Source organism: Esox lucius, chromosome 2 (assembly GCF_011004845.1).
Source record: "Esox lucius isolate fEsoLuc1 chromosome 2, fEsoLuc1.pri, whole genome shotgun sequence".
Taxonomy (NCBI): Eukaryota; Metazoa; Chordata; class Actinopteri; order Esociformes; family Esocidae; genus Esox; species Esox lucius.
Window position 1 is genome coordinate 20130000 of NC_047570.1, and position 72089 is coordinate 20202088.

At 39.4% G+C, this 72089-nt stretch overlaps 2 protein-coding genes across 3 annotated transcripts; both read right to left on the reverse strand.

Annotated features, from left to right (window-relative positions):
- Window positions 1–3489: 3489 nt before the first annotated feature.
- On the reverse strand, window positions 3490–46825 carry pkp3b (plakophilin 3b). 2 transcript variants are annotated; one of them, XM_029125500.2, is made up of 14 exons: window positions 46503–46825; window positions 30230–30318; window positions 28601–29244; window positions 28337–28460; window positions 27322–27526; window positions 21357–21531; window positions 18977–19094; window positions 18536–18700; window positions 15865–15921; window positions 13310–13492; window positions 13054–13207; window positions 10574–10769; window positions 10148–10235; window positions 3490–4164 (listed from the first exon to the last, which is right to left on the reverse strand). In XM_029125500.2, exons 1-14 carry the CDS (start codon window positions 46726–46728, stop codon window positions 4126–4128), a joined length of 2463 nt encoding a protein of 820 aa, XP_028981333.2. In that variant the 5' UTR covers window positions 46729–46825; the 3' UTR covers window positions 3490–4125. The 2 variants fall into 2 exon arrangements, with proteins under 2 accessions (XP_028981333.2, XP_010888784.2); XM_010890482.4 differs by lacking the exon at window positions 15865–15921.
- A 3754-nt stretch (window positions 46826–50579) lies between these two features.
- tssc4 (tumor suppressing subtransferable candidate 4) lies at window positions 50580–64747 on the reverse strand. Its single transcript, XM_010890483.5, has 3 exons — window positions 64654–64747; window positions 57455–57503; window positions 50580–54143 (listed from the first exon to the last, which is right to left on the reverse strand). The coding sequence occupies exon 3, from the start codon at window positions 54074–54076 to the stop codon at window positions 53147–53149; it is 930 nt and encodes a 309-aa protein (XP_010888785.1). The 5' UTR covers window positions 54077–54143; window positions 57455–57503; window positions 64654–64747; the 3' UTR covers window positions 50580–53146.
- Between the last annotated feature and the right edge of the window lie 7342 nt (window positions 64748–72089).

Sequence of the window (72089 nt, forward strand, 5' to 3'; positions counted from 1 at the left end):
TGGAAGCAGTAAAAGGAAGTTGACCGACTATTTCTAAAGGAAATATGGAGTAGCCAACTACCTAACTTAATTCCAACAAAATGTCACTTTGTTCTTATAATCTAGCTGTAATGCAAGCTACATAAACAATTTACAGTATACTTGAGTAGATTACTGTATTCAATATTACATTAAAACACATACTGAATACCTTGTTAATACATTTTTCATACATAATTTGTCTTATATTGCGCATTAAATGTGATGTTTTTTATTATTTTAATTATAGACCGATCATTTCTTTGTCAGTGGGCAAATGTACAAAATCAACAGAGGATACAAAATCAACTAGGCATACACCAGGGTATTGCGTGACGCTGCAAAATGCTGTTAGACGTTGTTGTTCAGGGTGCCAATCACTCTGTACAACTCGCCGACTCTGGATTCAGCAAAATATCCCCAGAATATCACGCTTCCTCCTCCATGTTTGACAGTTGGTGTCACACACGGAAGAACCATCCTTTCACACAATCCCTGTCTTCTGATTCTCCTGTGGCTTTGGGTTGGCCACATCTCTAGAGTTTCTTCTAGTTTCCAAGTGCCTTTGGATGATGTAAGAAACTACTCACCGACACCTTGGCTTTCTTTGCAATTTCTTTACACTTTTAAGGGTTTGATTGGTCCGTCTTCTTTTGTTAATTGCCTTTTTCTCACCATTATGTTAGCATTATAACTTACTGCAGTACAATACAGTCCAAATAATGCTTACGAGGGTATATTAGGTATTTTCCAACTGCTTTTTCACAGACAAATGGTTTGTAAGTAATCCACAAAAGGTGGGACACAATGAGGAACTGTTAGGATAAACATTCTAGGCTTAATTTGCTTCCATTGTTGCAGAAAAGCTGAAAGTTAACCTATTAGTTGTTCCCTGAAAAGGGCATTTTTTAAACTCAGAAATGTACATTATCTTTCAGTTTTTAGTAAGCTCCACTTTTTTAACCTCTTAAAGTTTACCGCTTACCTTTGTACAATTCCTTGTTATTCACTGGACTTGCACTGCTTGAATTTGAATAAAAACTGGAAAAATGGGGGATTAACCCAAGATGTTTGAGCTGTAGCTCTTTCCATCTAATTACCTCAGCAACACAACCTGCCTTTTACCAGAGCCAGATTGTGCATGTACACTCACCTAATGGATTATTAGGAACAACATACTAATACTGTGTTTGACCCCCTTTCGCCTTCAGAACTGCCTTAATTCTACGTGGCATTGATTCAACAAGGTGCTGAAAGCATTCTTTAGAAATGTTGGCCCATATTGATAGGATAGCATCTTGCAGTTGATGGAGACTTGTATGATGCACATACAGGGCACGAAGCTCCCGTTCCACCACATCCCAAAGATGCTCTACTGGGTTGAGATCTGGTGACTGTGGGGGCCATTTCAGTACAGTGAACTCATTGTCATGTTCAAGAAACCAATTTGAAATGATTCAAGCTTTGTGACATGGTGCATTATCCTGCTGGAAGTAGCCATCAGAGGATGGGTACAAGGTGGTCATAAAGGGATGGACATGGTCAGAAACAATGCACAGGTAGGCCGTGGCATTTAAACAATGCCCAATTGGCATTAAGGGGCCTAAAGTGTGCCAAGAAAACATCCCCCACACCATCACACCAGCACCAGCCTGCACAGTGGTAACAAGGCATGATGGATCCATGTTCTCATTCTTTTTACGCCAAATTCTGACTCTACCATCTGAATGTCTCAACAGAAATCGAGACTCATCAGACCAGGCAACATTCTCCCAGTCTTCAACTGTCCAATTTTGGTGAGCTTGTGCAAATTGTAGCCTCTTTTCCCTATTTGTAGTGGAGATGAGTGGTACCCGGTGGGGTCTTCTGCTGTTGTTGCCCATCCGCCTCAAGGTTGTGCGTGTTGTGGCATCACAAATGCTTTGCTGCATACCTCGGTTGTAAAGTGTGGTTATTTCAGTCAAAGTTACTCTTCTATCAGCGTGAATCAGTGGGCCCATTCTCCTCTGCCCTCTAACATCAACAATGTTTTTCCCTTTTCACACCATTCTTTGTAAACCCTAGAAATGGTTGTGCATGAAAATCTCAGTAACTGAGCAGATTGTGAAATACTCAGACCGGCCCGTCTGGCACCAACAACCATGCCACACTCAAAATTGCTTAAATCACCTTTCTTTTGGAGTTCAGGAGATTGTCTTGACCAGGACCACACCCCTAAATGCATTGAAGCAACTGCCATGTGATATGTTGATTAGATAATTGCATTCATGAGAAATTGAACAGATGTTCCTAATAATCCTTTAGGTGAGTGTAAGTATCTTGTGCTAATCACAAAGCCATTTCAGTATATTTCTTTTTGCATAGCATCTAATTAGTAATGTCTTTAGAAATTGCTATGTGCTGGCTAGTTAATATTACCAGCTATGGGATGAATTAGCTACAAATGTAGCTACCTATACAACTACACCCTACATTAGCTGAATGTTTGCTAGTACAACTCTGCTCTGAGAGAAAGGTTACTGAACGTTGTGCCACTTTTTATACTGTACGTGAATTCAATTCTGTTGGCCATTGGCAATGTTGCCACATGTGGTAGTTTGTGACAAATGTGATATGCATATTAATGGGGACAAAGTGTGTGCCTGAAGGATCAGCTGACCTATATCTGAAGAGGCAATAAAGCTACATTATCCGCAATTACCAAGTTATTGGCTGTTAATACAGTTCATATCTTAATGGGTGACTAAGATGACACTACTTAATACATAACTACAATTTGACTTTACACATTTTTAGTATGACCCATGTGTAAACAACACCTAATATAGATTAGGAGGCATATTAGTTATATTTCAAATTACAATCATGTATCCTGTTTACTTCTTACATTTAAACCACAACGATGCTACTCACCCTTAGTTGATGTCAAAGGAGATAAAACTAAGCCAAACTCTATTTGTCTGCATTCCATGGCTTTCTCTACTCCCTTCATTAGAAAGTTGGTCCTTTATTCCTACACCATTCTGCATGACATCACTGAGATCCTTACCCATACCACAGTTTATCCCTAAGAATGTGATAAACTGCTTCTGTAAACTTGAATACCTCACCACATTGTCCAAGTCACTTCCTGCCATTACTCCTACAACAGGAGTATCGGGAGCCCAACCTCCACACTGTGCACTTAATAAAACAAATAAAAGTTTGATTACATCTTTATAATAGGTCTGTACACAATTACTGGATGTCACCTATTAGGCATGTCTGGGATACTCTAGTCTACTATAGATCAGTAAATTCTTTAAAATTTAAAATAGTTGAAATAATTCTGATTGTTAAACATTTTTGGATTCACTTTTTAATTTTGAGTACTCCGAATGATTATGTTAGTGATTACTTTTCATGTAACTGTAATCAATAACAGATATTATATTAGCCTGCACATCAAAATGCCAGAGATCATACAGGATATTGCAGATAAAGAAGTCTGATCACTCCTTAGCACTTTATTTGGACATCATTACAAACTCCTTTGATATATATGGTACAAAGGTTATAGTGGACTTTAACAGTATGTTGTAGGAGGGGCATGTTGAGGCTGAGTTTTTCAGAATTCTATTTTCATTTGGATATTGCGGGTTACCGTGTGTAAATAAATATGGAAAAGTCTAATGTTTCATTTAAGGCAACAAAAGGTGAACATTTTGAAAGGGGGTGGTGACTTTCTATAGGAAAGGAAGTCATGTGGTATTGATATTAAAAGAGGCATCCAAAGCTTTTTGAATTCCAATTATTATGATACATGTATGCACATAAGGCACCACACAAACACAACCTCTTGTTCCTCTTGGATAACTGAGACATTCTTGTTTCAGACTTCCAGATTCAACACACTTTGATGATGGCTACAATCAATAAATGCATTACGCCAATACAATAGAAAACTATTCTACAATGGTAATTGTAAAGAAAAACTTATAATCCTTGTCATCAAGGAACTGGAATGTTATGATGGATTCAGGTCCCATCAAAGCATCCATTGGAGACTCAATATGGTAGGTTCATTGTGGATGTCCTATGGCTATTAATCCAGCCAACCAGTCCGCTCTAAATGGTGTCAGTGAAGTCTTCCCTCGTGAACCCTTTCTGTGGAACACAAGGGAGAAGGCAACAAACAAAGCAGAACATTTGTCAAGGAACAGCAACTTTTTATCAGAAGAAAACAGAAGAAATTTTACACTGAGAAAAACAGCCATCCATTATCTACAATAATATCCACTCTCAGCATTCCACTATTAGATTCCAAACATGCCATTTAACCGACTATAGTGGATGGCCAGGACTACAGATTCAGACCATATAGTGACATTTTGCTTGCCCTTTTCTTGCTTTTTCAAGTTACAAAATATTTATTAAGTTTAAGTTTTTAATATGAATCACTCGTCCTAACATCAAACAGTATACTTTTGCAAATTGCGTGTGTGACTTTCCCAAAGAGGGAGTAAGTGTGACAACAGCCTCCAGTTGGGGTGGGAAACAGGTAGGCAGCTACTGCCCTACAAAATGAGAATTTTCTAAATGAAGGATCAAAAGAGGAAGAATGATAGAGCAATCCAAGCGAGTTAAGATGCTGAAATCACAGTGAAATTTAACACACCTGTAATATGCCTTTTACAAACTTCAATTCACAAGCTCTCTCTCAATCCAGTGTATGCTAAAGACACAATATCCACTTGGTTTACTGGCATTATAGCAGACAATATAAAACATTTACAGCATATCAAATTGCCTTGTCCCCCTACATGGAAACAGATCTGTCCCCAGATGAATGTCAAATGCATGGGATAGGAAATAAGGTACAGGAAACCTGTCAATGGCCTTAGTAGTTATGTGCAGTTGCTGGATAATTCATTCAATTTAGAAATACTCTGCATTCCTGTGAACAATGTTCACCACTCTCAAAGCCACCAATAAAAGGCTGCAACTAGACATTGTTTTAAGCAATTATTAGTAGTTATGTACCTCATTTAATGTATAAAACATGTCAACAATATCCTCCTATTCAGGAGAGGCTGGTATGTTGGATTATGATTTAAGTTTTCCTTTGATTGTTTACAGGCAAGGGGTCATGCGTTGCTGTGGGCATTACGGTCAGAAATGTGTTAAATGCCAAAAGATTTGTTTTCAATGAACGACTCGAAGATCATAATGAATGAAAAGCTTTCAACATATTAGGCATTTAGACACTCATATTCATTACAGTGAAAAGATAAGCATTTACATGTTTTCTGAAAATTGGCAGGGACTTCACCATTTTAGCCTCTAGGAGAAGCTGTTCCATAATTGAGGTGCCAGGACAGAGAAAGGTTTAGACTGCATGGAATGGGAACTGCCCCAAAGGGGCAAAACTGCAAAGACCCCAGAGGTGGCTGAACAAACAGCCCAGGTAGGGATATAGGGTTTAAGAAACCCCTCATTCTGCGCTGTAGGAAAGCACCATTGCCCTGTAGCAGATACAAGTTTGAACTGGAAGCCAGTGGAGTATGAAGACAAGCAGGGTAACATGGGAGAACTTGAGAAGGTTGAACACTAGGCAAGCCAATACATTCTGAATAAGTTGCAAGGATTTGTAGGCACATGCTAAGAGCCCTACCAAGAATGAGTGGCAGTAATCCAGAAAGGAGATGGCAGGTACCTGTGCTGCTTCCTACGTGAGGTAAGACTGTACTCTCCAAATGTTGTAAAGCATGAATCTGCAAGAGCAAGTCACTACCTTGATGTTAGCAGTGAATGACAAGGTGTCTAGGATACTGCCAAGATACTTTGCACTGAGGGAGGACACCGTGCAGTTTTGGGCAATGTTCTGCTGGTAAATTCTAGATCCAGGCATTCGTGTGGATGTCAATCTGACACGTGCCACCTACCTAAATATTGTTACAGACCAGGTACACCCCTTAATGGCAATGGTATTCCCTGATGTCAGTGGCCTCTTTCAGCTGGACAATGTGCCCTGCCACACTGCACACATTGTTCGTTAATGGTTTGAGGAATATGATGAAGAGTTTAAGGTGTTGCACTGGCCTCCAAATACCCATGATCTCAATCCAGTTGAGCATCTGTGGGATGTGCTGGACCAACAAGTCCGAACCACGGTAGCTCTACCTTGCAACTTACAGGACTTGAAGAATCTGTTGCTAATGGCTTGGTGCCAGATACCACAGGACAACTTCAGGGGTCTTGTTGAGTCTAAGAGTTGCCAGGACAGCGCTACTTTTGCAGCACGCCGAGGACCAACAGCATGGTCATGCTGGCAGGTTGTTATAATATATTGGCTCATCAGTGTACAATCTAATCAAATCACTGAATTAATCTCTCTGTAGAAATAAATAAACATGCCAATGCTTTTCTCTTACTATAATTTTTGGGGGGTGCAACCAACTGAAATTGTTAATCTGGAGCACTCGACAAGAAAACTGCAGTACAAACACATGTAGTACTATAGCACAAAAGACAGGACCATCTAGTTCACAGGTATTGAACTGGTTCCACTGAGGGTCAAGTGTCTGCAGGTTTTCACGCTCACCTTGTATTTGATTGATTAATTAGGTCACTAATTGGTTAGGTTCTACCCACACCTGGTTTATGTCTGAACTCAGAACCAATTTAAAAGAAATAACAAAAACCAGCATCCACTAGGCTCTCCATGGAATGGGTTTGACACCTGTGATCTAATTGGTAATGGAATGCCTTGCTCCAGCGATATGCTTTGCCACACCCACAGACAGTTTTTTCTATGAAAGCAGTCTGGATCTACAATGAAGATTATATTACTCTATATGCATCCCTGCTTCTTCAATCTACCTTATACTACATTTGGGAAGGGACCATAGACACACTGTAAACAAAATTCTATATTTTTGGGAACATCAGCAGTAACATGTTTTCCAAACATATTTCAGTGTCATAATTTTTTGTTTTGTCTCTACTCCATCATTTTGAAATAAAATGGACGATGGGATTAAAGTACAGACTGTCAGCTTAGATGGATGTATCAGCCTCTACCATTGGCAACACACTTCACAAGCCAAAATACAGAGGCCGCACTGCAAAAACACTGCAAGTTGAAAAAACACTAGCCTCAAAAACAGGATGGACAAAAAAATACCAATGAGAGCCTGTCTCATGTGTAATGTACTATGGATAAATAAGACAAATTTGAACATGTACCAGAGTGATTGCAAGTGGAAATTGTGGAGATAAAATGCAACTGGCATACCAACTTTAAGTGCATTCAGAAAGTATTTAGACCTGTTACCTTTCACCACACTGTTGGGTTATAGAGTTAATTCATAAATGATTGCATGATATATTTCTTGTCACCAATTTTACACAATACCCCATAAAGACAAAACAAAAACCTATTTCGAAATTTGTGCCAATTAATTGAAAATCACAAATGTTTGGACACACCTACTCTCAAGGGTATTTAATTTCATACTTTTCAACATTGTAGAATAATAGTGAAGACATCAAAACTATGAAAGAACACATGGAATCATGTAGAACCAAAAAAGTGTTGGAACAAATAAAAATACATTTACATTTCAAAGCGGCCACCCTTTGCCTTAATGAAAGCTCTGCATTGCATTACATTTTAGTCATTTAGCAGACAGTTTTATCCAAACTGACTTACCGTAAGTACACAGACATTTTCCCCAGGAGCAACGTAGGATAAAGTGCCTTGCCCAGGGACACAATGACAACCGGCCCAGTCAGAACTCAAACCGGGAACCTTCCAATTACAAGCCTGACTCGCAAACCGCTGAGCCACTGGCACCCCTCCTCACAAGTTAGTCATCTGGAATGCTTTTCCAACAGTGTTAAAGAACCCATTTCAATTGGGTTGAGGTGAGGTGATTGTGGAGGCCAGGTCATCTGATGCAGCACTCCATCACTCTCTTTCTTGGTCAAATAGCTGTTCTTAGACAAATTACAGATGTGTTTGGGAAAAACAATTGATAGCCCCACTAAGCACAAACCAGATTGGAAGGCATTTCGCTGCAAAATGCTGTAGTTGCCATGCTGGTGGTGTGTGCCTTAAATTCCAAACAAATTACAGTGTTACCAGAAAAGGGACCCCATACCATCACACTTCCTCCTCTATGCTTCACAGTGGGAATCACTTGTTCATGCACTCTTTGTCTCAGAAAGACATGGCAGTTTGCAGTTTCATCATAGCTCTAGTTGCAAATGTCTCTTACTAAATGAGTGACTGAGTGAGTCCCCCTTCTTAAATAGCATAGTGGTTAGAGAAGCAGACCTCCAAACTATAGGTCCTGCGTTCGTATCTCCTCACAGTCAAACAAAAAGCGTTATGAATTATTCCGTTTAGACGAAAACTTCGCTGGCTATAACCTTCAGTATATACATTATAGTAAGCCTGAAATAAAACAGTTTACAGTTATATTGCAACTGTTTCTGGCATGGAAAAGTTCATCTTCAGTCTTGCTAGCACTAGCAATTGCTCAATTCTCATGACTATTCATAGGAAGTTGGTAGATACTAGTAAGCCTATTACTGGCTAATAAGCTGTTAAAACGGCTAGTGGCGAAAGACATACAGTTCATAGATGCTATTTGTGGTGGAGATAAACTTAATAAGAAACGTTAGTCAGTTTAACACAATCCTCAATGGAGTCTAGTGACTGCTGAAACGTGTAATGCCGTGGTGTAGTGATTAAAGACAGTGCCTCTCACGTGGAGGACCTGAGTTTGAATCTAGTGAAAATAACTGCTTTTATTAATTTTAAATGTGGCCGCAATAAAACTGTTTACGGTTATATTGCAACTATTTCTTGTGGATTTTCAAAGTACGCACCCAGGCATGCTTTCTGGGGCAGGATAGACAAGAAACAACATTCAGGGTAAGCCTAAACTGTTTACGGTTATACAGTATTGCGACTGTTTCCGGTAGATTCCACGACTCTCTCGTCTTTTCACTGGATGAAAAAGTTATTGTCACCTTTATTGATAGTTATTTTGTATCAATCTAATTCACGAATGAAAGAAAAAAGTTGTTATGCCATGAAATGAAATAGTTTTGTCAGTGTAAAGTTCAGTCTCGCTAGCAATTGCTCAATTCTAATGACTACTCCAGTATGTTAGTAGATACTGGAGTACAGTTCATAGACGCTTGTGGTGGAGGTAACATTTGTAAGAAACGTTAGTTACTTCAACACAATGCTTAATGGTGTCTAGCCGGTGGGTAAGCATGTAGTGCCGTGGTGCAGTCGTTAAAGACAGTGCCTCTCATGCGGGAGATCCAGGTTCGAACTGGGGGAGGGCAACAGTATTTAATCATTTTTATTGCAGGCCGGCTGAACTAAGCTTGCCTGGTTCCTTTTCTGGTTTGTGACCGTGTTTGAAGAAACTTTCTAAGTACTTGATGTTTTGCGGATTGACTGACCTTCATGTCTGAGTAATGAACTGTTGTTTCTCTTTACTTACTTTCTCTTTACTCATTATATAAGTGTATTTATCAGGCACCTGTTAATTGAAATACATTCCAGGTTATGTTGAGAGTATGAAAAGACTGAGTAAAGCTGTCATCAAGAGTGGCTACTATGTAGAATCTGCAATATGAAATGTATTTTGATTTGTGTTTATTCTTTGGGTACCTACACGATTCCATATGTGTTATTAAACAAAGTATACAGACCTTTTGCTAAGATACTCCAAATTGAGCTCAGATGGATCCTGAGTTATGATGTCTCTAAAGCTTCACTTTCAATGATTTTACAAATTTCTTTATATCCTTCCCAAAGAGCTATATACCTTGCCAAAATTAATCCGAGCTCAACTGATCATACTAATCAGTTGAATTTACCACGTGGACTCACATGAAATTCTACAAATATCTCAAGGATGATCAAAGGACACAGGACGCACCTGAGCAATATGTGGTTTCATGGCAAAGGGTCTGAATATTAATGTACATGAGATATCAGTTTTTTATTTCCAGTAAATCAATATATGTATTGAAAAAAGTATACGTAATTGTGCATATAAATGTAGTCTATAACAAAAGAAAATGTGGAGAAAGTGAATGGGTCTGAATAGCTTAGCCTCACTTGTTTATAGTCTTTATGCAGCTTGTTGTATTGGAACATGTTGCAGAGTACCGTGGAGGCAGCCTTTGCAGCGTTCAGGTTTCCTGGGCTACATTTGGAGAGAAACAAAGAAAAAAAAAGAAAGAAAAATCTGTCATAGCCAGACAGGAAATTGGACATTAAAAGCAGATACAATGAAAAACAAAATAAATATATTTTTTTTTAGCATAAGAGTATTTTTAGACAACTGCAAATTTCAAGGCAGATGCACATTCAAGGAGATGATCTGTAAATAATCAATAATGTCTTTTGCCTGCTTTCATGGATTACATGGTTTACCTGAAACACTTGTTGAGATGTCCCTGCTCTTCTGTAAATCACATGTTAAAAGAAGTGAAAAGGAGACTCGATGACTACGTTAACAACACTGAGAGACAAGCCACTAACCTGTTGTCATGAGCAGACTTGATTGCAACAAGTTTGGGGAGTCCATCAAAGTATGCAATGTCTCTCGCAGCTAGTGAGCTGCCTGCAACCAGGTTGTTGAGGGTACCACATATGTTGACAACCACTTCACTGCCAGGTTCCTTTTGGAAGCTATCGCTGGGGATCTTGCTCACCAGAATGTTCACAACCTTTGTAGCTGCAGGTCAGAAGGGGGAGATGTAGCCATTATTCACTTTCCCCTAGAACAAGAATAACTGTGATGTGGCGATGACACTGGCAGGCGAAGGCTTTGATAAGCAAAATGTCTGGATATCTTATCAGTTCACTCTAACCTTGCTACCTTCTCTTCTGCTTAATCAAAGTCACTTTCTATCATTAATGTTTTTTTCCTTCAAGAAACCCTTCTCTCCCCAATCCTCCACCTCCTTTGTATTCACTTTCTGCAAATGGCTTTGAAAAGAAGGTCACTTTTTTGGTTACAGTTCCCATAAAGTAACTAGTTACGTTACTTAGTTACTTTTAGATAAGTCCTTTGATTCTATATTCACGTGTTGGTCACTTTTAATGGGTTATAGTATTATTACATATTCAGGTATTGCATTGTTAGTGTCAGTCACCAGCATAACATTATCAATCATTAACCATTATACAGCAAGAGTGACCAATCCTATCATGTCAAGTAATCATATACCATAATGAGAAACAATATTTACATTTAGTTCTTGAATCTCTTAAAAATAAAGAAATTATTATGTATTGCAAGCGCCTCCACATTTTCAGGTCAAGCTTATTCAACAGCCTGTAAGTACCAGATATATATCCATTGCAGTGAAAAATTAAAAACTAAAATAACAGCTGTAGTATTGTACACTGATAAACATACCTTCTCAAAAAAGAAAACATTAGGCACATTGCAATTTGAAATCTCTTTGCAATAATGTGCATAATCCATTAATGGAAATTACTAAATATGTTTTGAAATGATTCTGAATAATCATGTTTATAAAAAGAACATGTATTTTGATGTTCATTTGCGATTAACTTTGGTTGTTCAACAGAAGATGATTTGGCATTGAACTTAGGTTGTCCAACAGGCAAGAGATTCCATAACAGCAACCCTGGTGATTGGTTAAAGGCGAGGGTAATAATGATGTAGTGCTTCCCAAGTTCAAATCGTACAGCTCAGCCATCTACTGCACAAATTGCTTGTCGACGCTACATGTCAATTTGAAATTACTAGGAGCTGGTCATGTGGCTTTGGTGGATGTATAATGAACTTCAGCAAGGAGAGCTGGTGCTGCCATCTTTGCATCCTTTGTTGGAGGAAATAAACATTATGTAAAGCTACAGTCACTGGAGGGAAATTGAGTAATGCGTTACTTATTTAAATAATTTTCTAGTAAGGGATTACTTAAATTAAATAACGTGTTATGTTACTCGTTACCGATAAAAAAGTAGTCTGACTACTGTAACATTTTACCCCCAACACAGCTCACGTCATTCACTCTGCCTACTGTGTCCATTTGTCGTTCAAACACCAAACCTTTCAATGCATTAACATTTACCCTTTTCCCTACTCTCTCTAAATGAAGTCCTGTAAATGGTGAGGTCCATGTTACCTAACAACCTGCCCCTTGAACCCGTCCTCTCCTTACTTCTCCAAATCATCTCTGGATACCTTCTCCAATTCCTTCCCTAGCAGGCAACTGGTGCCACAAAGGGCTCAGTTCTAGGCTCCTTCCTCTTCTCTCTATACACTAAGTCACTTCTCTCTGTCATATCCTCTCATGTTCTATCCTATCAGTGCTAAGTGGATCAACACATTTTGTTCTCCTTATCACAGCCAAGTGGAGACCCATTTCTGCATGCCTGGCTGTCTCTACTTGGATATCATCCCACCACCTAAAGCTCAACCTAAACACGACAGAGCTGCTTTTCCTCAAGGGGAAGGCCAGTTAACTCCAAAACCTCTCTGTCATGGTTGACAACTCAATGGCGCCACCTTCCATGAGCGCAAAGAACATCAACATGGCCCTGGAACACACGGTCATTCTCCACAAACATCAAGGCATTGATTTGATCATGAAAGTTCATGCTCTACATAATAGAGTATGACTTACCAACACTCAGTTGCAGTTTACCTGGCGTGAGCCTATAAGTGTCTGAAATAGTATGTGTCCCACACAGCATGTGGCTCACGCCAGGTAAACTGCAACTGCCTAGCAGCTAACCGAACTGCTAAATTTTTCAAATGTAAATAATAATAACTTTATTTATTATTATTTACACAAAGTACAATTACACAAAGTGCTTTACACACAATAACAATATATCTTATATTAAAAAAAAGTTAGATTTCAAAGAATGCACTGACGTAGCATCTCTGACGTTCTGCGGTAGGCTGTAAAAGTGTAGCAAAGGCCCGGGATCCCCTTTAGCTTTCAATTTAGGATTGAGTGATGAGGAGGATCGAGTCTCACCCATGTCATCCTGGATCCTTCTGTTTCGGGAAATGTTCCTAAGGAGGCCAGTGAGGGAGCGGATCTCCAGGGCACTGGGTGTCTTCAGGAGGCCTAAAATCACAGGCAGCATCTGCTCCTGCTCCAGAATCACCCAACTCAGCAATGATGCCCACTAATACACAAGGGGATAACAAATATAACGTCAGTGTTGAGTCCCTCTCTCTGTTTAGATGTAAATCTGAATTATGCAACTGGCTGGGGGCAGGAGACCTACCCTCGTCTCTCCAGCCGTGATGTTCTGGAGAGCACCGACTGCAGCCTCTCGCGTGGCTGTGTTGGTCTCACAGTGCTGCAGCACTTTGTTGTACAGCCCAACCACATGGGGATGCCACAGCCACTCTGCCCCCTTTGGTTGCTTATTAACCTCAGAGAAGGTGGACAGTTCCTGGTTCTGTCGCTACAGAGATTAGGGCAAGACTTTTACTACAGCAGAAACAATAATGGTTGTATATCCAATGGGTTCTCAAACAGGGGTCCCAGTCAGATCAAATATTATTTGTATTACCAACAACATCAGATTAAACTGTATGAGCAATGGGTATTGGTATTTACAACATTGCACCAATAATCAATTTTATTGGTCCCCAAACATAAATACTCTGTAATATAACCTTTAAAAACACTTTTCTATCTGACTCAAAACACAGAATGTTTCTATTTTAAATAACACAGGCAAAAGAAACGTAATTCGGTCATCATAGTCTGCTATTATAAATATCCACATCTTTTTTGTTTGACATTAAATGCCAAAAGACCATGCCTCATAGAAGCTTGAATCATAACAGAAACTCCCGACGGGCTGAAGAGAGTTGAAGATGGAGAAACGCATTCTTCTAAACATGCCCAGTCATGACATGTTTATTCTTATCACACTGTCTACTTGAGTTGCATTCATTTGACTATTGACCTCAGTATGCTAGCAAATGCCCAAACCAGACACATGGAGTCACTAGATCACAATGAAACAAAGAAACCCCAGTCATTCAGGCTGGTAGATCCTATTCCAGATCAGGAATAGGATCTGGGTTATTATAGAGGCGCCCACGACTGCCATTTGTTTGGGGAACCATTATTTGATTTGACATTGTCCTGTGAAGAGGATTTTGGAGGTTTTATGCTACCAGTAGATAGTGCTTCTACTGACGCTTCTCACAGAGTTTTTCTGGGCATACAAGACATATTCGGGGGGCGTCATGGCCCTTTGCTACGTGAACAGGCACTTCATCCAAACACTGAATCATACCTACATTTTTCAAGGTATTGTCCTTGTTCAGGCTAAAATGGGATTAGAATCAAATTAATTTAGGGGGCCTGCAAACAGTATTTTTCTTGATACGGTACTGCTCTGGACAATGGATGGTACTAAGGCTCTGAAAGGAAAAATGTGTTAATGGCGACAAATAAATTATGGTAAATTGCATGTGCTAACTTGACATCCCTACTAATAATATTTAAAAAATACATTAAATACAAATAATGTATTGTACAGAAATGCACCAAACTAGGAACATCTGACAATATGAAACTTAGCTACTGCCTCGCCTCTCTCTCCAATTTCAATAATCTGTCCAGAGTTGCCAACATATTTGTTTTTACATATCACTTTCAGCGATTAAGTATTCATAGATGTCAATTAATTTAACTCTACTATTTTATCAGATACTGAATTTCATGTTTTAAACATATTTAAGATTTATTTCTTTATTTTTAAAAGAAGCCTTTCATAATATCTTTGGATATTATGCAGTTACCTTTTCATAAAAAATGTTTTTTGCAAAAGGATTTCTCATTAAAGAGGTCCCTCAAATATCTTCTTGGAATTGGAGTAGAAATGGTTGAAAACCACTCCTGTGGAGCATGATCCATGTATTAAACTGGCCAAGCTATAACATAAAATGCATGGGAAACAATGTTCATTGTCAGAAAAGTTTAATTTTGGGTGGGAATTTAGTATGCATTTTGAGTCTTTCGTAAAAATTTGGGTCTGATACATATCTGATCCAGTTTAGATCCAAATATCTATCACTGACTTTTTTCAGATCCAATCTGTCTAACCTTGGATCCCAGTCATATTTAGTATTGATTTTACAAAAATTGGATGTGTGTTGTAGGTGACAGACCAAAATCTAATTCACACAGTAGAGATATACATTTCATTATCCGATGAAGACCTTTACACTGCAGCCAAGTATTCACACATACACTCACCTAAAGGATTATTAGGAACACCTGTTCAATTTCTAATTAATGCAATTATCCAATCAACCAATCACATGGCAGTTGCTTCAATGCATTTAGGGGTGTGGTCCTGGTCAAGACAATCTCCTGAACTCCAAACTGAATGTCAGAATGGGAAAGACAGGTGATTTAAGCAATTTTGAGCGTGGCATGGTTGTTGGTGCCAGACGGGCCGGTCTGAGTATTTCACAATCTGCTCAGTTACTGGGATTTTCACGCACAACCATTTCTAGGGTTTACAAAGAATGGTGTGAAAAGGGAAAAACATCCAGTATGCAGCAGTCCTGTGGGCGAAAATGCCTTGTTGATGCTACAGGTCAGAGGAGAATGGGCCCACTGATTCAAGCTGATAGAAGAGCAACTTTGACTGAAATAACCACTCATTACAACCGAGGTATGCAGCAAAGCATTTGTGAAGCCACAACATGCACAACCTTGAGGCGGATGGGCTACAACAGCAGAAGACCCCACCGGGTACCACTCATCTCCACTACAAATAGGAAAAAGAGGCTACAATTTGCACGAGCTCACCAAAATTGGACAGTTGAAGACTGGAAGAATGTTGCCTGGTCTGATGAGTCTCGATTTCTGTTGAGACATTCAGATGGTAGAGTCAGAATTTTGCGTAAACAGAATGAGAACATGGATCCATCATGCCTTGTTACCACTGTGCAGGCTGCTGGTGGTGGTGTAATGGTGTGGGGGATGTTTTCTTGGCACACTTTAGGCCCCTTAATGCCAATTGGGCATCGTTTAAATGCCACAACCTACCTGAGCATTGTTTCTGACCATATCCATCCCTTTATGACCACCATGTACCCATCCTCTGATGGCTACTTCCAGCAGGATAATGCACCATGTCACAAAGCTCGAATCATTTCAAATTGGTTTCTTGAACATGACAATGAGTTCACTGTACTGAAATGGCCCCCACAGTCACCAGATCTCAACCCAGTAGAGCATCTTTGGGATGTGGTGGAACGGGAGCTTCGTGCCCTGGATGTGCATCCCACAAATCTCCATCAACTGCAAGATGCTTTCCTATCAATATGGGCCAACATTTCTAAAGAATGCTTTTAGCACCTTGTTGAATCAATGCCACGAAGAATTAAGGCAGTTCTGAAGGCGAAAGTGGGTCAAACACAGTATTAGTATGGTGTTCCTAATAATCCTTTAGGTGAGTGTATAACAAGACCTATGTGATTGTGCAATTCATCAACAACCCTGTTTCCAAAAAAGTTGGGACACTGTAAAATGTAAATAAAAACTGAATGCACTGATGTACAAATAATTTATCCCAATATTTAATTGAAAATAGTACAAAGACTACATCAAATGTTGAAATTAAGCAATGTTATTGTTTTTGGAAAAAATGCCCATTATGAATTTGATGCCAGACACATGTTTTAAATATGTTTGAAAACAGGGTGGTATGTTCTGATCAAATGCTACATCTTTTTGGGATTACTGAAGTAATTTGCAGTGTACAAATTATTTGTAACTCCTACCCAGCCTCCTGACCATCCACTCAAGTAACAATCCGCTCAGTGTCAAATGTCACTGGTGATCCCTACTGGATATTTTTCAGTTTGATTTTAAATAAAAATTGTATATCCCCTTTGGGGGTCTTTTACAGAACAGGCAAAACGTTTGGACACACCTTCTCATTCAATGCGTTTTCTTTATTTTCATGACTATTTACATTGTAGATTCTCACTGAAGGCATCAAAACTATGAATGAACACATATGGAATTATGTACTTAACAAAAAAGTTTGAAAAACATGTCTTATATTTTAGATTCCTCAAAGTAGCCACCCTTTGCTTTTTTGATAGCGCTGCAAACCCTTGGTGTTCTCTCAATGAGCTCCATGAGTTAGTCACCTGAAATGGTTTTCACTTCACAGGTATTTTTTTCTTTATTAATGGGGTTGGGACCATCAGTTGTGTTGTGCAGATGTCAGGTTGATACACAGCCGACTGCCCTTTGGACAACTGTTAGAATTCATATTATGGCAAGAACCAATCAGCTAAGTAAAGAGTGGCCAAATGAAGGTCAGTCAGTCCGGAAAATTGCAAAAACTTTGAATGTGTCCCCAAGTGCAGTCGCAAAAACCATCAAGGGCTACAACGAAACTGGCTCACATGAGGACCGCCCCAGGAAAGGAAAACCAAGAGTCACCTCTGCTGCTGAGGACAAGTTCATCCGAGTCACCAGCCTCAGAAATCGCAGGTTAACAGCAGCTCAGAATAGACACCGGCTGAATGTAACAGAGTTCTAGTAGCAGACATCTCTAGAACAACTGTTAAGAAGAGACTGTGCGAATCAGGCCTTCATGGTCAAGTAGCTGCTAGGAAACCACTGCTAAAGAGAGGCAACAAGCAGAAGATATTTGTTTGGGCCAAGAAACACAAGGAATGGACATTAGACCAGTGGAAATCTGTGCTTTGTCTGATGAGTCCTAATTTTAGCTCTTTGGTTCCAACCGCCGTGTCTTTGTGCGATGCAGAAAAGGTGAACGGATGGATTCTACATGCCTGGTTCCCACCGTGAAGCATGGAGGAGGAGGTGTGATGGTGCTTTGCTGGTGACACTGTTGGGGATATATTCAAAATTGAAGGCATACTGAACCAGCATGGCTACCACAGCATCCTGCAGCGACATGCCATCCCATCCGGTTTGCGTTTAGTTGGACCGTCATTTATTTTTTTACAGGACAATGACCCCAAACACACCTCCAGGCTGTGTAAGGGCTATTTGACCAAGAAGGAGAGTGATGGAATGCTGCGCCAGATGACCTGGCCTCCACAGTCACCGGACCTGAACCCAATCGAGATGGTTTGGGGTGAGCTGGACCGCAAAGTGAAGGCAAAAGGGCCAACAAGTGGTAAGCATCTCTGGGAACTCCTTCAAGACTGTTGGAAAACCATTTCAGGTGACTACCTCTTGAAGCTCATCAAGAGAATGCCAAGAGTGTGCAAAGCAGTAATCAGAGCAAAGGGTGGCTACTTTGAAGAAACCAGAATATAAGTTATTTCACACTTTTTTGTTAAGTACATAATTCCACGTGTTCATTCATAGCTTTGATGCCTTCAGTGAGAATCTACAATGTAAACAGTTGTGAAAATAAAGGAAACGCATTGAATGAGAAGGTGTGTCCAAACTTTTGGCCTGTACTGTACATTTTGTAAAAGACACATACCTCTTTTGCCTTCTTGCTCAGTGGGATAAAACAGCCAATGGCTTCAAACTCAGTAGAGCCTCTGTTTCGTGTACAGCCCTCCAACTGCAGTAGAGTAGAGGGGGGGATCTCACTATACAACTGATAAGATAGGTTCCTTAGGACACACACTGCGTTCTCTATACCCTGCAGGAACAGACAAGGAGAAAACAGGTGGGGTTGGTGGATATGTAGTGAGAAGGTAAAAAAGAAACACCAGTGGTTATTGTGTCTCTTAGAGCAGCATGCGTCACATAAGAGACAGCAGAAGCAAAAATCATAGCAAGGCCGAAATAAAATACAAACACGCAGCTAATGATGAACTGTAGAGATGTATTGATTTGCGGTGTATCTCAATTAACCGCAGTGGATCCAATGAGTTACTGAATGCTTAGAGTAGATTGAATTGTGCTTAAGGCTTACTTTGTCCTTTGCCTTCTCATCCTCTAGGGAGTTCTCGATGTAGGTCACTAGAGAGTCCACCAGCCCTTGCATGTCTCTCATCTTCTGCCTCGTCCTCTTGTTCACTGAGCTCAGGTTTCTAATTTGAGAAAGAGAATATGGGATTTGTATGCTGTATCAGCCCATGAACAGTAGGTATGCAGGATTTGGTAAAAAATGTCATTACGATTTGTTGGCCAAATGTAGCCATTTTCAAACACTATGGTATTAACAGCATAGATAACCAGCTTCTAAAATTAGATCATAGAAATCATAGCTTAAATAATATGCTAACTGAAGTTACAGTAGAACTGGCAAGCCTTTCAGACGAACATTAACAGCCAGAGCCGAACGCCGTTTCTCATCATTAGCATATGAATTGGCCCTATTAGCATACACATTCTCCTCCCCTGCATCACCATCCAGCCAGAGCATCAGTTCATCTACTGGGTCATCAAACTATATAGAACAGTCTAAAAAATCATGAATTACAGAATATGTTTGTATGAAATGGTTAATGAATTTGAAAAAAATACAAGAATCTTTGTATTGAAGGTCTTATCATATGAAAAAAAAAAGATTAATAAAGATTACATAATATGGTTATTTCTAAGAACAAAGGCTATAGTATTCATTTTAGGCCCCACAAATTTAGAATTCATTAGAATTTTGTTTTCATTTTCATGATGTACAAGGTAAAATAAGACATTATCGACCAGTTGGCAACGATCAAAGGATATCTGCATGAATTGCAGTACATAGGCCTAGAGCACACTGGCTTGAAAAACATGATAAATTTGATAAATAAATAGGAAAAGGAAAATATGTCACAGTGCCTCCTGCATTAACATGGGAGGCACCAGCTGCTAGCTCGGCATTCACGGAACACTGCGGACTCTCCACTATTATGCACACCTGGTTCCTCATCACATCACCCCAGACTTCCTATCATTACGCATACTAGATCCTCATTACTACAGCTTATAACTGCCCTTCATTGCCTTCTCTTCAAGTAAAAACATTGCAGTGTATTATTCAATTAATTTTATTTGTACATTTTATTAGCAGAGTAAAAATATGATGAAAGGATGATTTACAGTAGCCAACATGAATAATGAAAAAGACTATTTGATAAAATATAGAAAAGTAATTTGTCATTACTTTAGATGATGTGGACTTGCTCGAACTTCTACCCAACAGTCAGCACACAGCTTCGGGGGTTTGTGTGAGCAAGACCGGCAAACAAAACAGTTGCACTGCACACAGTTCTCATTGGTCTTGTTCCGTGTGCACTTGCCAACATGAGACAGTGTCTTCTTGTCGGGTGTGAGCTGCCGAGGCTTGGGAATAGGACGAGTGGGACGTGCTGCCTCTTCGGCGGCTTGCTTCTTGGTTGTCTTGGCGTTCAAGTAGTTTTCACAAAGCTCACATGCTAGATCCATTATGAAATGTCTTCTGATTGTCTTGTTGAGACATTGCTTGTGCAGCATGTGTGCGTTGATAGCAGCCATGTCTAGGTTGTAGAACATTGCAACAGGCCAGCGATGAGTACCTCCATTTACATCGTTGGTATTTCTTTTAGTGAATAATTATTTAGCCTAATACATTGGTAGAATCTGACTCTTCAGTAAAAATAAGCAGAGAAAATTAAATGAGAGATGATAGGATGTGTATGCGATTGTGTTTTTCTCTCCAAAAGGGCAACTTAAATAGGGTCCCCAAATAGAGGCAATGTGGAGCAGCTGCAATGTGGAGGACGCACCGCCCCTGAGCAGGTATCCTGGGTCTGTCTATGGGAACACCGACGTTGATCCAGGGCTAGACCACGTAGGTACTCCTCATCAGAGACCAGCTCCTTGTCCCTGAGGAGTTCCCCCATGGTCCAGCTACGCTTGGTCCTGGTTCGGTGGATCATTCTGTCATGATCATAGGTAGGCAGGACACGAGGCGCAGAGCGAGTAATGGGAAACATCCTTTCATTATAACGCAACACCTAGAGGCACCTCTGCGGTCAGGACTTGACTTTGGCCCCCAGGCATGACGTGACACCTAGTCCAGGAATGAACATCAAATATAATTCCAAAACTGCTAAAACAGACCTTTTGTTTTCTATGATTTATCAACAAGCACTGACCAGCAGTGGCACAGGTTAAATTTGATGGAGCACTCGCATGAAAAACTGATTAAAAACAGATGGTGTGTCTCATTCACATTTTCTTATGAAAACGAAAATAGCTGTATTCTGCGATTATAACATTGCAGATGTCTATATCGCATTTCCTATTATAATCAGATTAATTGCGTGGCCCTAATGTATAGTGTATAGGTATACACAATAATGTAAGAATATTGGTGTAACTACCTTAAACAGCCAGTGGTGTTGTAGAACATATCTGCCTCAGATTGACTCAGATGGATCATCTCTGAATCTCTTCTACTGCACAGGGGCACAATCACCCTCTGTGTGAGCTCATTCAATGTCTCTCGGGCCAGTTTCTCCTTCAGGCTGTCCTTAGATGACAGGTTCCACAAAATTCCTGCCAGACAGACAGATAGACAGACAGATGAGAGACCCACCCCATTTTTGAGGTCTACGGGCTGAAAACACAAAGGCTTTAATTTCAATAATCATTATTCACAACGCAAGCCAAAATAAAAACAGGGATCCCAGTTGCACTTTTACTGTTGACAATACTACTGTATGTGTCAATATGTGAGTAAAGAGGTGTCATTTAAAAGTTCTATAATACACTAACTATAACACTATGCTATGAATGTCAGGGATTTGATTTACAGTTGGAGCAGAATTGGGATACCTCCACTTTAGTACACACATTTATGTAATTTAACAGATGCTCCTATCCAGAACAACTTAGTGTGTGCATTCATTTTAATACTTCATTACACACATCTCATTAGCGAATGAAAGTCAGTGGCTTTACATACCCTTTAGTCAACTGATCAAAGCAGTATGTTCATTCTATCTCCATGAGGTGTTGTTGATCCAGGGGAATGTTCAAAAACGAACCAGGTCAAAGAATCGGAAGAAGTTTTTACTCACAGCTGGAGAGTTATGCCTAAACACAGCAAGGGCCTTGTGGAAAATTAGGCCTGCCCCTTTCAGTGTGCTGGGGGATTTGAGTATCTTAAGGACATTCTTCATTCCTAGGTTGACCTACTTACAAACGTAACCTATATTTTTGCAGGGTTGCCTCTTTCACATTTAATATTTATACACCACTATATTTATTTTATGTGAGTGACCTATGTATATTATTGTTTTGAAGCTAATTTCCTGCAATTTTAAGCATCTTAAAAACAAATGTGGCTTAGTTTTGGTAGGGAATTAAATATTAGTAATACTAATAATAACAGTAATCCTGAATTGCCCCAAATGTTTTTCTGACACCAACTGTTTTGTTAGGATCAATTATAAAAGAAACATTTCATATTTGACATTCTTTGTCACAAAAGCAATTGAATGTACAGTAACAGTTGCACAGTGTATAAACTCACTTCCCTACCAACGTCCAATTTCTTTGACTACTTGACTGTACAAGTTTAAACTCAGTTTCTGAATGTCACAGAGACAAATTAATGATATGCCTATGCAAATCAGTCGCATTTCCCACAGACATTTTACAGCAAGTTCCTAGCCAAAATCGTCACACATTTTTTGCGTCTTTATGCAGTCTATAAATAGTCCAGTGATTTGGATTTAAAATTATAATAATGAAAATGGGGTAAAGTAGAGACAGATTTTCATCCATATTGGTTTAAATGAATGTCTAACATTACATTTGGATTTTTAACTTTCAACTGATCACCACCTGGTGGTGAGTTGGATCCGATGGCGGGGGAGGAAGCTGGACAGACTCGGCAGGCCCAAGCGTACTGTAAGGGTCTGCTGGGAACGTCTGGCCGAGTCTCCTGTCAGAGAGATCTTTAACTCCCACCTCCGGCAGAGCTTCGACTAGATCCCGAGGGAGGCTGGAGATAATGAGTCCGAGTGGACCATGTTCTCCACCGCCATTGTCGAAGCGGCCGCTCGGAGATGTGGCCGTAAGGTCTCCGGTGCCTGTCGAGGCGGCAATCCCCGAACCCGGTGGTGGACACCGGAAGTAAGGGATGCGGTCAAGCTGAAGAAGGAGTCCTATCAGGCCTGGTTGGCTTGTGGGACTCCTGAGGCAGCCGACGGGTACCGACAGGTCAAGCGGGCTGCAGCCCGGGTGGTTGTGGAGGCAAAAACTCGGGCCTGGGAGGAGTTCGGTGAGGCCATGGAGAAGGACTATCGGCTGGCCTCGAAGAGATTCTGGCAAACCATCCAGCGCCTCAGGAGAGGGAAACAGTGCCCTACCAACGCTGTTTACAGTAGAGGTGGGCAGCTGTTGACCTCAACTGAGGATGTCGTCGGGCGGTGGAAGGAGTACTTCGAGGATCTCCTCAATCCCGCTGTCACGTCTTCCATTGAGGAAGCAGAGGATGAGGGCTCAGAGGTGGACTCGTCCATCACCCGGGCTGAAGTCACAAAGGTGGTCAAGAAACTCCTCTGTGGCAAGGCACCGGGGGTGGATGAGATCCGACCTGAGTACCTCAAGTCTCTGGATGTTGTGGGGCTGTCTTGGTTGACACGCCTGTGCAACATCGCGTGGCGGTCGGGGACAGTGCCTCTGGGATGGCAGACCGGGGTGGTGGTGCCTCTTTTTAAGAAGGGGGACCGGAGGGTGTGTTCCAACTATAGGGGGATCACACTTCTCAGCCTCCCCGGGAAAGTCTATGCCAGGGATCTGGAGAGGAGAATACGGCCGATAGTAGAACCTCGGATTCAGGAGGAACAGTGTGGTTTTCGTCCGGGCCGTGGAACACTGGACCAGCTCTATACCCTCTACGGGGTGTTGGAGGGTTCATGGGAGTTTGCCCAACCAATCCACATGTGTTTTGTGGATTTGGAGAAGGCATTCGACTGTGTCCCTCGCGGCATCTTGTGGAGGGTGCTTGGGGAATATGGGGTCCTGGGTCCTTTGCTAAGGGCTGTCAGGTCCCTGTACAACCGAAGCAGGAGCTTGGTCCGCATTGCCGGCAGTAAGTCAGACTTGTTCCTAGTGCATGTTGGACTCCGGCAGGGCTGCCCTTTGTCACCGGTTCTGTTCGTAATTTTTATGGACAGAATTTCTAGGCGCAGCCAGGGGCCGGAGGGTGTCAGGTTTGGGGACCACACAATTTCGTCTCTGCTCTTTGCAGATGATGTTGTTGTGTTGGCCCCTTCTAACCAGGACCTTCAGCATGCACTGGGACGGTTTGCAGCCGAGTGTGAAGCGGTTGGGATGAAAATCAGTATCTCCAAATCCGAGGCCATGGTCCTCAGTCGGAAAAGGGTTGCTTGCCCACTTCAGGTTGGTGGAGAGTGCCTAGCTCAAGTGGAGGAGTTTAAGTATCTAGGAGTCTTGTTCACGAGTGAGGGAAGGATGGAACGGGAGATTGACAGACGGATCGGTGCAGCTTCTGCAGTAATGCGGTCGATGTATCGGTCTGTCGTGGTGAAGAAAGAGCTGAGCCGCAAGGCGAAGCTCTCGATTTACCAGTCAATCTACGTTCCTACTCTCACCTATGGTCATGAGCTTTGGGTCATGACCGAAAGGACAAGATCCCGGATACAGGCGGCCGAAATGAGCTTTCTCCGCAGGGTGGCCGGGCGATCCCTTAGAGATAGGGTGAGAAGCTCGGTCACCCGGGAGGAGCTCAGAGTAGAGCCGCTGCTCCTCCACATCGAGAGGGGTCCGCTGAGGTGGCTTGGGCATCTGTTTCGGATGCCTCCGGAACGCCTCCCACCGGGAGGAGACCCCGGGGAAGACCTAGGACACGCTGGAGGGACTATGTCTCCCGGCTGGCCTGGGAACGCCTCGGTGTCTCCCCGGAAGAGCTAGAGGAAGTGTCTGGGGAGAGAGAAGTCTGGGCATCCCTGCTTAGACTGCTGCCCCCGCGACCCGGTCCCGGATAAGCAGAAGAAGATGGTATGGTAAATAACCGCAAGTTTTGTACATAGTCCACCCATTTAAGGGTTTCAAAATTACAACCCTGTTTGGGACGCTACATAAAATGCAAATAAAAGCAGAATCCAATGATGTGCAAATCATTTAACCCTACATTAAATTGAAAATGGTACAAAGACAACATATAAAAGGTTGAGATTGAGAAATGTTATTTTGTTTTTGGAAAAACACATGCCTATTTTGAATTTGATACCAGCAACATGTTTCAAAACGTGGGACAGGCATGTTTGCCACTGTGTTGCAGGAGATGCAACACAGTGGCAAACATGCCTGTCCCACGCTGTAATCGTTTGGGAACTGAGGAAACCAATTGCCGTAGTAATGAAAATTAAATGTATTTCTATTCTTGCTTGATATAGGATTTCAGCTGCTCAACTGTTTGGGGTCTCCTTTGTCATATTTCTCGTTTTATAATGCACCAAATGTTTTCAAAAGGCGAGTCCAGTTTAGCACCTGTACTCTTTCACTACGGAGCCATGCTGTTGTAATACGTCAAGAATGTGGTTTGGCACGGTCTTGCTGAAATAAGCAAGGCCTTCCCTGAAAAAGATGTTGTCTGGATGGCAGCATATGTCGCTCCAGAACCTGTTTATATTGTTCAGAATTATTGATGCCTTCACAGATGTGCAAGTCACCCTTGCCATGTGTTCTAATGCACCCTCGTACCATCACGGATGCTGGCTTTTGAACTGTGTGCTGATAAGAAGCAGGTTGGTCCAGGTTCTAGATCTTGTTTATATATGGTTTCTTCTTTGTATGGTAGAGTTTTAACTTGCATTTGTGGACGTGGCGACATACTGTGTTCACAGACAATGATTTTCAGAAGTGGTCCTGAGCAACTGAGGAACATCACTTCCATCCACTACTGGTTTACAGACTTGTCAATTGCACACAGATTTCTCCTAATTCTCTGAATCTTTTAATGAAACTATGTATGGTAGATGATGAAATCCCCAAACTTTGCAATTTTACATTGAGAAACGTTATTCTTAAATTGTTGCACTATTTGCCCAAGCAGTCTTTCGAAGAGTGGTGAACACCTCCCCATCCTCACTTCTGACAGACCCATTTTCTCTGGAATGATCTTTTAATTCCCAATCATGTTAATGATCTGTTGCCAATTGACATAATTAGTTGTGCGATATTCCACCTGGTTTCCTTTTATAGAATTACACATCGTTTCCAGTCTTTTGTTTCCTCTGTCCCCACTTTTTTGTGGGCATTTATTTTTCAAGAAAACAATGTTTTAGTTTCAACATTTGATTTTTGTCTTTGTAAAATGTTCTATTGAATATAGAGTTTAAATGATTCGCACATCATTGCATTCTGTTTTTATTTACATTTTACAGAGTGTCCCAACTTTTTTGGGAACCGGGTTGTATTTGGACAGTTGGATTCATGGCTGCCTCTTATTAGGCTGTTGTGTTTGTTTGCATCATTAGTACATGCAAAAGAAAAATGTCAATATATATTCTTGATTCTTGGCTTTGCATTTGTATTCAAATTCAGTTGCTCCTGCTCCCTTACCAAATGAGACCATAATAGTATCAGCTAGTCATGGATGGCAATAGATGGATTGGCGAGAAAATAAAAAATGTGAATACAATTTTGTAGAACAAAATATGTGAATCATTAAATTAAAATATAACTGCAGATGTCTACTGGGCATTTACGCTTTTATTTATGCTAGTAACAGACAACATTACTCTGAGAAAAGGTGAGTAATATGGTAGCCTATATATATATTCATTTCTACTGCTTGATTTGGTTAGAATTTTACAAACAATAAATTATAATTATACAAACTGCTTTCTCTCACTTTGAAAACCCCTGCTATGTCTAACATTACAAAATTAAAATGTTTAATCAATTAGTTTTCTATTGTTCACTGTGACTGCTTTTTGTTTGTTAGTATTTGCTTTAACTCGGCTTTAATGACTTAGGTCTCAGACTAAATTCTCTGTATAAATAAAGCTAAAAATAAATCCAAGCTGATTGATGAAGTATATAGATGTGAAGGTAACACAGAGTCCCAAAGGTGTTTCTCTAGATTCTCTACAGATTATCGACTGATTATTGGTTACATTTTAACTATTTACTAACCCAACCTTTATCCAAACCCTAACATTAACTCTTACCATACACCTTCTTATAATCCTAATCTTAGCAAGCTGATTCTTATGAACAGGTAGTAATACTATCAAGAAACTTTCAACAAACTATCTATAGAACAGATGGAAATTGGGACTCTCAAAAAAGTGTAACTAATGTTATTACCGGTTATATTTTTTCGAAGCTCTTCATCTGGTTCTTTCAGCGCACTGAGAAGTTTGTCTATCCCCCCGGCCTCAATAAGTTCAGTTTTGTTGTCCATGTTCTCATAGATGAGGTTGCGTGTAGCACCGGTAGAGTAGCGCTGGACCTCCTGGCTGTCACTGCTGAAGAGTTGCACGAGAGCAGGTACACCTTTCAGCAGACGCACCTATAGGTGGGCCAGGAGAAGGTAGGTTATTGACTAGCAAAACCCTGCTCTCCCTCAGGGAGGGAATGGCATGAATAGAGAATAGAGAATATAAGAAATTTATGATTTTAGGCAGATCTTAGATGTTTGTATGTATGTTTATGTTAAAAATACTCAACTAAAATATCATAACTGGATAAGTCTCCATTCACCATTCAAGTATCCTAAACTAGCTCAAGTTTTTATAATTGCTGTTATATAGCACTCTACTGTAAGAGACATATGCCTCAGCTTGACATCTCTGTATACATTTTTTTTTAATTATGGCCAAGGCAAGTCGTAGTTTAATGTCAAAAACTCTAAGGAGATAAATATAGCCAAGCAGCCAAATGTTTTGTAGTCTGACAAAATTAACATTTTGGCCTAGAGCCTTTCAGCTAGGACAGTGTTTCGCAACCCAGCTACTGGATGCCCCTGCCCTGCATGTTTTAGGTCTCTCCCTGCCCTAACATACCTGATGTAGCAGATCATGAAGGACTTGATAATGAGCTGATCATTTGAATCAGGTGTGAAAGAGCAGAGAGAGATCTAAAACATGCAGGGCATGGGGCACCCCGGAGCAGGGTTCAGAAACACTGGACTAGGATGTCTTCTCACAAAAATTTTGAAGAAGACTCTGCAATGCTAGTCTTGACTGTTCGATATTAAAAATTTGAAAACTAAATGGCACTTAACAAATGGGTTACAAATATATTTATTTACAGCTGTAAAGCTGCAAATCACATTTCGGACATTGAAACAGTTTATGGGTTATTGACATGGATTTGTTACCTGTTTTTTGGCATCACTGCTATGGTAACACTGGTGCTGTATGTAGGCTGCTCCTAGCACCTGCATTGCTGTGTCACACATGAGCAGGTATCTGACTGCTGTTGGCATGTCTAAACTGTGCATTCTGTACATAAATACAGGAGGAAAAGAGGGAGATTAATCAGAAACTTACCAAAGTTATGTAAGGCGTTAGTGTAATGTGCATAGGGCTGTGTCATTTCATGCAAGGTTGCTTGGCATTTGGACAACTCCTGCATCTCTTACCCTCTGAGTTTCTCATTGCTGTCAGCTGAATTCCTGCCCCCATCAGGCACATCCATACCCTTTCCTACACTTTTTAGGCTGTGTAGGGATGTAGCTCGTTGCAAAACATTCTGGTACTGACCCTCAGCACCATACACGCTGCCACCACTGGCACACATCCCTGACTCTGAGCTCAGATGCTGATGTTGTCTGTTGATGCGACTGATAGTGCGGTGGGCAGGGCCTTTGAAAGAGTGCTGGTATAACAGGTCGGCCTCCCTCCCACCCCACCCACCAGCTTGTGCCAGAGTTCCACTTAGGGTACGACGCATCATTCCAGGGGCAGGGATACCTCCACCATGGTAGGAGTGGCACTCTGAGACAATACCATCGGGGGCCACCCAGCTGGCCAGTGGGTTGTGTTGCTTGTGAGACAGGGTATGCGGGGCTCCCAGATCTAGGGACAGAACCTCATGGTCGGACTGACACATGGATCTGGATATGGTGGACCTGGTGGCCTGGCTAGTTAGGTAGCCACCCAGCTGATTGTTGTCACTGTGAAGGTAGGCCGTGCTAACTGGAGGCTGGCTGATTCTGTATCTGGGTCCTAACTCCACCACTGATCGAGGCGAGGACCCACCCAAGTACTGGGACCCAGGGGGCATCTAGAAGACAATAGACTGTTAGACTTAAGCAATAAGACACAAGGGAGTGTGGTACAGTATATGGTCAATTTAACACTGCTTAGGACTGTTCTAAGTTGATGCATTGCATAGGGCGATAATACAACATATAGTGGTGGAATATTGGCAAAATACCAAACCACAGAGGTGCCTAACTATGGTATGTTACCCCAGAGGTCAGCTTTGTGGTATTTTCCCAATGTACAGTATCTCACAAAAGTGAGTACACCCCTCATATTTTTGCAAAATTTGATTATATCTTTTCATGTGACAACACTGAATAAATGAAACTCTGCTACAATGTAAAGTATTGAGTATTGAGCTTGTATAACAGTGTAAATTTGCTGTCCCCTCGAAATAACACAACACACTAATGTCTAAACAGCTGGCAACAGAAGTGAGTACTGTATATACTGTATATTACCAATATACCATGCCTATGCACACCAAGCAGTCTGTGATGCATTGTGTCTACAAACTACTCACAGCCGTGGTATATTGGTCATATACCATACCTCCTCGTGCCTTATTGTTTAAATATGCCATGCTTTCAGCCAATCAGCTTTCAGGGTTTTAACCAGAATTTATAATTAAATACATACAACAGCCAATCAGCTTAAAAAGCAAACATTGGCTATACTGTCTAGTCTAAAGATAGGGTCATGAGTTAGATGTTTTGTCTTAAGATGTTTGTTGTGGTCTAATCTAATCAACAGTCATGGTAGGTTCTTGTGAAAATGTTTATGCTATGAGTGTGCAGCTTGGAAGTTTGTATTTTCGGTAAGACTATGAAGGTTATCATCAACCAAATGCATGCCCCTGTTTTAGATAAGGGTGATAGCATGGCAAATAAGAAAATAAGATAGAAATGCAGGAATTCAGGGTTGTAAGAGTACAATTTATCTTTAAGGGAAAAAAAGAAAACACCATAAACTGATAATATTATATGAAGTCATACAGTACTCACCACCATGGTCCTGGTTCTTGGTTTGTGTATTGCTAAGTTAGAGCTGGATCCAGGACCACATGTGTTATATCCCATTGTGCCACTGTGTTCTATTTGAAAAGAGAAAGGCCATAAGATCGAGAATGCTACCATGTATTCATGTCAATGAAGCTACAACCTCTTTCCCAAAGCTTAGGTTTTGTAGTATTTGCTTGGTTTTCTGGATAGTTATGATGTTTGTGCATGACCAAATTAGATTCAACAAAGTCAGACAGCATCCAGCTGTACATCAAAACAAGTAAAAATAATGTAGAAATGCAAAGACACACTGAACAAGATTCAGCCGAATACCACGTTTTAAAGAGGGGATCAGCCTGAGTCTTGATCCTCAATGTACTGAAAGAGGTCCACGGAAAGACCATCATGCCTGATTAAGCCAGCAGGCTAGTATACCATCAGGAGATTTTTGTAAGTTTCCTAAAATTGAATCTGGCATCATTCATTTGTGCATAATGACCACCAGGAAGCCATGTTGACACTAGTTCAACTAATAATAAATAGTGTTGAAATAGTGGTAACGTAGTCCTAGTGGGCGTACTTCTGGCAGAGAAACCTGGCAGGGGAGAGAGGCCTGAACTGGGTGGGAGGATTGCATGCTTTAAAGCTGACATTGAACAGGCCAATTCTGCCAGGTCAAAGAGTATCTACTTTCTCACGGTAGGAAGCGGCTACAATATGATGGATGCACTCTGACTACAAAAGCTTACTTCAAGGTGATTAATACTGAAACACACACACACAGTGTAAAGTTTGGACAGACTTACTCATTCAAGGGTATTTCTTAATTTTTACTATTTTCCACATTGTACAATAATAGTGAAGACATCAGAACTATAAAATAACACATGGAATCATGTAGTAACCAAAAATATTATAATTACACACACACACACACACACACACAGCTCCAGAAAAAATTAAGAGACCACGGCACCTTTCTCTTTCCTTTTCAAAAAGTCGAAAAGGAAGGTTTGAGTGAGGAGCATTTATTTATCTTAACCTATAAACTTTCATATCGGTAAGAGAAACCAGGTTTTGCCAAAGGACCCATACTAATTTTCTGCATGCAAAGCTGTCTCTGCACAACACTTTGCAGGTGACAGAAACCGCTATCCTTGTGGAGGAGAAAGGGATTTCCATTCATAATCCTATCTTACCCAACACCCAAAATTTCTAAGCACTATTAACTAAAGCTTACCCAGTTGTAACATTTACCCAACACCTAGATCTTAAACGAGAATTCGTATTTTTCACTCAATATTTCTTGTCTAACAATATTTGTCTGGATTTACAGTCCCTATCAGCTTACTATAACAAAAACACACAAAACATTAGGAATGTACTTATTAAGTGAAATAGGCGTATGTTTTCAATTATGGATGTAGCTTTGTCAACTATGTGTTTCTATCCCTATTCACTCCATCCCCTGTAATATTTACAAATGCTCCCCATCCCACAGCTGCAACTCTTCAAAACATGTGTCCCCTGCCCACGCATACATTGAATTCCTGGTCAACGGCAGCACTCGGAAATGACAATCAAAAATGCGCTCCCCTTATAGCCTTTGACTGATTCCACCAGCTGTAACTTTATCTGAGTATGTTTTCCTTAGTCTGGAAGTGTCTGTCATTGGTTGTGGCATTGGGGACAACCTCAAAGAGCTTGACACTTTGATTAGCTAATTTCCTGGCGATGGCTCACCACTCATATTACTGGACAGCTTTAAACTCCAATGTCGGCCTTCTATTCATTTATTTACACCTTTCTCTTTCCACTTCATTTCTCTTTCGGCATCACACTTACACTTTCCCAGTCCGGTCTCACTTACAATATAGACAAAACAAAGAACCTTGTCTTTACCAGATGCAGTTCATGGAAAAATCTTCCTAAAACCTATATCCTGGTCTCTTATTACTACTTAGTCTCCTTCTCCATTCTCCAACTCTACCATCTCAGCACCCCCTACACAGATGATCATGTGCAGTCACAATCTCCCTTCTTCTATCCTATAATCACCAATCTGCTAAATTCTTCTCCTCTTTGTCTCCTGATTCAGCCTTTCAACCCCACTACCCTCCCTCTTGAGATCCTATGCCTCTAACTGGCCCCTAACCTCCCAGCATGCTCTGCCTTGGTGACTCACTAACAGCTCACAGACCAGGCCAGCTGGGTGAAAATTAAGAAAAACAAAACTTCCAGATGACCTATTATCTTTCATTCCCTCCTTGCTAAATTATTTTCCTCTGTATCTGCTGCTAAAGCCACTTTGTCACAAACAATTAAAATCTTCTGCCTCAAAACCAAGGAAAAGAGATTCCAACCTTCTCTTTCCTCCACCTCCACTGCCTTTAACCCTGTCAGACATTCAATCCTATTGTTACATTCCTGAGCACGATACTTAACATTCACAACCCAGGTTTGTTTTCTTTCTCATAGCAAAACACAGGCAGCTGACTGATATATGTGTTGGTTTGACAAAAATGTCTAAGACACTATCTGGCCACAATATCCATCCAAACCCCTGATCACTCAAACCTTCCCAAAACAGAAAATGAGATAAGCAGCTTGGTGCTACTGATAACAATTCTGAAGTGCTAAATGCATGGACAGGAATGTTCCATACAAGAAAAGGTCCCTTTATTGTCTCCGAGCTTTATATTATTAATGACTACAACAGTTCAAAACAAAAATCCAAATGTATCATATCAAACTTGTATTGTGCATGATATTCCACACCCAATTCCTTGTATAAAAAATTCAACTATAATTGTTTTAAAATCATTAAACATTGTATTCAAAAGAAGACACAAGGACCTACTGTCTGTAACTACTTTGAGGAAACGCAATCCAATTTAACTTGGAGATGAAAATCATATGTAAATCTATAAGAGTTAAGAAGTCAGCAAAATGAACAAAAATGCTGACTTCTTAAATATTAAGATGAGCTAATCTTATGCCACTTTGGGTTTTGACTTTCTTTCAATCAATGTAAATATATTATATTTACATTGATTAAACATTATATTACATATTAACATCTTTTACAACAACATATACAGCTCTGCAAAAAATTAAGAGACCACTTCAAAATGATCAGGTTCTCTGGTTTTACTATTCATAGGTATGTGTTTCAGTAAAATGAAGAGTTTTGTTTTATTCTATAAACTACTGACAACATCACTCCCAAATTCTAAATACAAATAGTTATTTAGAGTATTTATTTGTAGAAAATAACAACTGATCAAAATAACCAAAAAAACATGAATTGGTTTCAGACCTCACTTGATGTCATCCTACGGTTGTTGAGTGGCATTTGAATTAGTTGACGGTCATCTTGGTCAGTCGTTTTCATCCTCTGTCAGTCTGTAGCTTTGGGGTCCCCAATGTCCGTTGCTTGACCTTGTTCTTATGAACCGCCATCTTTTGAAAAAATTTTGACGCTCATTGTAACGCTCTGCCAGTAAAGCCAGAATTGAACCCTTCTTTTCCTCACTCAAAGCTTTTCATTTTATCTCTTTTGTCATGCTGAATTGTTATTATTATTATTATTAATTTTTTTTACAAATAAGGTACTACTCACACTGTTTTTGCCATCCAGCTGGTCCTATTGCAAGAGGATAGTGATGATCACAGCAGTGGTTTTTATACTTTTCCTTGTTAAATTAGATTTGGTTCAGGTAAACACCTAATCAGTACCTTATTAGGTAAAATGAGGTGTGCCGGTGTTGGAATTTAACAGACACCGGAATGGAATGGCTGCCATATATGTAGGAGTGGTCTCTTAAGTTTTTCCAGAGCTGTGTGTGTGTATGTATGTATAAATATTTACAAAAATATGAGGGGTGTACTCACTTGTGAGATACTGTAAATACATATACATACATCACACACACAACGATCAGCCATAACATTATGATCACCTGCCTAATATTGTGTAGGTCCCCTTTTTAATCGCCAGAACAGCCCTAAACTGTCGAGGCATGGACTCCACTAGACCTCTGAATGGGTGATGTGGTATCTGGCACCAAGATGTTAGCAGCAGATCCTTTAAGTCCTGGTGGGGCCTCCATGGATCATACTTGTTTGTGCAGCACATCCCACTAGTTCTCGATTGGATTGAGATCTTGGGAATTTGCAGGCCTTGAACTAGTTGTTGTATTCCTGAAACAATTCTTGAACAATTTCTGCTTTGTGGCAGGGCGCATTATCCTGCTGAAAAAGGCCAATGCCATCAGGGAATACCGTTGCCCATGAAAGGGTGCACATGGTCTGTAACAATGCTCAGGTAGGTGGTACGTGCCAAACTAAAATCGACATGAATGGCAGGACCCAAGGTTACCCAGCAGAACATTGCTCAAAGCATCACACTGCCTCCACCGGCTTGCCTCCTTTCCATAGTGCATCCTGGTGCCATGTGTTCTCCAGGTAACTGTGTTCTCCATGGTTCAGTTCTGATGCTCACATGCCCATTGTAGGCGCTTTCAGCAGTGGACAGGGGTCAGCATGGGCATCCTGACTGATCTGCGACTACGCAGCCCCATACGCAACAAACTGCGATGCACTGTGTGTTCTGAAACCTTTCTATCAGTACCAACATTAACATTTACAGCAATTTCATCTACAGTAGCTCATCTGTTGGATCAGAACACACGGGCCAGCCATCACTCCCCACGTGCATCAATGAGCCTTGGCCATCCATGACCTTGTCACCGGTTCACCGCTTTTCCTTCCTCGGACCACTATTGTTAGGTACTGACCACTGCAGACTGGGAACACCCCATAAGGGCAGCAGTTTTGGAGTCTACCCATTACAATTTGGCCCTTGATAAAGTCGCTCAGATCCTTACGCTTGCCCATTTTTCCTGCTTCTAACACATCAACTTTGAGAACAGAATGTTCACTTGCTGCCTAATATATCCAACCCAGTGAAAAATATAGTGTATTAGGACAGATTGATATACAAAATGAGTGAATGCATATTCAAATATGAAGAGGAGTCATTGGGAAAAGTAAGAGGTGTACCTTTTAGAGGACAGGTGAATTAACACAGCAAAGAAGTCTGTAGATCTCTAGCTCACATGGATAGTGAGCTATCAAATAGTGGTAATGAAAATGTAGGGAAACAAGGAAGAACAAGGAAAAAACGTAAAAGACTAAACAAGGGACAAGGATGTTCAATGAATGAAATACAAATGTTTTAAGAGGCATATATCATCAGGATGGGAACTTACTGAAAAAGCCATATAGTGGATGAAGTGACAGTTGGAAGAAGACAGATATTTGTAAAAAAAAAAAAATAATAAGAATTACAAAAGGAATTTTGAAAAAATAAGAGGTGTATAATTGAGAGAAGTAAAGAAACCCACAACACTTGTTAGCGGATCTTTAGCTCATAAATAGTGAGCTATTAAAAAGACACCACACAGGAGTATAAATTATTGTCAAATCTGTGAAATATAAAATGGGAAATCTAATGGGTTACTCTAGACATGGAATGTCAGTGGCCAAAATATAAGTGGTTTTAGTGGTACAGTACATTTAATCTGGATAAGGCTCAATATATATATTTTTATACTTTATCAAGGGATACAGTTGTAATAACACACATTTGTCAAAAGAAATTAAAGTCCCCATAATTTGGCCCATATTTGATCCCCATAATTTGGCCCAATACTGTGTATTGCCCCCTTTAGCATCAATGACAGCATCCAGTCTTTTGTAATAGTTGTCTATCAGGCCCCGAATTCTTGCAGGCGCAGCTTTCATGCAGAATAATGCAAACTGTCTGCCAGTATTTTCTGAGAACATACTGCATTCATCTTGCCAACAATTCTCAGAAGATTCCCTGTGCCTTTAGAGCTCACCGCCTTTGTTGCATTGGTGCAGTCAAGGCTTCTTTCTGGCCACTCAACCACGCAGCTCACTTCTCATCAAGTATCGTCATATTGTGCTCATTGAAAGAACCAAACCGTCCTTTTCCAGAGCAGCCTGTATTTCTCCTATGGTTATGTGTGGGTTGTTCTTTCTGTCCCAAACAATTCTTCTGGCAATTTTGGCTGAAATCTTTCTTGGTTTGGTATCAAGAGATCTGCGAAATTCCCACTTCTTAATAAGTGATTGAACAGTACAAACTGGCATTTGCAAGGCTTTGGATATCTTTTTATATCCTTTTCCATCTTTATTAAGTTCCATTACCTTGTTACGTAGGTCTTTTTAAAGTTCTTTTCTGCTCCCCACGGCTCAGTATCTAGCCTGCTCAGTGCATCGACATGAGAGATAAACTCATTGACTATTTATACACAGACACTAATTGCAATTTAAAAAGCCACAGGTGTGGGAAATTCATCTTTAATTGCCATTTTCACCTGTGTGTGTCACCATGTGTGTCTGTAAAAAGGCAAACACTCAAGGGTATGTCAACTTTTGATCAGGGCCATTTGGGTGATTTCTGTTATTGTAATTTAAAAAGGAGCCATTCAACTATGTGATAATAAATGGCTTCATGTGATCACAGTCCTTAAATAAAATACAAAATGTTGCATGATCAGACATTTTCAAAATCATTGCCAAAATCTCACAATTTCTTCTAAGGTATGCAAACGTATGAGCACAACTGTATATAGTAAGTCGAATTTACCACTGATTAACCCCCCATACAGAACTTATACTGTAGCCGTAAATCAGTACACATAATTGGCAGTCCATACTATCCTGTATAGGTGCATGTTCAAATTTAGGATACTTTTACTTTTTAATCATGATAAACATTGACATTGTTTTATAGCCCAACACCGGACCCTTTCAAGTCAGGGGTATATTATCTGGAACCTGTTATCGAAAGTTATCTTCCTCAGTAACTTCAGTCCTTGTCACATACCTTGGGTTAAGCCTGACAGTACTTACTGCTGCAATGCCACAAAATTGGAAAGTTGCTGCCTTCATTCCTATTATCAAAAGGGGCCAACAAGTTTGACCTGGACTGTTATAGGCCTTGATTCTGACCAGCCTGTCTAATGTTGTTGAATGCCCGGTCCACAAACAGTTGACCTGCCATTTTGAGTTTCACAGTGTTTTCTCTGTTGTTCCATCAGGCTTCAAATCTGGCCATGGGGGTATTTCAGCATTTCTAAAAGGTCATAACCTACATAATATATGTTTTAAACAAAAGGGAGTATTGTGCCAATAAATAATTTGTCTAAAGCCTTTACCTGTGTTAACCACTGTATCTCTATCAAAAGACGTAGCAACAAAGTATTCATAGGATTGTCTAGTCTGGTTCATGAAAAGATTCTGACAGAGTACAATGTGTTAAATCTAATGGTCCACTGTCTACACTTATAGCAGTTATCTATATAAGTCTTTATAGTTTGATTTTTGGAACAACTATATTATCTGGGAATACAAATAACACGTTGGCCACTGCCAACTGCTTATCTACCTTATGCCAATGACACTATCAAAATCTTTACTGTACATTGTGTAATTCATGGAGAACAAAATGACGTAACAATGGTTAATGGAAACCTAAAATCACCAACCGACTGAGGGCTAGATTAAAACTCACCAAAAATCTAAGTAAACAATAGAAATCACAGGCTGTTCCAACTCCAGCTGGAATTTCAATAAAAAATAAAACACCATCAAAAAAACTTTTTTCAAAACTCTAAGCACTTATTACATTGACTCAGTACAAAACACTAAATCAAATAATCAGTCATCTAGAAGGATATGTTTCACATTTACATAAATTATGTACAGTACCATTCAAAAGTTTAGACAAACACATTCCATTTGATTGGTACTCTATATATGAAGTACTTAAAGAGCTTTTGAAAAGATTGCCTTCTCGATTGTTGAAATTAATTTTACTCTCATTGCTCTTAATTGTTCATAAATTTTTGGTTAGTATACAGCTTTTAAAGAAAACCGTAAAGTAATGCATGTAAATTCATATAATATGGCACTGATAGTGGTGTAACTGTACGCAGATGTCACATACCGAAACTTTTAAGCGGTTGAGTACAATTTCGGTACAGCAAGAAAATAAATGCAAAACATAACATTTCTTTGAATTTATTACAAAGTTATAAAATGTTCCCATTGCCACTGTGGTTAAAGCATACAATAAGTAGGATTTTTCAGTAAATAAACAATTACACCATGATGCAATTACTCACCCGTAAGAAAGCGGTTCCGCACCAATGCCCGATAGAGAATGAAGTTCTGAATAATAATTTGAAAAATAGAATTACATGTTCCAAAAAAGCGCTAACTCAAGAGTTCGACATTATTCTTAGCCTTGCTAACATTAGTTGAGGGTCCCTGGTGGCTAGCTACAGAAAGCTAGTCTAATCTGCTTTTTTGGCCTCTCTCTTGATTTGCTCATTGCTTGCCGCTTGTGTTCACATTTGCCGCTTGTGTTCACATTTACTAGCTCCAGTAGCTAGCTAGTTAGTACACTGCTACACAGTAGTACTATGATGTCAATCCACACAGGTAGGATACCGGTTAGGTTACCGAAAATTTGAATCGCTATATAAAAGAGATATAGCAGCTTCTGTAACTGCTAGCGTCATAGGAGCTGGCTATGTAACTAATGTTTGTGTATTGATGACAACGTGGCATTATGATACCAAATGAAATGTCTTCCGCTCATTAGTGGTATTCCCAACCAATGATAGGAATGATTACATTTTCTTCCATTTGGCGAAAGGAGACATTGTACGATACAAACTGTTGTAAAGGGAACCAGCGGAAAAGTGTACTAGACATGCCTCTTCTGATTGGGTGTTGCCCACCGCCGGCCAGTAATGTTACTTGTTCTAGGCTACTTCAGTTGCTATGTTACGGCTCCGAGATCCATCTCCGAGGGGATACTCATTTAGAATGTTAGTTTCGAACACAAAAAGTAACGTTTGTTGTTAAAACTACACTATTCATTCGGATCACAACGCGTACCGAGCGGTACGGATACCTGTACGGTTACCGGTACTTACATATGATACCAGGGTTTACGTTAGCTGGCTTTTCGCCAGTGTCACGTGTAGTTGTCCGGCAGATGGAAATATCACTGGCCGAAATACCCGATGGGAAATATGCCAAATAAATAGATTAATAGCATATTAAATAGCCTAACATTGTGTGACCTATATGATCTGTTGCCAAGAAAACAGCAAGCCTTTACTTGCAATTTGCAAGACATTACCGAGTGTTTGGTCATGTGACTAAGTGTGGCGCGGGATTCAAAAGCTGCACACTCCACAGCAACTCCAGCATACGATTCCGAAATATTGAAAGTCAATCAGACATCCCCAGGCCAATTTACAAAACAAACAAACAAGTGATGGTGCAACTGAGGCCAGCAAGACTACAGAAGACTACATAGTTATTTGAAATAGCATAGTTTTTTGAAATAACTTAATGTAGCAAACACGTGTTTCAACCTTTAATATGCAATGGTACAACATACAGTTAGGTCTGGAAATAATTGGACACTGACACAATTTTGTTATTTTGTCTGTTTACCAACATATATTCAAGTTACAGTTAAATAATGAATATGTGCTTAAGTGCAGTCGCTCAGCTTTAATCTGAGGGTAGTCACATCCAAATTGGAGGAAGTGTTTAGGAATAACAGCTCCTCAATATGTAGCCCCCTCTTACTCACAGGACCAAAATAATTGGACAATTGACTCAAATGCTGTTTCATGGACAGGTGGACAGGTATGGGCTCTTCTTTATTTCTTCATCAATTAAGATGGTAAAAGGTCTGGAGTTGATTCCAGGTGTGGCATTCTCATTTGGAAGCTGTTGCTGTGAACCCACAACATGCGGTCAAAGGTGCTCTCAACATAAGTGAAACAGGCCATCCTTAGGCTGCAAAAAATAATAATAATCAGATAGCAGGAACATTAGGAGTGGCCAAATCAATAGTTTGCTACATTCTGAGAAATAAAGAACGCATTGGTGAGCTCTGCAACACAAAAAGGCCTGGATGTCCACAAAAGACAACACTGGTGGACGATCGTAGGATACATTCCATGGTAAAGAAAAATCCCTTCACAACATCCAGCCAAATGAAGAATACTTTCCGGGAGGTAGGCATATCATTATCCAAGTCTACCATAAAGAGAAGACTTCATGAGATTAAATACAGAGGGTTCACCACAAGTTGCAAACCATTTATATGCCTCAAGGATAAAAAGGCCAGATTTTGCCAAAAAACTACTAAAAACGCCAGCCTATTCTTTGGACAGATTAAACTAAGATAAAACCTGTACCAGAATGATGGGAAGAAATAAGTATGGAGAAGGCTTGGAACCGCTCATGATCCGAAGCATACCACATCATCTGTAAAACACGATGGAGGCATGGCCAGTGATTGCATGGCCATGCAGGTCTTCCAATGGCACTGGGTCACTAGTGTTTATTGATGATGTGACAGAAGACAGAAGCAACCGGATCAATTATGAAGAGTATAGTGATATATTGTCTGCTCAGATTCAGCCAAATTAAGTGAAGTTGATTGGACGGTGTTTCACTTTAAAGATGGAATGTGAATCAAAACACACTGCGAAAGAAACCCAAGAGTTTTTTAAGGCTAAGAAGTGGAATATTCACTTGATCTCAACCCGATCGAGCATGCTTTTCACTTGCTGAAGACAAAACTGTAGTGAGGGGTGAGGGAGTGGTTATTGTTAGTAAATAAATGTTATCATAAATGACCATATATTGGAAGTCCTTAGTAAGGTTTAGCTACTCCTTTCGGCACGAGCCCAGCATTAAAATTACATGTGTTTCTGGGGTCCACCCAGACTGGTAAGAAACACAGAACTTGCTCAAAATGGCCTGTGTTCCCAGGTCCACCTAGACAAAGAACTCAGGGATGCCCACAATGGCATGTGTCCCTGGGACCAACCTAGACAAAGAACTCAGGGATGCCCACAATGGCATGTGTCCCTGGGACCAACCTAGACCCAGAACTCAGGGATGCCCACAATGGCATGTGTCCCTGGGACCAACCTAGACCCAGAACTCAGGGATGCCCACAATGGCATGTGTCCCTGGGACCAACTTAGACCCAGAACTCAGGGATGCCCACAATGGCATGTGTCCCTGGGACCAACTTAGACCCAGAACTCAGGGATGCCCACAATGGCATCCACTAGGACCAACCTAGTGGGTGTGATTATCAGTAGCCTTATGAGCTTGAGTGTGAAGATGAACGAGGAGTGCTGTAATAAGCTATATTCCAAAGTAATACAATGTATTCAAATCAAGTAATAAAGTTACAATACAAAATATAGTGCTTCTGTTAACGATAGACTCCTAAATAGACTCCTAAATTTCTTTAAAGATGACAAACTCCAATAACATTTTGTATTAAAAATGTAAGTATTAAAAATAAACATTTTATTTATGATTGTATACATTTTTCCTATTACATTTGAACCCCTGAAATAAGGGGACAGGAGGTGTATGAAAATGTGTATGAAAATGGTTGCAATTCCTAAATGTTTCATATGATATTTTTGTTCAACCACTTGAATTAAAGGTGAAATTCTGCAGTTCAATTGCATCTTGGTTGTTTCATTTCAAATCCATTGCGGTGGCATAAAATAAATAGGAAAAGTGTGTCACTTCTGGACTTAACTGCGTATTTATATCCATATATTTTAATGCACATTATCTAATTAGGAAATATGGTAAGAAATGACAAAATTCAACTTAAAAAATTAGTCAACATATTTTACTGGTATTTCTTCAGAAGTTTCTCACTTTGGCATCAAAATCCCTTATTCAGACTGGTAACATGATTTTGGAATAAAAATAATGTGCAAAAGATAGTTGTCAATAAAAATAATTGCGATCTGGCTCAAATTATTGCGATAAGGCAAATATGTAATAATTGCAGCAGCCCTAGTTGTGGCCTATATGCTCAGTTCACAAAAATTGTGGAGTTCATTCTGTTGACTATTTTATTATATATATTTTTTTATAACATAGCGTTTGTGTTTTATTGCAGTTTAAATTGAGGCTATTATTTGGCCATTTAAAAAAATATGTCTGGTAGCTGTTCGAAATTTGGCCGGAATTCTGAAATGTTAACGGCCTCTGTACATATGCGCATTTCATTTTTCCGGGATCTGATATCTGTCTGTGATTTAAAACGATAGTTCGTCCAAAATTATATATACAGTGGATATAAAAAAAGGTTACACACCCCTGTGAAAATGCCAGGTTTTTGTGATGTAGAAGAATTAGACAAATGCATTTTTCCCCTTTTAATGAGACCTATAATGTGAACAATTCCATTGAAAAACAAACTGAAATCTTCGAGGGGGAACATTTTTAAATAAAAACCTTACAATAACCTGGTTGCATAAGCGTGCACATCCTCTTATAACTGGGGATGTGGCTGTGTTCAGATCACATTCAAACACAAGTTAAATAGAAGTCATTACACACCTGCCATCACTTAAAGTGATTGATTAGTCACAAATAAAATTCTGCTGTTCTCGTAGGATTTTCCTGACATTTTCTTAGTTGTATCTCAGAGCAAAAGCCATGGTCCGCAGAGAGCTTCCAAAGCATCAGAGGGATCTCATTGTTGAAAGATATCAGTCAGGAGAAGGGTACAAAATAATTTCCAAAGCATTAGATATACCATGGAACACAGTGAAGAGAGTCATCATCAAGTGGAGAAAATATGGCACAGCAGAGACATTACCAAAAACTGGATGTCCCTCAAAAATACATGAAAAGACGAGAAGAAAACTGGTCAGGGAGGCTTCCAAGAGGCCTACAGCAACATTAAAGGAACTGCAGGAATTACTGGCAAGGTGGTGGTAGCATCATGCTTTGGGGCTGTTTTTCGTCAGCTGGAACCAGGGCCTTAGTCAGGGTGGAGGGAATTATGAACAGTTCCAAACACCAGGCAATTTTGGCACAAAACTTTAGGTGTCCGTTAGAAAGCTGAAAAGGAAATTCACCTTTCAGCATGACAACAACCCAAAGCACACATCCAAATCCACGAAAGCATGGCTTCACCAGAAGAAGATTAACATTTTGGAAGGGCCCAGCCAGAGCCCAGACCGAATCTAATTGATCTGAAGAGGGCTCTGCACAGGAGATGTCCTCACATTCTGACAGATTAGGAGCACTTTTGCAAAGAAGAGTTGTCAAATATTTCCACATAAAGATGTGCCATGCTAATAGACTCCTCCCCAAAAAGACAGTGCTGTAATAAAATCAAAAGGTGCTTCAACAAAGTATTAGTGTAAGGGTGTGCACACTTATGCAACCAAGTTATTGTTTTTTTTTTATTTTAATTTTTCAAAGATTTCAGTTTGTTTTGCAATTGAATTGTTCACATTATAGGTTACATTAACGGTGGAAAAAGTTCTGACATGATTTGTCTCATTCTTTTACATCACAAGCACCTGGCATTTTAACAGGGGTGGGTAGACTTTATATCCACTGTATATTAAAAAATATATATTCTGGGCAAGGTTTGGAGATTGAAGTGTTAACCATATCCCCTCTTTAGCTGCTCTCCAAGTTTCTATTCGGTCAATTCATCATCTGGGTATTATGGTTAGAACAAGTAAGACTCTATTCCCCGAACATTTTTCTTCCTGCTCGTATTCAGAGTCAGACATAATATATACATATTTTCCTTTCTCTCTCAAGCAAATAAAGTTTGTCTGTCTGAGGTGAATATCAAAGATGAAATAGGTAACTTGTTTTCTAGCTAGTGAATACTAACTTTTTGTTTACTATGTATACACTTACTCTTCTTGAGCGAACACGTGGGTTGATACAATTGTGAACAAAGCTGACTGGTAAACACAGGAAGTACATTTTTATTTGAAATGAGAATTATATCGCGAAAATTAAAATTTATTAATTTAATTTATTAATTTAATACATTTATTATTTTGAGCAATACAACAGCGATTTGCAAGCAAGTAGAGCGGGGGTGAACAAAGAAATTAACTCTGGAAGCAAGGACCTGACTTTTAACAAATCAGATTAAGTTTCAATAGACCCCCTGTACCCTACACAGGTTGCTTACTGACCCTGACAGCTCGATTTGTTTCTGCATAATACAACAAACATTGTGAGACCGCATCACTCATTTGTGTAAACAAAGTTAAGCAATGTTAATGCAATCACTGAAAAAGTGTGGTCAACATTATTTTCACCTGGAAAAAATTGGGGGAACAAGCTAATTAGCTGGCTACTACTGCTCACAATCTAAAGTTAAACATGTGTGTACCAATAGTCTCCAATTCATTGTAACCATCCAGTAACAAACACAAAATACCTTCAAATATCAATTTCTTACTTTACTTATTACCTATTAGATTAAATGGTTTAAGACCCAGCTATTTAGCCCATTAAACTGACCAATATGATTGGCAGAGCTATCCCAGACTGTATTCAAGTTGAATTTGGTTTGGCCAACTTTTCAAAATGATTGACTTTCATATTTTGTTAGATCAAAGGCCTGACTGGTGTGGATTAGCTTTTTAGGCAAATGAGGAAGCCCATGCAGTGAAACGTGTTTGCAGCCATATCGGTAGAAGGGGGGGTAAGAAATAGGTTTCCTTATTGGGTCCTAAAACCATTTAAACCTTATTAAGTTTCACAATACCATTGAACCTTTGTGTCAAGGTGAAGGAGTCACCCATGTAGTTATTTGGGACAATGTTAGGTTCCAACATGGAGAGATGGTTCAGGAATGGTTTTGTGCCAATCCCTGAATGTATATCTGCCCTGTACTCTCCTTTCATTTTCAGTATGGAGGTGGACAGTGTATGACCGCCATCTCTAGGAGCATGTCACCTTCCTTCAGCTCATGGATGAGGCATATGATGATCACTGCTGACCAATGACAGGCTTGGTTTTGCCATTCCTGAAGATTTCTCCTACAGTGCATGAATAATAAAAATATTCATTGTGATGTGGACCTCATGGCCACATACAGAACACAGAATTGACAGGAATTAGTGTTGTGTACTAAATATAAATTTCATGGCATTTCCTTCTTATAGTATTTATTATTAGTCAAAATTATCTATGCTGCACTAAAGGTTACTTTATTGTGTCAGTGATTGCAGATGGCTTCATTGATCACACTTGATAATTGCATTAAAGCTTGCGTTAAAGCTTTTCCTAACGTGAAAACAGTTTAATATATTGTACTGGATTACATTTAGCAAGTCAAAGGGTTATTTTGGAATGTGTCTTCCATTGTCTGCTCTTGGATTAACTGGTTGTTACAATTACTATATTGAGAGGATTGCATTATGTTGTGTTTCTATGACATTATCAATATATTCATTATATTTCACAAAACACTTGGTTGGATCATTGATCTTATGGTAAAATGTGTGTGATGAAAGCACAATCAGCAGTGTGATAAGTTTTGTACAAAGAAAACACATACTTGTTAAAATAGTACCAAAACAAATTATATTATACAGCCTATATTGAGACAACCCATAGGATCTATGTTCAGAAGGCTAGTCTTGATGAGAGTGGAGGCTATCTTCTGGCAAAATGTTCAAATAGCTTGTTGGCATGAAGGTGACATCTAATTGTGGTTTAGGAATCTTTGAAACCCCAAGATTGAACCACCATCTGCAATTCTTCAACTGTGACCCTTGGATATTTTTTTCCAACTTTCTTTTGTTTAACTATCCTCCCCACTGTGCGTTGGGGCAACATACACCCAGATCCTCTTCTAGGCATGTTTAATAGAGCTTTGTTTTTTTGAAGATATTTATTTTTGCCCTTATTGTATTATTAATATTAGGGATGTTGTGTTCCCTTACCTTACCCCTGTTGATAGATGAAAAGGGCAGTTTAGATTAAATATGGCATTAGAAAACCGGCCGGTACCAGTGAGACAAATCTCCAAATCCTATATGGTTGATTAAAATACAATAATCCAGACCTGAAGCTACCACTAGTAAAATTAGTGAGGTTTGGACTTCTGAAGAAACAAAACGAGTAGACTGGAGCCGTCTTCACATAAGCGTGTAATTAAAGGAATTCCAAAATGTTCTTCTTGGTTATTGGGTCTGGTCAACACACACACACACACAAACAAACAAACGCACACACGAGCGCATTTAACCTGGCTTAGGTTTGTGAATACAAGTTGAAAAATAAAATCCTCACATTTCCAAAATGAGACACAGAAAAGCTCAAATAAAATGCCCACCTGGGGGGGTGCAGTGAGAGCCGTTCAGCCGAGTACGAGATGAGGACCTTCTTTCGGCAAGGCGCAACTGGACTTGTTGTTGAACTCTCTTTGCCCTTGCCAACTCGTCCGATATGGAACCCTCCGGCCCCAACTGCACGTCAGACGGAACAGCATAAGTTGTGACCGAGGTGTTGTGCTGTCGGGCGGAAAGTAAGCAACTATCGGAAAATACTTTCGCACTCATTGTATCGCTGCAACTCCACCCTTCCACACAGCTGTCCTCTACGAGTCCACTCTGACTCCAAACGGACTGTCTCCACCAAAGCGAACCGCGATAGGAGTTCAGATGTAACGTAGGGCGTTCCCCTGCTATTGCACATGCGCCTTTGCATCTCCCTCGCATATTTTACAGATTCCTACCCAGCCTAACTGATTTGAATGTTTTGTAAAGCTCAAAACAATTATTATATGTATGTATTACACTAATATGTGTTTTTGTTGCATGAAGAAGAAAGGTCAGATTAGTGAAAATATAGTATTTCAACATACATTTCATCATCTGATATAATGGTAGCCTACTTTTTGGCTTTAGGCCTACCTTGGAGACTTGTAATTTGCTTTGTGGTTCCTGGAAACCAGTGCCGGATTTGGCACTTTGGGGGCCCTAAGTAAAATGTGCTTTGGAGCCCCCTCTACCCTAGCGTTCAGGGGATCACTACTGATTTGGGGCCCCATAGCAGTAGGGGGCCCTAAGCGACTGCGTGTGTCACTTATGCCTAGAACCGGCCCTGCTGGAAACCACCAAGCATTTTGAATGAAGAGCCGTTTTTGGAGCAAAATAAGCCATATTTTTAATGCTTCTAATTTATCACAGGAAGTTTTTGCTAGTTCTTGCTGTGCCATGATGGAACCAGCAAGAACTATACCTGTTTTGTTTAAACTGAAGTTGAAGTAGGAAATGGGGTCCTGTTTAATCTGCTGGAATGAAGTTGCTTATGACTAGCTTTTTAGATATGGTGAGTTAAAACAAATTGATTTGAGTGTCGTTTAATGAAAACTGGCTATGAATATAAATTATTGAGAGCAGTCGCTAGAAATTTACTGTACAATGCCAAGCTAGACCCGTTGAACATGGTTACTTAGCTGCTATTTATGCAACAGACAGGGGTGTTCTTAGAATAGGCTAGCCAGATTTAGTGGAATATCGTGAAAGCATGAATAGTTATTTCTACTGCCTGGTAAATGTTTTGATGTTCGCGTTTTTTGCAAAGTAACCGCAAAGGTATGGAATTATCAATGGAAACAGTCATTTCTACTGATAAATGTGTGCTGATGTTATTGTTTCTTGGTATGTATAAGCAAGATAAACCAGAACGCTGTGTAACCAATGAGGTTGTAGTTACTTATTAGTGCATGGCATTGGCTCCAAGCACACAAAATAGAGTATTTTTCTGCTTTGGTTTGTGATTGCTGAATACAGACGGGCACAGAACACCACATGAGAATGATCAAAGTTGGTGTGTCACATATAGCTATTTTCTAGGAGTATTTTTCATCTTTTGAAAGGTGTCTTGTGGCGTTTCATGAACAGACCAATACAGAAGTAGATTCTACCGTGAAATTGAAAGTCGCTTTTTCAAGATTGTGTTTTGGAGATCTTGTTTCCATGAAACAAATGTATAATCGCTAACTTTAGTAATTAGTATATTAATTTGTTGTGCCATGGTGCCCTCTTTAATTGCTTTTCCATATGATTAATAACTCAAGGTAAATATAAGTCTTACTATTTAGAGTTGTGTAAAGCATGTGTGGAGTTGTAGCTCTTCCGAGGCTACTTTGAGGGCAGTAATGTACCATGCCACTACAGGGCAAGTAATGATCAGCTATTAAAGTATGACCGATGTAATAACTGCTTTGCTAACTGATGGCTTATAATTGATCCACAAATGATGAAAAAACCCTTAAGGTTATTCTAACCCCTTTAAAAACCCTTTACAAAAGTTTCCTTATCAAGTACAAAAATAACCACATTGAAATACACACTTATGGCTTTAATCACTGTTAACGGTGAATGCTGGAGGCAGTGTGAAAACAATATAAAAACACCATCATATATTTTGTTGGCCAAAAAAAATAAAAAATCTGGGACTTGGGCAATGTCTTCAAAGTACAAATCTCACATGATTTAAGACTGAAATAGTCTTCTTGTCATAAAACCTGGTGGCAAAATGTGAAACTGGTTCTTTTCTCATTTCATTCATGTATCCTGTAAGGAATTTCAGAATTGTAAGGTCAATAAGGTCTGTGTTTTGTTAAGGCTTACCCCAGCTTAGAGTTTTGATAACTGTGTAAATCTTGTCAGGACAAGGTGATGTTTGTCAGCATAATTCTCCCAGCCAACAGATGTTTGTTCCCACTTCCAAATGTATCCAAATGACTGCTCTTTGCTTATCTTTGAAATGTATGAATATATGGTCCAGTTAAAATATTAATTGAACACTGTATGGATAACCCTTTGGATTGGAAAATTGAAGAGCCACTCTCTTCACATTATCGCCCACTAAAACAGAGAGCAGTGCATTTCTGACCCCATACTCACTGCTGCATACCTGAATCTAACTATGATTAGTATTGTGGTGATATGTACAGCAGAAGACAAGGTTAGGATTTCTGCTTTTTTCTAATACATTTTCTAACATTTCTATAAACCAGTATTTGCTTGGTCAATACAGGGTATTATTGTGTGTAGAGGCTATTATTGTTTTTTCAGAGGCTGTAAAAATAATAGGAAAAGTTAAGGTCTGAAAACGTTCTGAATGCACTGTTTAGAACTGTTAATATTACACTTCAACTATTTGATATGACAACTGTATATGCCGATATGTGTTTGTGATACATACACTGAAAAATATGTATAAACGGAAAATGTGTCTCATTCTGGAAAAAAAGTCACCTGATATACTTTACGCACATACTACCGTTTCCCCAGGTATGTGAAATCCATAGACTTGGGCATAATTAATAGATTTTAATAGAATTATTTTCTTTTGAATTGTAACTGTAGTATCTTTGAAATTGTTGCATATTGCATTTTTCTACACTATATTCAAGCAATTAGACATGAGTGTGTTATATGGTCAAGATACAATGGCTAAGAGCTTGTGGAAAAGGAAATTTGATAATTGACAAAAAGATAACCAACAGGATTTTCTTAATGGCTTGCTTGCAATAAATGAAAGGGATCTTGTTGTTTCTTGGGGCAACTGAGGAAGTAATGAACTGGACAGATGACTACTGTAGGTCAGAGGGACAGAGGAAACCTAAATTATTTTAATCTGTTTGTTGTTTTGCAAAAAGAAAGCCCAAGGGCTCTTGGAAGTGGGGTGACCCACTGAGGTGACACTTCTGGGAGGGGGTGGCCCACTGGGGGACTCCTATTTAGCCAGGGTCTGAACATCATTCAACAAAGCAGTGTGTTGGATCAAGCCTAACCACTGTTTCCTGCAATTGCTGTATCAATAAAGGTTCAATTTCAGTATTCAGACTTTTCTCCATAATTTGTGGTAATTTCCATGACCCTAACCCTAAAGTTTAAGGATTAAGCAACGTGGAGAACGTTAGGTGTGTTATAATGGCCATACATCACAAAACCCTGAGAGGCCTTATTGTAATTAGGATATTAAAAAAAGTGGTCATTCTTGTGGTATACACCATTCTATAAACCTGGTGGTGTGAATTCTGAATACTGATTGGCTGAAACCACAGGTATGCCATCACATACGTTTTTCCTATTATTGTGTTGGTAAGCAGTTCAACAAAGCAATAAGGCATCTTGGAGGTTTGTGATATATTGCCAAAATACTACAGCAAAGCACTGTGTCCAGGCACTCTGCGATGCTTCGTGCCTTAGAAAGCTGCTTAGCTGTGGTATATTGGCCATATACTGTACCACAAAACCTTGTGCCTTATTGCTTACACATACCACAGTTTTCAGCCAATCAGCATTGAAAATGTTTATTCACATTTGAATACAAACAGCCATAAAATATACATTACAATAGCTTACTGTCCAATAAGTTATACATTACACAAGTGTGGTGGAAAACTTCATTTAATAACTCAATTTCATTTACATTGCTTTGAATAAATTCCTATCGGGACAACCTATTACATTAAAACCACTTGTACAATCCTGTCAATTTAAAAAAAAAAAATTAAAACAGAATGCAATGATGTGAAAATCATTTAAACCCTATATTTAATAGATAATAGTGCAACGACAACATGCTAAATGCTATGTTGATGCTAGCAAAACATTTGAAAAAAGCTGGGTCAGGGGCAACAAAGGACTGGGAAAGATGTGTAATTTTAAAGAAAAACCTGTTTGAACATCTCACAACTAATTAGGTTGCTGGTATCAAATTCAAAATGGGCATGTATTTTTCCAAAAAACGATAAAAACATTTAATATGTTTCGTACTATTTTCTTCTATTCTTTTTTTGCAGATCAGTCATTAATGTCAACCAAGTCAATGGTGAATACTGTCATTACTAGCATAATTTATTTTCCCTTTTTTATCCTAATGCGTTATTTCACACTCAATCACAATAACTCACACAAAAAGACACAAAATACAGACATACAAACACAATACTATACAAGTGGTGCGTCGTCCCCTTGCTTTTATATCTGGGAGATGTGAGGGCCCATGCTCCAGGAAAAATACAAAACACGATCGGCACGTGGGTTGGTGCACCTGTCTCCAGTGAGAATGTAACAATGTGTGCAGTTGGAAATCCAGTACATTTGTCTGACTGACACTCTACAACCTCCCCGGACCTGGAAAGCACCACATCATTGTGCTATTTGTTCAGCACAGAGGATTGGTGGATGTAATATGTCACAAGTACTTCTATCATGTGTTATAATAAAAAAGGTGCACCACCCACATGCCGCAAAATCTGAAGTCCCGCAGAGCACAAGCCAAAACCAACACCGGACTACAAAAACTTGGTGTGCAACAAAAAAACATGTTGCCTTCTTTCTCAGTAGAGTAAAAATTTTTCATTACCAGCAGCGATATATTGCTTGGTCTTTCTATGATTTTTCACAACATATTTGAATCTATCAAGGCTCAAGGCGTCCACTGATGCAGTCTTTAAAATGTATGTTTTACCAAGGAGAAGAATCATGTTTTCAATTGACTGAGCATTGCTTCTAAGGGCACCCAATATGACTCTCAATAAACTAACTTCCAGGGTGACTCAGTGACCCAATAACCAATCTTGAACTTGGATCCAGAATTTATTGTTTCTGTTTCATCCCTATAAAATCTGCACATAATCTAGGCATTTTTTTGGTGGCCAGAATTCTGTACATCAATTTGAACTGAAAGGCTCTCTGAGACACATCAATAGTTGTCAGGGGATTAGAATATCAAAAATATTATCCCTAATGTTTTGAATACTGTATGGTGCCGCAGTAGCCAGATGGAAGATACATTTTACAGTTTATTTTAATCTGGTTTAACCATGCATGGTCTTTAATAGATGGGTGACCAGGAGATTCTTTGCTTTCTAGAGTTTAAATTTTTTCTCTCCATTTGTCTGGTATGGCTGCAATGAACAGATTATACCTCTCAAGTGAGCATGTTGCACCATATTCCTGTTTGAATTGCTCATGAGTGGTAAGTTTCCCATCTTTGTTCGTGATGTCTTTAAGAAACAAGATACCCTTCAGGTACAGTTTGTCAATGAAAATTGGCTTATTTTCAAATTAATATATTTGAGTTTAGACATATAATTTGGTGTAAGATTTGTTCAAGCTATTCAGGAGGATGGAATTGGAATTGTAACCAGCTTTGTATAGATTCCTTCATAAAGGTGGATGTTTCAAATAATGCAGCATTGTCTAACAGTTTAAAATGGCACACTTTAATCTGCAACATGGCAAGAACCCGTCTTTAAACATGGGTATGGGTCTGTCTTACTAGTCTACTTGAGAACTAGTCTGAATTCAGATATAGTTTGGTATAATTGAAGCTTTAAGTGACTTGATTCAAAGCCCTGATTAGTTTGACCCCACCCCTTTCATATTCATTATATAAATGTTTGTTTTCTTTTATCTGGCTTACCATTCCAGATAAAATAAAAAATTCACAGGACTTAAAAACAGACTCTCCCGGCATAGGGAGTGTCATGAATAAATGTGTGAACTGGGATAATACGAGAGAGTTGACTAGGGTAACCTTGCCATAGATCGTTAGATGCATTCCTGTCCAAGGTTTTAGTATGCGATCGACCTTGGTAATATTCCTGTAAAAGTAACAAGAAACAAGTTTTTGGGAGTAATACCAAGGACAACCACTTCCCCATCGGTCCATTTGAAGTTTACATAGATATGATTGAATATAAGGTTTAAATTATATGCATCTTTGCATTCTGTTTTTATTTATATTTTACACACCGTCCCAACATTTTTGGAAAAAGTGTCATATCTTTTAGTAGGAAAAGTTCCAAAGAATAATTCGAAACCACTCGCCTGATTAGACAGACAGGTGGACATTTTACAGGTAACCAAAAAATACTTCCACATGCGGGGTCCACAACTACTTCCAGAGGACATAAGTGGCACTGTATGAGGTCATGCATGTGTAGTACTCTCAGTTCTTGTCTTTCTCTGAAGTCTTACGAAAGTTTTTCCGGTTGACCTTCCTATTTATGATGAAGCCAATAGGCGTCTGATCTTTTCCATCATTCAGTGAACCACTCTCTTCATCCTTCACCAGTGTCCATTTCCTCTTCTTCTCACTTTCCTTTAGGCGATGTGGTGAGATTGCTCCTAGACCTATACCCTCCTCTTCCTCCTCATCTAAGTGAGAAAGGCCCATCCATGACTTCTTGGGTTGGTCAAGCTTGTTTCCCTCCGGATCACAATCCTTCAGTCCCCGACTAGGCTTAGAAAACACAATCTTATGCTCTGAGCTGCTGCTCAGGCCCTGATTGAAAGTAGGTGTAAAAGGCTCCTCAGGATCTTCTGCCATAACACTCTTGTTCTTCTGCAGGCTTTGTATGTATTGCTGAGCGACCATTTTATTTTTGTGGTCACTGGTCTCTGGCACATCCTCCAGGCTGTAGCGTGTCCAGCGTTCAGGGTTAACCAGGTAATCTGGCACTCCTCCTTTGCAAGTAGGTTTGCTGACAAGTTTTCCAACGTTCTCTTGATACTTCTTTCCAGTTGGCATCAGTGGATGTGGAGGTGGACATGTAAAGCTGCCATCAATACCATTGTCTAGGCCTATGTGGGATGAGGCAAGCTTAGCGGCACTCTCCAGGCAATCAAAGATGCTTTGGCTGCGGCTGGAGAAGCTTGAGCTGCCACCTGTCAGACTGAACGCTGGTTTCTTGGGACCAGAATTAGGAACAGAGTTCTGGTGCTCTTCATCATCAGATGAGGAGGACAAGTCTTCCACCTTTGGGTCTATAGACACATTACATTCGTCTGGGTCAGAGTCAATCAGAGAGAGATCATCCTTCAGTTTCATAGTATCACTGGACAATGGACATGCCCTGTCCTCCTCTTGCTCACACATTGTTCAAGTGCTTGGGTCTGATTCCACAGGAAAATGCAACAACTTGCACAGTCAAGGGATCAAGAGCCTGGAAAAGTAATAAGGTTGAGTAAGCAAGTGGTAATTGAGACACAGCAAGCATTATTATTATTTACATTTTTAAAGTGAAACTATGACATGCAGCTCTGGAAAACATTAAGAGACCACTCCTAATTTTTCTTAAATCAGAATCTCTACATGTATGGCAGCCATTCCATTCCAGTGTCTGTTAAATTCCAACACAGGTGCACCTCATTTCACTTAATGAAGTACTGATTAGGTGATTACCTGAACCAAATCTAATTTAACGAGGACATTTAAAAAAAAAAAACACTGCTGTGGTCATCACTATCATCTTGCAATAGGACCAGTTGGATGGCAAAAAAAGTGCAAGTAGTACCTCAAAGGTAATTTGAATAAAAAAATAACTATTTAGCATGACAAAAGAGATGAAAAGAAGAGCTTTGAGTGAGGGGGAAAAAAAGGATTAAATTCTTGCTTCCATTCTGAAATTTCAAAAGACGGCGGTTCATAAGAACAAGGTCATTGGGGAAAACAAAGCCACAGACTGGCAGAGGGCGAAAACTACTGTCCACTGACCGAGATAACCATCAATTGACTCAAATGTCACTCAACAACCATAGGATGACATCAAGTGACCTACACAAAGAATGGCAAACAGCAGCTGGGGTGAAGTGCACAGGTAGGACGGTTCATAACAGGCTCCTAGGGGCAGGGCTAAAGTTGTGCAAAGCTAGAAAAAAGCCCTTCATCAATGAGAAGCAAAGAAGAGTCAGGCTGAAGTTTGCAAAAGACCGTAGGGATTGGAGTAAAGTCATCTTCTCTGACGAGTCAAATTCAGCTTTACAAATCACCTGGTCATCTAAAGGTTAGACGGAGACCTGGTGAGGCCTACAAGCCATAGTGTTTGGAATCGGGCAGATTTGTCTTTGTGAAGGACGCATGAATCAAGCCAAGTACTAGTTTATCCTGCCAGTTCAATCAAGGTGTGGATGGAGGACCACCAGATCAAGACCCGGTCACAGCCAGCCTAATCTCCAGACCTGAACCCCATTGAAAACCTCTGGAATTTGATCAACTGAAGATGAAGCCATCAAACAAAGCCGAGCATCCTGACACCCAACAGCAATGTGACAGCCTGGTGGAGAACATGCCAGGATGCATGAAATCTATGAGTGATCAGAGTTATTCCACCAAAAATGTAATTCTGAACTCTTCCTAAGTTAAAACATTAGTATTTTGTTATTGAAGAATGAATGAATTTTTGAGGTCTGAAAACAATGCATATTTTTTTGGTTATTTTGACCAAAGTTGTTCCCCACAAATAAATTTGGAATTTGGGTGTAATGTTGTCAGTAGTTTATAGACTAAAACAAAAAACTGTTCATTTTACTCAAACACATACCTATGAATAGTAAAACCAGAGAAACTGATAAATTAAGAGACAGATGCAAAAAAAATCCAGAGTTATAGATGCAAAGTGGATACATTTCTGCAACAACTAAAAGCAGGATTTAGCATTTATATTTGTTCTTGTGAAGTGAAAATTAACACAAAGAAGTTGGGCAATCCAAACATAGACAGCCTAAGAATAACATATGCACATACACTGTCTGTGAATAAGAACAAATCCTTGTACAGTGGGGAGAACAAGTATTTGATAAACTGAAGATTTTGCAGGTTTTGCTACTTACAAAGCATGTGGAGGTCTGTAATTTCTATTATAGGTACACGTCAACTGTGAGAGATGGAATCTAAAACAAAAATCCAGAAAATCACATTTTATGATTTTTTATTAATTAATTAATTAGCATTTTATTGCATGACATAAGTATTTGATCACCTACCAACCAGTAAGAATTCCGGCTCTCACAGACCTGTTAGTTTTTCTTTAAGAAGCCCTCCTGTTCTCCACCCATTAACTGTATTAACTGCACCTGTTTGAACTCGTTACCTGTATAAAAGACACCTGTCCACACACTCAATCAAACAGACTCCAATCACTCCACAATGGCCAAGACCAGAGAGCTGTGTAAGGACATCAGGGATAAAATTGTAGACCTGCACACTGCTGGGATGGGCTACAGGACAATAGGCAAGCAGCTTGGTGAGAAGGCAACAACTGTTGGCGCAATTATTCGAAAATGGAAGAAGTTCAAGATGACGGTCAATCTCCCTCGGTCTGGGGCTCCATGCAGGATCTGACCTCGTGGGGCCTTAATGACGATGAGGAAGGTGAGGGATCAGCCCAGAACTACACGGCCGGACCTGGTCAATGACCTGAAGAGAGCTGGGACCACAGTCTCAAAGAAAACCATAAGTAACACTACACTGTCATGGATTAAAATCCTGCAGCGCACGCAAGGTCCCCCTGCTCAAGCCAGCGCATGTCCAGGCCCGTCTGAAGTTTGCCAATGACCATCTGGATGATCCAGAGGAGGAATGGGAGAAGGTCATGTGGTCTGATGAGACAAAAATAGAGCTTTTTGGTCTAAACTCCACTCGCCGTGTTTGGAGGAAGAAGAAGGATGAGTACAACCCCAGGAACACCATCCCAACTGTGAAGCATGGAGGTGGAAACATCATTCTTTGGGGATGCTTTTCTGCAAAGGGGACATGACGACTGCACCGTATTGAGGGGCGGATGGGGAGATCTTGGCCAACAACCTCCTTCCCTCAGTAAGAGCATGGAAGATGGGTTGTGGCTGGGTCTTCCAGCATGACAACGACCCAAAACACACAGCCAGGGCAACTAAGGAGTGGCTCCGTAAGAAGCATCTCAAGGTCCTGGAGTGGCCTAGCCAGTCTCCAGACCTGAACCCAACAGAAAATCTTTGGAAGGAGCTGAAAGTCCGTACTGCCCAGCGACAGCCCCAAAACCTGAAGGATCTGGAGAAGGTCTGTATGGAGAAGTGGTCCAAAATCCCTGCTGCAGTGTGTGCAAACCTGGGCAAGAACTACAGGAAACGTATGATCTCTGTAATTGCAAAAAAGGTTTCTGTTCCAAATATTAAGTTCTGCTTTTCTGATGTATCAAATACTTATGTCATGCAATAAAATGCTAATGAATTACTTATAAATCATACAATGTGATTTTCTGGATTTTTGTTTTAGATTCACTCACAGTTGAAGAGTACCTATGATAAAAATGACAGACTTCTACATGCTTTGTAAGTGGGAAAACCTGCAAAATCGGCAGTGTATCAAATACGTGTTCCCCCCACTGTATCGCTTTCATTGAAAAATCTCTGTGACATTTAGCTAAGTAGGCTATATCTTTGGGTTTCAATTCCAATATAACAATGACATTCGCTCCTAATTGCTTAGCAAATGACTTACCTCAAGTCTGGTGAAGTCAACATACACCTGTAATGGTACTCCTTCCACTCTGAAGACACACAAAGATACACATTAAATGCTATGCACAGCAAAATCTGCAATTTGAATTTAATCAACATTTAAACCAAAACAGGTGTATTAAGCATCACCAAATCAGTATCATTGCTTGTTTCATGTCACGGTCTCATTTTATTACATCCAAGGATATGCTTTTTATATTTTCACCAGCCCTAATTATGTATATAGCCCATCACCTGTCATTCCAAGATTCAGCAAGCAACTGATCACAGTTAGCTTAATCGTACCGCTGTGATCAGTAAGTCAACCATTTGTACAACATTTTTCAGAGTGCTTTCATAACACGATGCAAAAACAAATGGGGTATGAAAAGTTTCTTGTTCTAAAGCTTGGTGCAGTTGCAACACTTGCCACAGACAGACCCAGCGGCAAGCGAGGAATATCGTTAACGGGGAAGTAGCTAGCAATGATAGAGATTGACTAGCTACTACATAATGGTCAAAATATGGTGTTTTTCTGATTTTAAATGGAAACCATGTGTAAATGTTGATCAAGTAGAAATTCAATCTTCAGCAAAAGCTTAAACATACTTATTGAGGAGTGTTATAAAAAAAATACATGCTACTAACAGTTTATTGAACTCAAGTGAAACAAACAGTTACAGGTATCATACGATTTAAACAGTAACATGAATCTAGTATTTATAATATACAATTTCCTTTCACAATGCACACTTTTATATGGAGACAGAAATCTATCAAAATGTTGTAAACGTATAAATAGCGAGTCAGAAATAAAAACTGTGAGTCACAAATTGGTGACGCAACTTTCAAATAAAAATCTGTCAACAAATATGCACTTTTTTGTTTCACAAACATGTTAAAATCCAAAACCAAATAATTGTTAACAAAAACAAAGGATGAATATCAAATAAATGTAAAAATGTTTTATGTTCAAACATGTCACATAATTTGTTGTCTGCATTTTACAAATTTGTGATTAGGACCTCTCACTTCTGGTTATGCTTATTCTCCAGAACCCATACACTACGATTCAAAAGTTTGGGGTCACTTAGAAATGTTCCTTGTGACATCTTGTTCACATGCCATGGCTATCAGCAGGGCTCGAAATTAACGGTGTCCCGTCGTCCTGGGGATGTTTTTTTTTTTTTTTTTTTTTTTACGGTTGATAAAAAAATGTGACGGTTAAACACAGACTTTGGAACGAATGCTCGACAATAGCCCAAAAAAATACAGATGAAATCATCGTATTTAGTTTAAATGTCCATTAACTATGAATAACTAGGACACATTACAAGCACCGGAATGCATTCATCGGGAAGATGGCGGCGCATCGAGTAAACACCATTCTCAAATGTGCACTTGATGCAAGTGTTTTTTGTAATGTGACGGATGGATATATTGACACATTTTAATGGGGAAAAAATTAACTATAGTAGTGTTTCATAATCTTGGTCCTTGGGACCCAAAGGGGTGCACGTTTTTGCCCAAGCACTCACACACCTGTTTCAAAACGTACTCAACCTATCATCATGTCCTTCATTTGGATCAGGTGTGTGAGTGCTTGAGTGCCCTCAATCGGCCCAGGATTGGGAAACACTGATAGTCCAATAAACATTTTGTAAAACAAATAGGAAAGAAATTCAGATTTCAATGGTAAATCAGGGAGTCTTCAAAATAATATGCTTTTTTTCTATGGTCTGATTTTTGCTATGGGCTATAAGAAAGCTAAGGTTATGTAAAATGTTGAAGTTTGAAACAAAGATGCCTGGCTAGGCATTGTTATGTAATTATTTCGGTTATGTAAATGAAGAGATATTAATCATATTAATATTAATCATCAATCATCATCATAAATCATTATATTGTTGGGCATTTATGCATAAAGTAGATGGGTATAGTGCTCAATAATACTACCCAAATTGCTGCTAGTCTACAGGACTCTTTTTTTAAACTGCTGGTAGTGTACAGTGTTATGTAAAGTGTTGCTTATTTTTTTTGTCTGGCTATATTTTTCATATATATTATTCTTCTTAACTCTCACACCGCAGTTGTCATGTCAGCTGCCCTGTCACAAGAATTTCATTGTGCAGGATGAAAATGTGTTTGGTGTATTTGACAAATAAACCTTGAAACTGAAACTTGAAAGGAAATGTTGTATGCAGACTGAGGCTGTGTGTTCCGGGAGTTGCTATGGACATTTTTATCTGTATCTACATGACCAGTCTTAGTCTGATCTAGAGGTGGGCAATATAGACAAAAAGAAATCTCAATATTTTGGGCGATTTTGACGATAAAGATAATTAGACAATATCCTTTAAAAATAAAAAAATTTAAATCTGAGTTACTTAATCAGTGATGATAATAATGGGCACAATGTTGAATGAAAATTTTTTTTGTTTATTGTCTTTAAAATGTAAGTATTCAAGTAAAAAAAATTCAAAGACACACAAAATACTAATTGAACTAGTGTAGGAACATTGAACTCTGAGTAAACATTCCGTTGTACACCTCTGCTGTAATGTAAATTGTGCAGCATACAAGCAAGATGAAATCATAACAATAAACAAAAAGTCTGTTCTGTAACATATTGCACACAACCATGTCCTTATGGCCTTATTGCCTTACAACCTATGGCCTTATTGAACAAATGCCTAACTTCAAGTAATGCACAAAGATTACACAAAAATAAAAAGGAAAATCTGCCCAAAAGGTGCACTTCCAAATCAGATTATCTTAAATAATAGAATATATTTATACATGCTAACAAATTACTTTAATGCAAACAAAGTCCAAAATGTATAGACAAATAAAAACACACAGGCATGGACAGATGCTGGAACTTTAAAGGACATTATAGGCCAACTGCTCATGGTTCGCATGTACATTTACTTCAAATGATGAGCCAAGAACACCAGTCTGTCCACAGTGTCAGGTTTAAGTGCAGCCTGGTGACATGTTTCAGCACTGGAGGAAATGTATGCCCTTTCTGAAGGGCTGCTTGAGGCAGGGATGCATAGATATTTATTAGCAATTTTCCCCAGTCTGGGGAAATGTACTTCTTGTGATTTCCACCAATCAAGTGGATTAACATCATTGTATCAGTAAGTAGCTCTTGAGCGCCAATGGCAGTGGCCAGTGACTCCTCTCCTCCGACTTAGTTTTTTTTTAAGTTACTCCCAAAATTATTTTTTGCTGCCTCCCTGGTGTCATCACCCCCACCACTTGCTCCACATTCTGCAGCTGTAGCCATAGCTGCCGCAGTTGAGGGGCCTGGGGTAGGGCTGTCTTCCACTGTCATAGCCATGAGTTCAGGGGTAATTGTTGACGCAATCGTTTTAATCGGGTCATCATAACTGTGACGGTGTGGATGCCAAACTTAACAAGTCATCCACACAGTCTTCTTTGTACTTGGTGTTCAGGTACTCCAGGATGGTTGTTTTTAATTTGTTTGGTTAGTTCTGTGTCATCAGATTTCACTGCCAAGACCTCAGAGTTGAACACTGCCAAGACAGGTTTGAGGTAGGACACTGTTACAAGTTGCTCACCACAAAGAGCATCTGTAAACTCTAACAGAGGACCAAGCGCTTTGCTCACTGATTCTAGCACATCAACATCCTACCATGTTGGAATAAGATGCCTGCGCTTTTTGTCTGCATCCAGCACATGAAGAATGGCCTTTTCTTGCTAAATAAATCTCTCTATCATGCGCCGTCTTGAGCCACATCTTGTTGGCGATTCTGTGATGAGTTTATGCTCTGGGAGCTTCAACTGATCCTGGGCATCACAAAGTGCTATCTTCATTTTCCAGCTATGGGAAAAAGCTCCAACGACCTTCTTGCGAACTCCAATGGCTCTGTCTACTCTAGGATCCCTCATGCTCCTCTCTGGAAAACATTTCATATTTAGAGAACACCATTTAAAAATTCACCGTTTAATAATGTGATGTCCTTGTCAGATATGTTGGTCTAATAGTAGCCTACCTTAACACTAAATTTGTATGCATTTGTTTATTGCAGTGTAATTACTGTTAATTTAATGCAGTATTAGTTCAATTGTAAATTTCATACAGCTAGTACAAAAGCGTTGCCTATTTTTGTTCCTTTTTGGAAAGAATAATTATATTTATCATTCCAACAAACAAAATAACTTTCACATAAACTGCATTTTATAAAAGCAATCAAAGTAGACCAATTACCAATAGCAATATGGAGTCTGTGCCCAAAACACGGCAGCCTCGTCTAGCTGTTAACTCAGAGTGCACTGACAACTTTTACACAGCTGTTCGGGGTCATGCAAACCATACAATCGTCCCTCAGCGACCATGATGCCAGGGCATCCTTTAGACCTTCAGCAATGATGTCGCCTGATTGGTCACCTGGGAAGTAAGATGTTTGCAAACAAAAGTGCTGAAGTAGCCAAGATTCGTCGATGAAACGGTATGGCTCGGATGTTCTGCTCGACCATAAATCTGTAGTGGTTGCGAAGTTCGGTTCAGCGACATGAGTCATATAAATTGGGCAGGGCAGTTGAGCTGAAATACTTGACTTGACACTGTATATCTGGGGTCTAGGGTATTCATGAGTTCTATAAAGCCCTCTCTCTTCACCAGCTGACTCGGCAGCATTTCTTTTCCTATAAACTTGGTGATAGCATTTGTAATGTCTTGCCATCTGTTGCTTTTCTTATAGTAAAGGTACCTTTCTGCTAAACGACTCTGCTAAAGTTTGCTGAGTGTGTTGTGCAGCAGGTACCTTAGCCTATGTCGGCTTTTCTTGGCAGCGGAGTCTCAAAGCTTTTCACTCTTGGTATTCCTTGCTATGGTTGGTTCGCAGGTGGTGAAACAAGTAGATTGTCGAGGCAGTGGGTGTCTGCATGTTGTCTTCTTCTGTCAAATGTTTTGCCCACGTTAACCAGTGCTGCGGTCATGCGCGGTAACGCATGAGATGACGAGACCACATAAGCCCAATAGCGATCATGTGACTTGCCTTGCTGCAGCCAAGGGCTTCTGCTGCACACACCTCTGATTTAGTGAGTGTGTTGAGTTTCAATGCGTGTTTTGAAATGTTTTTTTTCAAAGTAATTTAAATACTTGATAATGTCAAACACACAACACAACAATCAAGATATTACCTAGTCTGAGCATAGTTTGAAAACATGAACTTACTTTTCTAGCTAGGTACACAAATCTGTTTACAAGCTGCCCAAGTGTATGGTAGACACATTTGAGCTATGATCAGGTAAATACATATGGTGCTGGCTGACGTTATTGTTAGTTACAATAGGATAAAAATGTGGGTGACGCAGAGAAAGTGAAACCTGTGGAACACACGCTTTTTAATAGGCTATATTGTGGTGTTATGTTGTTTAACCGGGCAGATAGTTGTGGAATAGAATATCTCAACATCATCTCCATGGAATATTATGTAGTGTAAGTTAGAGTTCAATTAATAAATTAAATAATAAATAACTAAAATTTGGTTAATTTAATGTCAACTAGTGTCAGAAATAAAACTAATTTAAAAGAGTTGCAAATGACCTAAAGCTATTTTGTTTTTTCAAAATGTAAAAAAAAAATCAAGTATTCTAATTTTGGGATGGGTCAAGTTCAGTTTGGGATGGTTGAAATTGCACTTCGGGAAGGTGCCAGGACAGTGAGGAAAAAAGTTAGTCAATCAGCATTCGAACCACCCGTTTTATGATTTACTCATCTTAATCTGATATACTATATACACTGGTCAAAAAAATTTAAGGAACACCATCTGAATTTAGGGGTGTACTGTATGCCTTTACTTTATACAGGAGAGAGGCTGTCATAACAATAACACTGGTCAGAAAAGTAGGCAGAGCGATGGAGAGAGTCCAAAAACTAACAGGTAAGATTGTGAGAAGTATTAATTCAAGGCGGTCTATAGGAGCAGATTGGAATACTTAAAGCTGGACTAACATGCCTGACTGATATGTTACCAACATCATTGTAATTTGTGTCATTTTAAAAGATGCACTCTGGTTACATTATCATCTATCTGAAATGCCTTTCCAGCTGAAAAGTCCCACCATGCCAAAAAAATAAAAAATCACAACATCACACAAGGTATAATTTACCACTGCTAGTTGGGACTATTGCATGTTATGAAATCTCTAGTTTCTAAGTCAAACTGATGGGAATATTCACACTGAACACTTGAGTCCTATCAAAACACATAGAACTACATATTAAATAGACATATTGGTGTGATACATTAACATTCACACTGTATTCAAACGTGCTACCCATATCAGAGTCACTACTACACCCTTGGCCAGGACAATGCCTCATGTGATCAGGGTGTCTAGGCAGTTCCTAGATTAAGAAGGCACTGATACCATTGACTGGCCCTCACATTCCCCAGACCTGAGTCCAATTTAGAACCTCTGGTACGTTATGTACCAAGTAGCGCCACAGGCACTACTGGAGCTCACTGATGCCCTGATCAGGGTCCCTCAGGACCAGATGTTGTAGGGAGTGCATTCAGACACGTGAGGGCCATACACACTACTGAGTTACAATATGAGTTGCCGAGATTAAATTCACGCAAGTTTGGAACAGCCTGTGATTTCAATTGTTTACTATGATTTTGGGTGAGTTTGAATCCAGCCCTCAATCGGTTGGTGAGTTTGGTTTCCATTGACCGTTGTTACATCATTTTCGAATAAAAAATGTAAGCCTACAGCACATATTTTGATCTTTAATATACTGTATTTCATTCCCGTTGTGTGATTTAAGGGTTCCCTATATTTGTTGGTTTGGTAAACATGCGAACTGAAATTGGACCATCGTCACTGTAGTTAAGCCAGCTAGCCTTTATCAAAATGTAGGCCTACACAACATTGTCTAGCCACGTTTGAGTATTGATTGTTTAACCTGTTTGCTTTGGAAATCGACGCTGGACCGACTAACAAGCCTAGCCAGCAGCGTCTGTATGGTTAACTAGCATTATAAAACGTTAGCTGTAATAAATAGGGTGGAATGGAATGTGAAAAGACATCAACTACACACATGCAATCGATGCCTTAAATACATCTTACGTTGCGCGCTTTAAATAAGTTACATTACTGTCGCTAGCTACTACATAAACATTCAAAATTAATGTATGACAGACTTAGAGCTCACTGCTTTACCTGCAGGCTGGCAACGGTGGGTCAGATGGTGGGATCTGTATATTGTAGTAATCGGGGTCAATTGAAACTGGAGGTACCGATTAGCACCAACGTATCAGCGTCTTGTGAGCAACATTAAAGAAACACTTCCGGGTCATGAAAATAATAAATCTTTCAAAATAAAAGAGACCAACGTATTACTTCAAAACTGAGATCAATTGAGTTTATTGTTTAAGAAAATGTACCTCTCAAAACATTGACAACAATTCAAATATTATCATATTTAGGAGTAATTTCGATATAAAGTGGGTATTAAAACACGTTCCAAGGGCAAAATTCAGACAATGCCAATGACTGAATATGGAATACATATTGCCTCATAGCGCATAAACTGTTGAATATTCCACAGAGAAAGCAATGTAGGAAATGTTCAGGAGAATGTGTAGAGTAAGACAAACCTATTTAATCATGGGGAATGGTGTGCTACATCTAGCAACACAATATTTCCACCCCCTGTTTTTCCACAATGTAACTCAATGGATATGAATTACATATTGACTCATACAGAACAAACTATTCTATAGGCCGCAGTGAATGTATTGTAGGAAATATAGTATTTGCTGTCTCCTTGAAATTTCCTACAATACATTCACTGCGGCGTATAGTATTTTTTTTTCTGTACAGGGCAATATTTATTTGATATCCTTTGAGCTACATCGTGGCCAATAGGATCTAGGATGTGTGGAGTAAAATGCCAGCAACAATTACAAATACACAGTGCCCCTTGATTTCTTTGAATATATTTATTCCATCCAATCTCCTGAACATTTCCTACAATACATTTTTACAATATACACTAAGCAAAGTGTCAAAATCGATCCATTTAATATTATTAAAATCGCGTTTTACCGCGGACTTCTATTTTGAAGGCAAAATCCGAAAACCGGAAGTCTTATTTTTGCTACGGAATCTCTAATGTTGCCACCATGACGCTACAATCATAGACATAATATTATGTCTATGGCTACAGTGATTAGCAAAATTAAAAAACACTTCCGGGTCACTAAAATTAGAAACATTTCAAAATAAAGACGGCCAAAAATACTTCTACCTCTCAAAACATTGATAACAATTCAGATCTTAATCATATTTAAGAGTAATTTCAATAAAAAGTGGGTATTAAAAATTCAGACAATGCTAATGATTGAATATGGAATACATATTCATATTGAATTCATTGTAATTAGCGTCTTAGAATCCGTAGCAATAACATGACTTCCAGTTTTCGTTTTTTGCTTTCAAAATAATAGTCCAAGGAATATATTTTATATGAAATTCGTCCTTGTTACAGTTTTGCAGTGTATAGTGTAAACATTTGTTAAAAGGAATAACTACATCGTAAATAGAAATTAAAAAGAGTTACTAATGAAATAATACTTTACATTTAAATCTCTCTCTCTCTCTTTCTATCCCTCTCTCGATATATATATATAGAGAGAGAGGGATAGAAAGAGAGATGTATAATTATTTTGGCAATCAATTGTCATTCAGCAGATGCCCTAATTCAGAGCACCTTACAGAAAGCCCATGTATTTTCATATCATTCTTGTTGATTTGCTGGAGATAATTGTTTTTGGACAGGGACTCTGTTATACACTCAGCGACACTATATTATCCACTCCAACACACAATGTGATAAGTGAGTATAGTCAAAATATGGTGTCAAATCATGTAATTACGAGTGTTGCTGGCATTTTACGCAGCCAGATTAAACTGATGCTAAGGACTGGTTTAACGCTTTGGGGAGAAAGAATTGTTTTTTTTTGTGTGTGTGTTATCGGGAATATTGCTTCTGTGATATTGATACTACATGGTTGGCGATGTGTTTAGTCTACAAGTTTGAGTTGTTAGCAGTTGCATATGCTCCTTTTATCAAGCAGTGGCAAATACAGCACAATATTTATAAACATCACTATCCATCATAGCTGTAGTCTAGGCTACTGGAATACCAACATGCTGCCAATCTTAACGCGTTGGTTAGAAAACCGCGTTGGTTAGAAAACCGCCTTGGTCGAACTAGCCATATTTTCCATCTGGAGTTCGGTTTACGAAACAGTTGTAAGTGCCAACAATTAGAATTTCGATTACGACGTGAGCAAAGTCCGTCGTTTAAATCGAATAACACAAAGCGCAGAACGCTCATAAGACCATGGATAAGGTAAATTTAAGGTAAACTTAAGACCGGCGACTGATTTTTATCATAAAAATCACCAGTTTTCCGGTTTCTTTACCGAGGTGATACTAGTTATATATTCGAGATTCAACAGATTTTCTTCCGTCCAGGCTCTCTCCCACATTTAGGGACCGAGGTAAAATAGGAAACTAGGTAATTGCCGAACTGTCAGAAGACGAATATGGTATCATTATGGACTCTTATCAACATTAAACATGCTAAATATTATACCACATTGGAAATCAAATGTGGTATAATATTATACCATATTGTAAAAAAGATCTTTATTGATTTATCACTACTCAATCAAGGGAAAAACATGTATTTCTGTATTTCAATAATATAGAGTTCCTATGACAATCTTTGAAAAATATATTGAAGAAATACTGAATTAAAGGTGTTTCTATTGATATATTGATTATTAATAAATCAATAAAGAGTTTTTCAACCAAAACAAAGCTTGATCAAGTAGGCCGGCTATTTCTAGAATAATATACACCAGGTTTGAAGTTCCTATGACAATCACTGAAAAATATATTGAAGAAATACAGAATTCAAGCTGTTTCTATTGATTTATTGATTATTAATAAATCAATAAAGGGTTTTCAACCTAAACAAAGCTTGAACAAGTAGGCCGGCTATTTCTAGAATAATATACACCAGGTTTGAAGTTCCTATGACAATCATTGAAAAAGATATTGAAGAAATACAGAATTCAAGCAGTTTCTATTGATTTATTGATTATTAATAAATCAATTAAGTGTTTTTCAACCTAAACAAAGCTTGAACCAGTAGGCCGGCTATTTCTAGAATAATATACACCAGGTTTTAAGTTCCTATGACAATCAATGAAAAATATATTAAAGAAATACAGAATTCAAGCTATTTCTATTGATTTATTGATTATTAATAAATCCGTTAAGTGTTTTTCCACCAAAACAAAGCTTGAAAAGGTAGGCCAGCTATTATCAGAATAATATACACCAGGTTTGAAGTTCCTATTAGTTTTATTGAAAATTATATTGAAGACATTCCTGAATGAAAGGTGTTTCTATTGATTTATTATTAATAAATGAGTAATTACTTTTTTACCAAAGCAAAGCTTAAACAAGTAGGCCAGCTATTTCTAGAATAATGTTCCCCAGGTTTGAAGTTCCTATGACAATCATTGAAAAAGATTTTGATGAAATACAGAAATAAAAGTTTTTCCCTTGATTGATTAATGATAAATCAATAAAGTTATTTTTCACAATATGGTCTATTATTATACCACATTCGATTTCCAATGTGTTATAATATTTAGCATGTGGAATGATGTTGATGAGAGTCCATAATGTGGAGGGAGCAATGTAAGTGGACGAGTACATTCGCATGTTGGCTTTTTGTCTGCCTACACTGGATTCGTACCCCGATTGTGGGCGAGAATGTTTGGCTTTTCCAAAGAAATTAGTTGTTTTGTTTTTAACGCAGGCAGCTGACATTGACTAGCTCATGTAGTTAGCAGTAATAGGACGTCAATCCACCTTTTGAGCGCGGAGTACACCAGTGGCCTCTTGCAACACCAGTGACACCTGTTGGTAAAAATTATTTCGCGCACCCAAAACATGCAACCTTAGTTTACGTACAACCTGACTTAGTGACGAAACATTGTTTTGACCAACACGTTTTCTCGTGTTATCATTTAATAATATAATCATAACCTGAAGTTATATTTACCATTGGGATTGGTGTGTTATTTTTGTAATTATTTCTTAAGAAAATCTATTATACAGTTTTTTGCAGAACAAATAATAAACCTATTCATGGTTGAGCAACTACAGTATAAGTCTGGACAAACAGGAAGATTTGAATAAAGAGCGTGCACATCTGTGTTGGGTTCAGTTGGGTTATAAAAGTATTTTTTACCTGGGGACGTTGAATGTTTCAATAACTTCGCAACTACAACAACCTATGAAATAATCTGAGTTTTGCTTCCTTAAATCTACAACCAAATGTCAAAGCAAACCCATCACATGGTCCCACAGTGAGCGAAGACGTGTCTGTCATCGATCACATGCTTCCCTTAGGAAATATTTTTTACTTGGTTAAGAGTGGGTCACTGTGGACATAATAAGTATCTTCATATTATTTATTAAACATATGACATGTAGATTTTTTTGTGACAGTGTTGAATCTGTGGAGCATGTACTGTTTGAGTGTGTGAAATAAAGGGTGAAGTTGAAAGTATGAGAGTATGAGAAGTCAAGTGGTTCAAATAATGTCACTTAGGGGGTTACTGGAAAATATAACAAATAAAGTTAGTTCACGTGTGTTAAGGTATTTAAAAGACATGGGACTAGCAAATAGAATATAGATTTCCATCTCTGGTTCACACTCCAATACAATAGGTGGCGGTAATGCACCATTAAAGTTGGATGCCAACTGCCGTAAACCGAAGAAGAAGAAGAAGAAGGAAGAAGAAGAAGAAGAAGAAGAAAGTTTCCTTAAAACAATACAAGCCTCAAAGCGATGCCTCAGTGGAAAGTTGCTTTTTTTATAACCCTGATGATACATCTACAAGCCGCAATACGCCCTCACTACACAATACAAGTCCAGTTTCAGAAAGAGGGGCTGATCCCTAGGTTGTGGAGTTTGTTGACTAGCCTAGTGGGGATGACTGTGTTTAATGCTGAGCTAAAGTCTATGAACAGCATTCTCACATAGGTATTGCTTTTTTCCAGGTGGGTCAGAGCAGAGTATAAAGCAGTGGTTGATGGCGTCCTCTGTAGACCTGTTTGATCAATAGGCAAACTGGTAGGGATCCAGTGATGCGGGGAGGCAGGATTTAAGGTGGGCCGGGACCAGTCTTTCAAAACACTTCATGATTGTGGGGGTGAGTGCAACAGGTCGGAAGTCATTCAGGCTAGACGCAGTCGACTGTGATGGCTTGGATGCCCTGTCAAATGCATCTGGGTTCAGAGTTGTTATTGAAGTGCTCTTCAATCCGCAGTTTGTAGTCATGTTTAACCATCTTTATGCCCCTTTAGGCCTCTTCATCGCAGGATCTGAAAGCAACGTTGCGTACCTTTAGCTGTTGTCGGACCTCTCTGATCATCCAAGGCTTCTGGTTGGGGATGGTATTTGTTCGTTTATGGGTGGTGATGTTGTTGACGCAGATGTTGATGAAATCCAGAATGGAAGAAACATATGTTTTAATGTCCGTATGGGAGTCAGGGGTGGCTTGAGTGGCAAACAATCTCCAGTGTGTGTTGAAACTGGTGCTGTATTAGTGAGTCTGACCCCTCTGGCCACATTTTTACTATCCTCACTGATGGTTTCATATGTTAAATGAGGGGTAAATACTTGGGGAGTAGAAACAGTGAAAGGTGATCAGACTGTCCCAGGTGGGGGATGGGAATGACTTTTTAGGCCTCTGGAATGTTTGTATACACGTGGTGTAGTGTACTGTCTCCTCAGGTGGGGCAGGGGAAATTTTTGTCGAATTTGGGAAAAACAGTTTTCAGATTTGAGTGGTTGAATTTCCCTGCAACAATAAAAGCACCATCCGGATGTGCAGTTACCTGTTTGTTAATAGCAGCCTGCAGTTCTTTCATTGCTAGCTTAGCATTAGCATCCAGAGGTATGTAGGTGACACTGACAGCAATCTATTTGAACTCCTGAGGCAAGTAAAAAGGCCTGCACCTAATCATCAGGTACTCCAGATTGGTTGAGCAGTGACTCCCGGTTATGTTAGTGTCTATACACCATACTTTGTTTACATGAATGCACAGGCCACCTCCTCTGGTCTCACCAGAGCCCTCTGCCGTATGATCAAGCCCTGAAGATGTTGTGCCTCTCTAGCCCAATTGCGTTGTCGGGTGTGCTGTTGTGTAGCCATGTTTCCATGAAAATCATGACGCTGCAATCCATAATCCTTTTTTTCTGACGATTCTTATATTTTGGAACCACCACTGTACTACCACTACTATCACTGGTGAATCCCAAACTAGCCTTGCTGCCATATGCACTTTATTTGAGTGTCATCGGTAGTCATTTTTCTTGATACTGTATAGTTCTGAAGGGGCAGCTATGTGTTCATTCAGACAACATTCGTTTGCCTGTAAATGGAGGAGGCTGAATTGAGATCAACGTTGGTTGTCCCACAGAGGATGATTTGGGATCGAACTTTGGTTGTCCAACTGGGAAGAGATTTCCAGTAAAACAGCAACCGGTGATTGGTTATAGATGAGGGTAACAATGACGTTGTCAAACAAGTTAACTCTTTCCCAAGTCTGAATTGCACTGCTCAGACGGAAACTGCAAATATTGCATGTCGACACTGCATTTCCATTTGAAATGAATGGGAGCTGGGTGTGTGGCTTTGGCCGGTGTATCTATGCCCTTTGTAGGCCTTTGTAGGCTCGCAGAAATGCAAATTATGGAACATCAATCATTTTGGAGTTTAATTGGCGGCATGATGGGGATTATACTTAATTGTGAAGATATGAACAACATATGACACACCCTGCCTAAAGTGGGAGTTTTGAAAAGTAATTGGCTGATCGTGAATGGTAATGGAACGCATATTTAAGAGTTACTAATGACTCAGATTACCAAATTTAAATAATTAGTAGGAAGGAACTACTATAATATTTTCTTCATTAGGGTGCTAATAAATTATGATACACAGGTTTTGGAGGAAGCATTAATATCTTGATTAGAAAGGTTTTATTTCTTAGAAAAATATTACCTCAATTAAAGGTTATATTTCTGTCATATTATCGGTGTAACAACAACTGTGGAAGGCAGTGTTATACAAGCATTATTATAGAGCCTAATCACATGAGGAATACTTCACATATTTGAGAGAGAGGATGTCACACAGTACAGGGCTTATTCAGAAACGCGACAACAATTACAAATGACCGCCAGATGGCGGCAGTGAATTACTGAACTTGTGATGTACACGTGTCGGTTTAATTTTGGATCCAGGGCTGCGGTTCATATTTTTAACATTAAATCTGATCACATCAGATATCTGTCTGAAGTAATTATCTGATTGTGCATGTGTCAATCAAAGCTGTCTGGCTCTCACATATTTCACAATGACACCTAAATTATAAAATATTGTTGTCAAATCGTAATGCAATTGTCTCGTACTCTGACTGCGTTGTGGTTTTGTGAGTGTGTGTGTGTGTGTGTGTGTGTGAGAGAGAGAGAGAGAGAGAGACAGAGAGAAAGACAG

Coding starts and splice junctions, on each gene's coding strand:
- pkp3b (XM_029125500.2), bottom strand. CDS start 46,728: ATGAGTGCGAAAGTATTTTCCGATAGTTGCTTACTTTCCGCCCGACAG. Junction 13,493..15,864: donor TCTTCAACTGTCCAATTTTG/GTGAGCTCGTGC, acceptor TAATCTCTGTAG/CGACAGAACCAGGAACTGTC. Junction 10,236..10,573: donor AAGTCTGCTCATGACAACAG/GTTAGTGGCTTG, acceptor CTCCAAATGTAG/CCCAGGAAACCTGAACGCTG.
- tssc4 (XM_010890483.5), bottom strand. CDS start 54,076: ATGTGTGAGCAAGAGGAGGACAGGGCATGTCCATTGTCCAGTGATACT.